This window comes from Globicephala melas, chromosome 1, assembly GCF_963455315.2.
Source record: "Globicephala melas chromosome 1, mGloMel1.2, whole genome shotgun sequence".
In the NCBI taxonomy this organism is placed as follows: Eukaryota; Metazoa; Chordata; class Mammalia; order Artiodactyla; family Delphinidae; genus Globicephala; species Globicephala melas.
The window spans coordinates 172,995,876-173,058,374 of NC_083314.1; the positions used below are offsets into that span (position 1 = coordinate 172,995,876).

General features: G+C 43.1%; 1 protein-coding gene and 1 non-coding gene across 2 annotated transcripts; both read right to left on the reverse strand.

Annotated features, from left to right (window-relative positions):
• Positions 1-3,705: 3,705 nt before the first annotated feature.
• Positions 3,706-40,378, reverse strand: MICOS10 (mitochondrial contact site and cristae organizing system subunit 10). Its single transcript, XM_030876442.3, has 4 exons — positions 40,227-40,378; positions 7,587-7,634; positions 6,145-6,254; positions 3,706-3,955 (listed from the first exon to the last, which is right to left on the reverse strand). Exons 1-4 carry the CDS (start codon positions 40,288-40,290, stop codon positions 3,941-3,943), a joined length of 237 nt encoding a protein of 78 aa, XP_030732302.1. The 5' UTR covers positions 40,291-40,378; the 3' UTR covers positions 3,706-3,940.
• On the reverse strand, positions 19,855-19,963 carry LOC115867251 (U6 spliceosomal RNA). Its single transcript, XR_004045024.1, has one exon. It is a non-coding gene; the product is annotated as a U6 spliceosomal RNA (small nuclear RNA).
• Positions 40,379-62,499: the final 22,121 nt, after the last annotated feature.

A 62,499-nucleotide genomic window follows, 5' to 3' on the forward strand; every position in this document is an offset into this window, starting at 1 on the left:
CCTGGAGCTCTCGGGTTCCCGTTCTGTTTCTTCAGTGTCCTTTTCCCTCCTTCCCCTCTTGGCACAGCACTGAGGCCGTGTGCTCAGTAAGTAACTCTGGTCTTTGAAAAGCTCAGGTGGAGTTTCAGGAGGCTTTACTCGTGCATGTCTCAATGGAGCAGGGTGAAAACAAATGACACTGATGCTTATTCATGAAGATGCACAGTATAGTGTTTTCCAACAATTTTTAGGCTTTTAATCACCAGGAACTCATTTGAGACACCCATTCTCTCCCTCAGATCTTGCTAACTTAGACTCAAAGAGCCAACTCCTTGAACCCAAGGATTATGCCCTCTTCCTGTTCTAGAACAGTCCCCTGACTACCTACCATTAATACCATGTGCTCTATTCTGATTCAAATAGCAGCATCTGCTTTTTAAATACTTGTGTTAGCATATATATTTGACCCGCAATGTCTGTAAGGTAGAAATCATCCTTTCCTCTCTTTACAGATGAGGAAACTGAAGTTTGAAGAGACTAAGCAACTCCCACCGTCACATGGCAAGTTAAGTGGTGGAGGAGGGACTCAGACCCAGGTCGTCCCGCTGGGAACCCTAAGCTCTTCCCGTGGAGGCCCTGCCCCTCCCTTGTTCCCTGCTCCCTGCCCGTGCCCTCCCTTCGAGGCACTTTACTGCTGGAGCAGTCACCCTGACTCTCACCCATGTTCCACACAAGACTGCTCAGCAAACACGGGAACGTCTGCCCTGCTCCTGCCAGGTCTGTTTACCCCAGCAACATACTTTAGTGTCCGAGGGGAAGTGGTGCTTGCAGCACACTTAGAGAAAAGAGTGGTGATAACTTCCAGATGAGCTTGTGATTCTAAATTTAACATTCCTTTCGGTACTGAGAATTTCCACTTTCCCCCTTCCACCCCTTGGCATTTATGTAATTATAAAGCATGCCACAGGAGCTCGTTTGTCTCAGCACCACTCGGGATGAAGGTTGTTCCAGCCCCATCAAGTACATCCTTGTGGAAAGACTTTGCAGAATTTATTTGGACAGGTTCAAAAATAGTCCTTCAACAATACAATCAGATTGAACCATGACAAGTAAAATATAATTATGGCTTGGTTACATTAAAAAAAAAAAAAGTAAACAGTGAGGTTTGGGAAAACTAAAAGCAAAAGTACATAGATATTTCCTTCATCCCCAATTTCTGCATCTCCTGCAAGCAGGATTTCAAGACTGCATCCGTGGATCTTTTGAAATGGGTGAGAGAGGATGACAATCAAGGAGACAGCTCAACAGAGTGTGTTCTGAGGCCATTTCTCAGAACAAAGGCATACTTCTGCACAAGGCAAATGCAGCCTGATAAAGGCTCCCCCAGTGGGTTCTCAGAATGCCAAAGTCATTCACCTAAATGAGTTCAAAATACATATTGTTCTGGGCCAAATTATACAGTGTCAAGTTCAGACTGTATGGATTTATATATGTTGGCAGGGCAGGCCACTTTTGGGGCGCCACAGCTTTATCCCAGTATCCTGTGCCCAGTTGGGTTCCCATCACTCTCTCCCCAAACCCATGAATTTCCTTGTATTTGGTTCCAGAAGTGCAGACAAAAAGCAAAGTTTCACAGGCCCACAAGGGAACAGGGCCCCAGAGGACTTGAATTTCTGATGAAACTTAAAGTAGAACAGAATGTGTGCCTTTGCCAACAAGCTGGGACTTTCTGAAAGGTGATTTGAGACGGGAGCAGGGAGAGGGGACAAGATCGAGCATTGTGCTTTGGGCCAGTCTCTGCTAAGAGCTACAAGGCGGGAATACAAAGTACTCTGGAGTTAAAGCAAACAGCCAATGCTTCCCTTGGCTGGCCTTTGCCCAGAACTATTCCCTCACAGAGCTCAGTTTCTCAAAACACACAAGTGGTGTTTCAAAGATGCCGGGCAAAGGGGTCCATCCGAATAAATGCCTAAAACCTAATAACGAATGACATAGAGAAGTCTGATTCCAGTGTCCATTTCCACTCCATATTCTACTGACACATCTAGAGAATTAGTGGGCATGCTGTGTTTTCTGTTTTTGTCTTTTTTCGGAGGGGACCTGTTATTCTCTCTGCCTGAATAAAGATGGAAGAATTGGGAGGAAACAGTAACTTTTAAAGCGAATATGGAGAAAAGTGTAAGAGATGAAACGGGTTGTAAGGTTATTTTTCTTTCAATTACATGAGTGTCTTGATCATGGAATGAAGAGGGCAGAGTGAAAAGCAGCGGAATGGCTATGGCAGGCCAGGGCCATGACTTCCAGTCCTGGGCTCAGGCCCATCTTTGGGCTTCAACTGATCCAAAGAAATGAAAAAGTCCAGAGAGCAGAGGAGCCTGGACAGTTTGTAGGGCCGAGAGCCACTGCTGCCTGTTTTGGTCCAGAGTTTAGCACACCTTTCTGGGAAGGGGGCTGGGGTGAAGGACGAGGAAGGAAAAGGGGAGAAGGTATACCTACACTTACAAGAATTGTCTAATCACTGTTCCTGAATTGGGGTCAGACACCAGCTCCACCCTGATGCCCACCCCATCCCTCCACACCTCTCCTGCCCCTGCATACTCGGGCTATACTGACCTTCTTGTGGTTCCCCAACAATAAAACGCATTGCCATGATTCTGAGCCTTTGCAAAAGCTACCTTCCCTCTCTTCCTGTCTGTCTGGAAGGTCCAATGAACTTCAAGCTTCAGCCCGCGTTCTCCCCTCCTCTGCCAGGCCGTCCTAAGGAGACTTAGCTGCTCCTTCTCCTTTGCTCTCACTGCACTTTGTCTACACTACTCCTCGTCCAGTGTCAGAAAGGGTTTGAGTGTCTGTCTTTGCTTCAGACTCTAAGCTCCTTAAAGGGGCCTGTGTCTTGTCTCTCATCCATTTCTCTCTGCTGCCTATAACAGTGCTCAGCTCACGGCAGATGCTCAATCAGCATTTAAAGGGACAAGTGGGATCAAGTTCCGCCCATCTTAATTTTATTATAAAGAGGGAGAAATAAGATCTGAAAGACTGAGCTCTGAGATTCTGCACATTTTTAGAAGAAATTGCTACAATACTACTTTTGTGTCTAGCCTCCCTGGTTCAAGTGAAACCAAAGGTATAAATTCACAGAGGGGCATGAGTAGTGGCCCTTTTGTCCCCAGACTTCAGCTGCTATGTGAAGATGAAATCAACCCCAAACATGGCCTTCCGGCCAGCTGTGTGAGCCACGAGCTCTCCCCAGCCCCCAGGACAAAGCCCCCAGTGCTGAGGCCCGGACGGTGTCGAGCTCCTTGAAGCTGTGGGGAATCATGCCATCAATGGAGTGGGCCACTGACAGACACAGCGAGGTCCCGTACCTGCCAAGACAGCCCACTACCCGACCTCAGCGCAGCAGACACAGCTGAGACGTGCCCAGCCAGGGCCGATGATGAGAACACAGGGTTTTAAAGAACGGCCAGAGCAAGCGAGGATCCTCAAGGCATTTGTCATCTTCTTCGGACAACGCGGCAGCACTCTCCAAGCTCCGATTTATGAGGTGGAAGCAGCTCTGAAACTACACGTTAAGGGGCGAGTGGGGAGGAATGCACAACGGCTGTGGTTCCAGTAAGGCTCTAAAGAGAGGCTGGGACCAGGCGGTTACAGCTGCTGGCAGTCCAAATATACTTTTCCTCCTGCTCAGAGACCCTTTAAAGGCAAAGAAACGCAGGCAATGCACTGGGCTGCCTATTTTTGTTTCATTTATTTCTTTCAAGACCACCTCCTTGCAATTTCCAGAGAGAAAATACAAAACAAGAAACAGACTTGGTTTCAAATACATAAACAGTGTGCTGGAGTTTAAAGCATTACTGATAACATTGTTACAGAAGAGTGTCAGCTTACTCCAGGGCACTTCAGTATTCCTGAGGAATAAACGTGATTTCTCTTTCCCTCCCACCGGGATGTTCTCAGACTTGAGTCACTGCTCCTGCTCCTGTAAGGAAGGACACTCAGGTTAGAACTGTGCACACAGCGTTCCGACAACCCTCTCTAACTTGCTGCTGCAGGTCAGACCCAGAGGACCGACGGGCCCCAAGCCTTACCACTCTGTTTGCTTTAAATCTGTCTCACAAGAGGACTGTATCCTTCCAGCCCAGGTTCTTCAGAGTGGCTCCTCAATCTTTGAGGGGGGAAAATAGAAAAGGAACGCAACAGGGCTGAACAGTCTGTACCTGGATAACTATATTCCTAAAACCCATCAAAGGGACGGATCCCAGGTGACTGGAAAGAGCATGGCTCTGGAATCAAATGGCCTACCAATGACAGGAACTTCGGCAAGTTTCTTAAACCTCAGTGAAATTCGGCCTTCTCATCTGCTGAATGAGGGTAGTAAAACCTCTCTCACAAATCTACTGGGAGAGAGGTCTAGAGAAAGAATGTAAAGATGGAGCGCCTAGGATGGTCCACAGGTCATAGCAGGCACTCCGCGAGCAATTACCATGATATGACTACATTGAAAAAGCCCCAAGTTGGGATTTTGTTCCTCTTTTCAGAGAATGGAGGATGACGACATCAAGGCACAGACTCCAGTTCAGATAAAGTTACAAAAGGCCATTTTGGAGCCGTACGCACAAGGCTGTAAATACTGTAACAATATTTTCCACAGTAACTCTCAGCCGTTAAATACATCCACATATAACCACCCCTGAGCCATTTATCCATGACAACTCAGTTTGGAACAATGAAAACATTTCAAACAATTAAAAGACCTGAAGCTCCTCTCCCTGTCCCTTTATGTTCTCCTCTAACTTCAGCCGTGGTGCCAAGAGAGCGAGGCGCCAGGGAGCAGTGGAAAGCGCCTGTCGTCAGCGCTGACGCCCCGCAGCTGCGCCTCTGCTCACTTGCGCTGTCCCTCTGATCAGCTCACCCTGGCTCTGGCGTGGGGACGGGGCATGACTACAGAGGGCCTGCGAGACGCCTGCCCGGCTTCCCCACTGGCCGACTCCCCTGCTCCCAGTCCCCTCCCCAGGCCCGCACCGGCTGTTCAGTAGGCAGCTGACCGTCTGAGCACGTTCTCAGACACAGGCCACCGAGCCGTGGTGGCATATACTGTCATTTAAGATTCGGCCACCCTCGTGGCTACAGCTTTTGACCAGAACTGGGACACTCATTTGTGCCTCCTTTTCTGCCCTACTTGTTATTATGGTGGAACAACAAACGAGTCTGTCACCCTTTCTTAGTTGGCCTCAATTATAATAACCAACATTTCTATTTATATATATATATATATATATAGCACCTCATAGCTTAAAAACATTTCACATTTAATCCTCACAACAACCCTGTAGGCAGAAATTACTACCCTCATTTTACAGACAGAAAACAATCTCAGAAGTGAAAAACTCAAGAGCACATAGAAAGCAAGTGATGGACCAGGACTCACATCTGGGTGTCCTGGCTTCTGTGCTCTTTCCACTGGCCCCCTGCTGCTGCCCAGATCACAGTGATTCTAGCTCAAGGGTAACCAAGAAAGTAGATGATTCTACACAACCAGAGAATGTGAAGCTCTTCATGAAGCTTGTGTTGCTATAAAGGTTATGCCTTAATAAGCCTGAGGCCGTTAGCACATCTAATAAGACATACAATTTATTTCATTCATTCATTTTACATTTATTTGAGCACCTACTTTGTTCCAGGCCCTGGGGATACAAAAATAAATACCACCTCTGTCCAAAGGGCTGCTACACACAAAAACCTTAGGAACCGTGCTACCTCCTTCCTCTTGAGGCATGTGTTACACTTTTTCATCCTGTCTGCATCATTAAAAACCCATCTGTAGACAAGGACTTCGGCAGAATCATGTGGGACTCACAGTCAAGAACCTGCGCTCTTCAGTAGAAAGCAGAATAATGGCTGAGTTCAGAAGTCTTTAGGTTTAGCTTGAACGTGTGTGAGATGTTTACAGGGCACTCTGAGATCTCGAACACAAGTGCTACCTACAGGTATCAGATATTTAATACGGATCTACTTTACCCTAAGGATAAACGCTGAGGCAGACTCCTGAGCACTTAGGGTCTCGGTGGTGCCGCAGTGACATGACAGTGTATTTATCAACTATATGCGCTCTAAAGAATTCTGCGGGGACTCAGGAGAAAGAAAGAGAAATATCAATTCTGTACATACTTTGACATATTTTCCATGTAGAAGATATGGAGCCTGGAAATCATGCTGACAGTTGGAGTAGGCCATTCCCAAGCCCATTCCAGAGCCAAAGGCTAATGGCCACATTCTTCCTGGTGAGCAGAAAAGGAAAATCCCAATAGGGAACCATTAAGAGAAAATAAAGCTTTTCTCCAGCTTAAATACATTTGCTTAGGGTTCAATAAATACTCCACATGCATCGTACTGTTGACTATAATATGCCACACACCTCTGTCAACGTTTAATCACCAGCCAAAAAATGGGAAAGGGGGCTCTATTAAGTACCCATGCTGCTAGATTTGAGGTATTAATAAGCCGTACAATATGAAAACAGCAGACACAGTTGAACCTCTTAACTTTTCTATGTCAGTTCTAACCATTTGCTCATATTAACTAACTCTTAAACTTAGAAATAAAACCACCTTTCGGTAAGGTCTTTGAATTTTTAAAATATGTAAGAATTTCTGGAACTTCCCTGGTGGCCCAGTGGTTAAGAATCCGCCTGCCAATGCAGGGGACATGGGTTCGAGCCCTGGTCCGGGAAGATCCCACGTGCCTCGGAGCAACTAAGCCCGTGCGCCACAACTACTGAGCCCACGTGCTGCAACTACTGAAGCCCGCACGCCTAGAGCCCGTGCTCTGCAACAAGAGAAGCCACCGCGATGAGAAGCCCGTGCACTGCAATGAAGAGCAGACTGCTGCCTCCGCTGCAACTAGAGAAAGCCCACACACAGCAACGAAGACCCAATGCAGCCAAAAATAAATATAAATAAATAAATTTATTTTTTAAAAAATAGAATTTCACCAATATCTACATATTTTGATTCTAGTAAGTCATGAGGTTTTCTTAAGCCAATGCCATGATTATTTCACATCAGCACTATGTGTGAATTATGATTCTCTAGTTGTGTATTCCCCACCAGTTCTTCATGGAAAGAGGTCAAAGTGACCCCTTTGGCTTCTATTCAATATCCAAACTGCAGAAGTTCTTCCACAAAATGAAAGTGACATTTCTTGCCCTTTGCTTAGGAGAATTTTTGGCCAAAAAGCATGGGTATTTCTGGTCTACTTTTTTACTACCAGCAGGACTCTCGTTTTCAAGTTCCTTTAGAAAAACTTATAATTAATTAGAATTATCTGAGAGTGTAGATTTGGCCAAATGACTCACTGGCATAAAGTACAGGCTTTTTTTAATGAAGATATCAGGCACCCTGACTCAATGCTCAGGGGGAATTCTGGAGATGCCCAGCCCATTTTGACCTTTTTTGAGTCCATGGTCTTTGTCTAGCTCATTTTAGAGGCCTACCCAAACCCATAAAAGGATGGACTGGCAGCCATGTAGCCATGCCTTCCAGAAGTGTCCCTGCCATGTGCACCTATACACCAGGACATTATGTTGTAAAGGTAGGAAGAGTCACACTTACTTTTAAAGAAGGTAAGTGAGAAAACAAGTCCTAATCCAAAACCAGTACCTACAAAGAGGGGGAAAAACATGTTAAATATCTTAATAGTAATGACAAAAACAAAACGAACATTTCATAAATGTGAACACCTATAAAACAGATTTTTTAATTTGGTAGAGAGATGATTTTCTCATTTCTAACCTTCCTTCTTGTTGTCAGAGGCTTTATCTATGACTTTGGTCCCTTTGCCCCAATAGGGTATAAGAACTTTCTTCACCATTCTGTCTAAACAAGTCTTAGGGATGGGAGAACAAACCAGGAGGCAGTTCCCGAGTAGAGGCTCTCTGCACTGCTTGCGAACAGCGTCCAGCACCTTGGGCTCTCCCACCCACCTTCCGCAGCGGTGCCACAGCCAGCACATCAGGGAAACAATGTGAGCAGGAAGCTCCCCTTGTCGTTTCAGCACTTTGAGTGATGGCTACTTTTTGAGGAAGATGCAAAGGAGTGATCCAGAACAGTTGCCAAAGGTTGTCACAAGTCAAACACAAGTCAGAGTGTCCAGAGAGAGGGAAAGCACCTCCTCAAGTGTGAAGATTAATCCCCTCTCCTCATTTTACTCATAGGGCATTTTTAACCACTATCTTTCAAAATAAAAGAACAGATGCAAGCCTCTTTTAATGATCTGGTAGAAAAAAAAATTTTTTAATACCTAATTTTAAATCAAACTTCATAGGAACGTAAGCTTGGGGTTAAAAAAAAGAAAACAAAGAAGGTTAAATTCTCATTTTGACCAATATTTCTCAAACCTTGGTCACTGCTACAGTCATAATTTTTGCTAATGCGTACTTCACCTGCACACTTATTTTCTTTGAAAAAACCATCAATGTATGTATTTAATTATATAAATTCAACCTCAACTTAAAAAATATTGGTATAATCATAGATCTGAGTGCTACCTATATTTTTTTCATAAGGTGTGTTAAAATGAATGTAGAACCATTAAAATAAAAACATTTACCTGTGGTACTACTTTAGGAAAAAAAATCATCTCACATACTGTAGAGATACATGTCCCAAACTTTGAGATAAACTTATTTTTCCATTATCAAAAAAGTAAGTTATACATGCCAAGGAAGACAGCTAAGATCTGACTTTTTTTTCCCCAGACTTGACAGATTAATTGTTTTCAGACTCTTCAGAGTATTCTGACGCTCTTTACTAAGTGCCTGCTCCAAGGTCCAACAGAGACCCTGACCAACCTCTTTACAATTAAGCACCACATAAAAGTCCCAATTCTCACTTGCCTTAATGGTTTTCAAATATGTGCTGTTGAAATTCCAAGAGCTTCTTTCCTGTCTAACCATGAATTTAGGCTACTGCAGTGTGAACATTCAAAGTACTCCTCAGTCAGCAAACCTGACCTTTCTGCTCCAAACACAGAGAACTTCGTCTTGAGCAAACAAGCTAATCCACACCTTTTTTGCTTCACCTATGCAACAATCCAGCTGATGCTGGCCTGAAGAAAGTGTTTATGCTATTATCCAGAATGATTTCTGATAATTTTCTCTTACCGTCTATAGGTGGCCATGATGTGTGTTTCCTTCCTATGACTATATCCTATACAAATATGAATTTTAATTAAAAATCATTACTTTGTACTGTCCAATAGACTCTGCATTAGGTACTGGTGCCCAACTTTAAAATGCAACATTTGAAGATCACTCATGTCATCCCAATTTCTATGTAATTTAATATAATGATGGAAAACTCGTCAGTTTACAGACCACTATAGTTAACCTATTCAAGGCTGTTATAAAGAGAAGGAAAAGGAACAAACATCAGTATTTCCCATGAGTACCCAACATTCCCTCCCTACTCTACCAAAGAAAAAAAAAAAATTATCTTTTAAACCAAACACCACCCTGATATGGTATTACCCCCCAGTTTCCAGATGCAGAAAATAACTTGCTCAAGGACATGCTCAGTTAGTGGAAGAGCAATGAACTGGGCCCAAGTCTGTCAGACTCCAAAGCCACTATACCCACTATGTCCTGACACTGGATTCCCCTACAACTTAAACCCCTAAACAATCACTACCTCCAAGGGAAATTGGAGTGTCAAGATTTCTACTGCCAACGAAGTAGGATACAGCCAAAAACCAAATTGTGCTTCCTATGCAACAGCCCAGAACACTAGGCAACCAGGGTAGTAACAAGTCTGCACCAGGCCAGATGGGCTTGTGCCGATTCATTCCCAGACTAATCCTACAGCACATGTCACAGACACAAGTCTACCTGGTAGGTGTGATTCAAAAACTTCAGGGAAATGGCAACTATCACAATCGATAGTCCTCAGCAAGAATCTGCTGTTGCTTGGTTTATAAAATGGCACAGGATTCAATTTCAAAGCAACTTGCCTCACCCCCTTGCAGCTGGAAGATGAGTAAGACAGTAAATTGGTACTAGAAAATGAGGTAAAGAATTTGGACTGGCCTACAGATTTCAAACCAGGCAATGGGATGGGGAGTTAGGCCAGTAAAAACATAATGGCTTACAATCTGAGCTTTTGGTCTTCTCCATCTGGAAGGCAATTTTTTGGCAAACAAATCAAAAGCCCAAAAGGAAAATATTTCAGCATTTTTCTTGTCCCTCTGATTCCATGCCTGTCTCTCCTATTTTCCCCCAAGGAAAGAAAGCTCTCTGATGCTCAACTTTTCCTAACAGTAGACCAAGAACGATGCTAAACCCACTGCTACCAGTATCACTCAACCACAAAGAGGAGAAATGCTTCAACATCAACCAGTACAGAGCAGAAAATCTTCCCTCTCTAGACTTCATTTAAGTTCAGGTATATGCCTGACCATCCAGTTTTGCTCCGATTAAAGGCATTTACCTGCAAGTATAAATATGAGATCAAAATTACAGTTCAGACTAGCCCAAAGACGGAGTGTACTCTACAGTCTTAGTTAAATTGGGCTGCTACATCTTCAATTCCTATGAGACTTTTCTTCTCCACTTCTATATTTTTAAGACACAAAATATCAAGTCTGTTCTCTTCAGAAAAAATAATATGGAAAATGATGTTTAAATGCCAACGTGTTACTTTAAGTTAGCTACCTCGGTTATTTAAGAGATAAACAGTGGTGGAACTGCTGATGAGTTTTACAGGTTCAAGTTCTCACATGCTCAATTTTCTTTTAAAAGGCAACATGTTGCTTCAAAGAAAGTCCCACCTGATTAGGGGACACCAACTCTGCAGCTGTTTCCACTAAAGATTGGCACCTCTAGGCCAGGTTTAAACTTCATAACAATAAAACATGAAAGGTTTGTCTTACAATGAAAACAAACCAACATGGAAAAGAGAAGAGTTTTCTCTGCCTTTGGCCACTTTTTTTTGTTGTTGCATGACAAGTTCTCTTAGAAGAAAAAGCCAAAGGAAAAAGTACAAAGCATTTTTCACCTTCCCTGGAAGCAAATATTTAACTATGAATAAAATTTATATAACTCTGCCTCCCCTTTTAAGCCTGTTCTTTTGGCCCATGATGTCTGGAATGACAAATAACCCTAAAGTAAAGAAATGCCTGATTGTAGGTACACATCTTCCTAATGGCAAAGTCCACCAAGGGGGGTGGGGAGCAAGGCAAAGAAGCCAAAAAAACAACAAAAAAACCCCCCACCCCATAACAGAGAAGCCTTATGGAATTGACATTAGGCAGGAAGCCCGTGCTCTGAAACCATTTCTTCTGGAAAGGAAAAAGAATTGGCACAAATTCTTTCAAAAAGAAATTACTCTGAATCAATCTAACCCTGCACTTTAGGGCATGCTTAGTGCCCAAAAGGACATCATAAAACCAGCTAGTAGATAAACACACATTTTTAGAAAGAAGCAATTCCTTAACAATTCATCTGATACTATTTTAGTAACAAAACAACAGAGAAGTTGCTCCACTAACTACATAAAAAATACTGCCTCATCACATCCCCAAGTGGAGTTTATAACAAATTTAAAAGAATAACAACCAACAGCAGGATACCAGTGTATACCCTAAGCCACACTTTGTGTGGGGGGGAGCGGAACTATGCTGATGGCCCTCACTGTGACATATGGACCATTTCTAGTTAATCAATGCAACTTTTAGGAAAGTCTTTGCTCTTACCATGCCATATATCATAAAGCTTGACTTCACTGAAATTACTGAGAAAGCAAACATAATCTGCAAGAATTAAGAAGCAGGCTACATAATCTGACTGCAGTCCTGGGGTAGAAATGTACTTTGAATTTTTGGGGGGGCCGCACCGGATGGCATGCAGGATCTTAGTTCCCCGACCGGGGATCAAACCCAGGCCCCCTGCAGTGGAAGCACGGAGTCTTAACCACTGGATTGCCAGCGAAGTCCCAGAAGTGTACTTTGGATATCAGTCCCTAAGCAGAACAAGTTGGAGCAATAAAGGTTCCTGTGGAATCAACTTTGTAGAAGTCGCAATTGCCAATGGACTTTCAACTGAGGAAGAATAACTCAGTGTTGGGAGAGGCATAAAAAAATCCTTAGAAAGTCACTTAGAAAACATTTCTATGAAAAACTGATCATAGGGGAAAGAAGACCATAGATCCACTTTATTTATCAATAATTGATTATATAATTAAGATCTCACTCCAGCTTATAGTTAACATTTTAAACAAAGCTCCTAAATTCATAAGTCTAATGTGTAGTTATCGATGCTAAATTTTCATCTGCATCTAAAAATTAAACTTGCAAAGCAACTCCATTTTAAGTTTATAATATAACAAGATGTATGAGCAAAACCTTAACTACCACATTCAACTGGCAGCTTATGAAGATGAGAAACTACAGGAACTATAAGCAAGGTTTCAAGATCCTAGGAGCCATGGGCCAAACAACTTTATTCTTAAATGTCTGAAAGAAAAGATACAGCTTCCAAAAAATGAGAGATTTACTCTCCCACTGAGTGGGATGGCAAGAGCACTGATGCTGTCACGAGACAGGCCCAGTTCAGACCGCTGGGCCATCCTCACCAGCCAGCTCTCTGACCTTAGGTCAGTGCTTTAACCTCGCCCGCCCTCAACGTGCTCATCTGTAGGGTGAAAACCATCTCCTAGGGTTGCTGTATTAGGAAAAGGTAAAGGTATCTGCAGTGTCTGACACAGACTTCAATAAAAAGTAGTTAAGTTCTGCTACCTTTCTAAAAAAACTCAAAAGATCTCAAAACTGTAAGGTAATAGTTAAATCCTCTACTAAAACACAACTCCCTGGCTTGTGGAGGATCACATTGTGGGTGAACCACAGCTGAAAATCAGAATCTATTTTTCCCACTCTTTGCATAGTTGACTTTATTTCATAGGCATTAGCAACTGTTTATAGAAATACATCAGGTTTTGCTACATGTTTTTTAAAAAATAGGGGATTCCTTCAGACTCACTGCTGAACTAGAACATTTTGCTTTAAGATATAATGAAGATTTTCCTAGAGCTGTCTTGTGTTTAATAAAACTATATTTATGCTTTGAACATGTATTAATATGAAACTGGCCTATTTAGAATGGGTGTGCTTTCCTGTTCAATCATGTTTCTATCAACACTATTACAATCATCAAATGCATTTGTTGTGACAGACAAACAAGAACGTGCTTTTATAGAAAAGTACCCTTGGGACTGAGTTTGGTGAGAATTACATTTCCAAGAAACATTCCTAATTTATGAAAGATGCTCAGGGCCCAATTTATGAGGGGGAAAAAAATAGTTTTAAGTCAACTCCAAACTGTGTTACCTAATCCTTTGAGGCAAAGACAGATTGTCCCAGGTGTCCATGTGTAAATGCCAAGTCATGTGAATTAACCAAGAAAGTGTGCCAGACCAAAGGCCCAGAGATGGTAAATGTGGTCTGTGTTAATCAGCTTCTCACAAGTCAACATTGCTGCAGGGAATGTAGGAAATAGACTAAGAAGGTGGCTATTTTACAAGACCTTAACCACCTTGTTGCCTATCGGACTAGACAGAGGCTGAAACATCTGCAGGAATTTCTAGGGTGGACATCAAATACCAGGATTCTGATCAGAACAAGTAAAGCAGTCAGCAGAAAGCAGTAAAGATAGGGAAGGTAAATGTGGAAGTCATTACTCGTGTGCTCTGCTTGAAGAAAAGCCAAACTCACAAAAAGGGTCCTTTTAAATGAGTGCATATAGCACATAATCTAGCTTTCAGAATTCTGACAGTCGTACAACTTTCCAAGAATGAAAAAAAGAAACATGGCTGTACACATTTTACTAAAATATAGTTAGTTAATTCACATGTGGGCATAGTATGTAGGAAAATGTGAAGACGCTCTGAAGATTAATTATTAGAGGGACATTGAAAATGAAGAATTATTAAGTTTCAATAAACACAATAAAAGATGCCATGTGTTACATTTATGGGGGGAGGGCGATTTGGAGGTACTAACACTTATAGAGTGGCAGGCACTGCACTACCGTTTCTATATATTATTTCATTTGATCTACAGAACCAGCTATGAGGTGTACTATGATCTTGTCTTACAGAAGAGGAAACAATGTAAAGGGGTTAAGTGACTTACCCAAGTACACACAACTAAAAAGGGGAATTCAAACCCAAGCTGTCTGACTCCAAAATCATGGCTCTTCCCTATCCGCAGAGATAAACCTCAGGGAGAGGTCAGGAGAGCAGCAGGGAGACTACTCTATTGTTACATGACACAAAGTGTTTTTCTGGATTTTCTGGACTGTAGTGCTCTGCATGGGTAATTTATGACTATGTGACTCTTCAATCCCTCAAGAAAACAACAGAAACCACAGATGTTTGACTTATCAAGAGTGATAACAAAACTCTGAAATGACTTAGAATCAATGAGAAACAGTCAACAAGTCAAGCTGGGATGTACTTCCCTCTGCGCACTGGCTGGAGATAAAATGAATTCAAACTGTTCAAAAGGGACAGTTGAACAGTATTCAACTGGTATTTTCCAGCAAGTCCCTTCCCTCTCAATACCTCCAGCCCCTCCTCATCAATATCAGTAACTGGATTCTCATCTTTGTGAAAGTAAATATAAGAATCAGGGGGCTTCCCTGCTGGCTCAGTGGTTGAGAGTCCACCTGCCGATGCAGCGGACACGGGTTCATGCCCCGGTCCGGGAGGATCCCACATGCCGCGGAACGGCTGGGCCTGTGAGCCATGGCCGCTGAGCCTGCGCGTCCGGAGCCTGTGCTCAGCAACGGGAGAGGCCACAACAGTGAGAGGCCCGCGTACTGCAAAAAAAAGAATCAGGGATTCATTATACCCTATGTATACATCATTATAGCTATTACGTTGTTGCCTATTTCTGATTCAAATGAAAAACCAATGGAGAAACAAGAACCAATGGTTTCTTTTCCTTATACATTTACTTGATCTATATTTATTAGCATTTATTAAGTAGAAGGCACTGGGGATAAATTTCTTTCCTCTTGGAGCACATCACTAGAGTATGTAGTGTTTATTCTTCAAAAAGTGCGAAATGTTACCCAGTGGTTACACGTCAGTTATAGGGTTATGTGGACTTGGGGGTAACATAGGTTAAACATGACTGAGAATACTGATTAGGTATGTGGTATGTCTCAGTCCCTGGACAAATTATATACCTTCTCTAGGCGTCAGTTTCTTTCTATAGAAAAACAGGAATACTAATATTGCCTATCCCTGACTGGGGAATAGCAAGGATGAAACAATATAAAATGTGTAAAAAGCTTGGAAAAACAGTGCATTGCACACAGTAATTGTAATTGCCTTCTTTTGCCACAAAAAGCATTTCAAGAACAAATATTTACTGAGCACTGAAGGGCAAGAGTACTGGGTTCAACAAGGGTCAGAAATAAATAAGACAGTCTCTTCCCTGGGGAGCTTGGGATCAAGAAGGAATAACAAGTCAGGTATCCGGAAAACTGAACAAAAGCAGATCCTTGGTGCCGGAAGAGGGACAGTGTTCTGCTGGTCGCCAGGAAGGTGGGAACACATTTAGCAGAGTTTTGGGGTTTTTTTAATCTTCAAGAAAGAAGTGGCATTTGAGTTGTCTTAAATGGTAGACTTTTAACAGCAAGAGTTGGGGAGGGGGGTGGCGCATCCCACCCAGCGGCCGCAGAGAAGCAGGGCTTGTGCAGGGAAATGGGAGTGGGGGCAGTCTAGGCGTGTCTCTGAGAGCAGGAGACAAGGCTAGAAAGGGACGGGGGCCTCTGAAGGCACCAGAAGCTGGACCGAGCAGTCTGCACAGCACTTAATTCAGGAGGCAGGGGCTTCCCTGAAGAGTTTTTAGAAAGGCATAACGTGACTAAAGCTGTGCTTTAGGAAGATTCAGCTGACTAAGGTGTGTAGGATTACTTGGAAAAGAAGAGACATTTTGCTGGCAGAATTTACAGGACTTAAGAACTGATTAAGTGTGTGTATGTGTATCTGGGGTTTTGGGGGGAGGGGGGTGCAGTGGGGAAGAAAATGCTGAGAACTTCTGCCTGGATAATTATAAAAACATTGGTGATGGGGCTTCCCTGGTGGCACAGTGGTTAAGAATCCGCCTCCCAATGCAGGGGACACAGGTTCGAGCCCGGGTCCAGGAAGACCCCAATGCCGCAGAGCAACTAAGCCCGTGTGCAACAACTACTGAGCCTGTGCTCTAGAGCCTGCGAGCCACAACTACTGAGCCCGCACACCTAAAGCCCGTGCTCCGCAACAAGAGAGGCCACTGCAATGAGAAGCCTGCGCACCACAACAAAGAGTAGCTCCCGCTTGCCACAACTAGAGAAAGCCCACACACAGCAACAAAGACCCAACACAGCCATAAATAAATAAATAAATAAAAATAAACATTGGTGCTATTTAAAAGTCATCAAATAACCTTTTAATACCAAATTCCCTTAACAAATCTAAAATATAATTTGATTTATAAAAATGCAACATCTACAATGTTTTCATGAACACCAAATAACATCACATAAAGTGAAGAGCATTTGCTAAGCACTAATGCTTCAGGATTAAATTACCTCATTACATCTTCACAATAAACTTCTCTTATTAGCCCCATTTTATAGACCAAGAAACTGAGACACAGAAAGGTTAAGTAACTTGCCTCAGGTCACATGTCTGGGATTTGAACCCAGGCAGTCTGACTCCAGAGACCTCGTCTTCGGTCACCATGTTAACCCTGCCACCGGTGTGACCTCCTCACAGATATACAGTTATTAATCAACCTGACTTACCAAAGGAAACTAAATACCTTCCAAAATTCATCCTAGCCAACACTATGTGTGGGCATTTCCTTCATTACACAAACTGAACACCCACTGTGTGCCAAGCACTATGATAGGCCCCAGGAAATAAGGTTCTGCTCTCAGTAAGTTCATTATTTAGTGTTAGAGCCTACTGATAATTAGAAACTCGAAGTACAAGGAACAATGACAGAAACAGGATGTGCTCGACGCACTGAGAAGGGCACGCAAACCATCCTGGAGGGTTAGAGAAGGGGGCAGGAGAGAAGGGGACGAGAGAAACGCACTACGAGGAGCTCCCGGTCACTAAATTACCGTGTGCAGTGGGAGATAAAGCCAGACAGTCTCCTATGGCAAACTACGGATCTTGGCCTCTATTACAAGCAGTAGGGAAGCAGTGGCAGAAATTAAGCAAGGAAACAACACATCAGATGTGTACTTTACAACAGCCCACTCACAGCAATGAGGACAGATTTGAAGGCTCCATCCAAGATGGAGACACCAGTTAGGAGAAAGCCATTGCAGTAGGCCAGGTGGGAGCTAGGTCCACGCTTCTGATTCTCCCTTCTCTGCTATCTGACTGAAAAATGTGACCCTACATACTTTGATCTCTCCTCAACACCACACTCCCCCCATCCCCTGCCTTTGTGTACTCCATGCCTAGCAGAAATGCGAGACGGTACTAAAGGTAAGCAGGACTAAAGGTAAGCAGGACGGGTTAAAGCACAACTCTGACCAGGGATTAGGAATTTCTGAGGAGTGGGAGTGACCACACTTCATGATGATTCTTAGATAAGGGATGCTTAGGTAAAGATATAGTCATGGACAGAGATGCAGAGATGGAAAAGGGGGTCAAATATTTTTAAAATATACCAATGGTTTTGCAATTAAGGTAGTGTTGGTGCAAATGGTGACTATCCCAGACCAGCATTCACAAAAGTGTGGGAATGGCTTGTCTGAATTTCGGGGACCTCTGTGAGCAAGGAACTTTTTCCTTGCTGTTCAAGTCTGGCTCTCAGGCTTCCCTGGTGGCGCCGTGGTTAAAAGTCCGCCTGCCAATGGAGGGGACACGGGTTCAAGCCCTGATCCGGGAAGATCCCACACGCCGCGAAACAACTAAGCCTGTGCGCCACAACTACTGAGCCTGCACTCTAGAGCCCGTGCGCTACAACTAATGAGCCTGCGAGCCACAACTACTGAAGCCCACACACCAGGAGCCCGTGCTCCGCAACCAGAGAAGCTACCGCAATGAGAAGCCCACGCACTGCAACCAAGAGTAGCCCCCGCTCGCCGCAACTAGAGAAAGCCCACACACAGCAACGAAGACCCAGCACAGCCAAAATTAAATAAAATTTTTAAATTAATTAATTTAATTTAAATGTCTTCTTAAAAATCTAGCTCTCATAAGGTGCCCAAGACTATGAGGTTTAGGAAACAGCACCCAGCTGACTTTCTATTACAGTAGTATTCTACATTCTTTCTTTTTCTGTTTTTTAAAATGTATTTATTTATTTATTTATTTATGGCTGCATTGGGTCTTCATTGCTGTGCACGGGCTTTCTCTAGTTGCAGCGAGCAGGGGCTACTCTTCGTTGCAGTGAGCAGGCTTCTCATTGCGGTGGCTTCTCTTGTTGTGGAGCACAGGCTCTAAGCGCATGGGCTTCAGTAGTTGTGGCTCGCGGGCTCTAGAGCACAGGCTCAGTAGTTGTGGCTCACGGGCTTAGCTGCTCCGCGGCATGTAGGATCTTCCTGGACCAGGACTCGAACCCGTGTCCCCTGCATTGGCAGGCGGATTCTTAATCACTGTGCCACCAGGGAAGCCTACAGTCTTTCTTAAAGGCATAAGTACTCTACAAAGCCCCATAAATAAACCTCTCCAAATCCCTGGACTTGCATACATTAAGAAACCAAAAATTTAGTTTTCATACACTGAGTGAAGAAAAAACAAGTCTTCCAAAAGATAAGCTATGCACTGAAATAAAATGAACTTCAAGTTGCAATTGGAACAAGGGGAAAAAAGTAATTTTTTCAATGGTCACAGCCAATCTCTTCTGGGAAAACATAAGATTAGTAGCATTTATACTAATGTCAAGACAACATAAGATTAGAGCAGTAATATACTGTATTTTTGCTTCTAATCAGAGGGGGATATTATAAGCTCACATACAGGCTTACGCTGAAATGGTTAAAAAAAAAATTCCTACAACTCATGGACTTCAATGTAGTCATCTGAAATGATGCCAAGAAACTAGCAGCTTTCTTAGGACTACCCTCCTAGTAAAAAGTGAATTATGTTGCTCAAATCATTTGCTTCAGTTAATCATTTAAAATCTATCAAAAAGGAATTCTCGGGCTTCCCTGGTGGCGCAGTGGTTGAGAGTCCGCCTGCCGATGCAGGGGACACGGGTTTGTGCCCCGGTCCGGGAGGATCCCACATGCCGCGGAGCGGCTGGGCCTGTGAGCCATGGCCGCTGAGCCTGCGCGTCCGGAGCCTGTGCTCTGCAACGGGAGAGGCCACAACGGTGAGAGGCCCGCGCGTACCGCAAAAAAAAAACAAACAAAAAAGGAATTCTGAGTAGTTTATATGTGCAGGTTCTCACAAACAATCAGAAACATTTGTTTCTAACATTTATCAAAATAAAGTAGGTCTACAAATCCGTCAACAATTATGTCAGAGTGTTATAATAATTACAAATTATCCTAAGCATTCTAATGCAGGTTTAGGTTGGATAAAGAAAACGGAAGTAAAAGCAATGGATTTCAATTCCTCCCATATACACTGTTAACTATTAATCAAATTCTACCTGAAGAAATACACAATTGAAGCAACTTGGTCGTGGGTCTCTATTATGTTAAACAAGCACCTGGGCCACACTGCAATCTGCCCCCCCATCTGCCCTCTCTCCCAGACACATCTCACTTGTACCATTTTTCTAAATGGCTCCCCATCCTCCATTAATATTGACCATATTTTCATATCCCATATTCTTCCAAAATGTTATTCTAAGTGGTACCCCCCCCTTTTTTTAAATATGGAATGCTTCACGAATTTGTGTCATCCTTGCTCGGGGGCCATGCTAACCTTCGCTGTATCATTCCATTTTTTTTTAGTATATGTGCTGCAGAAGTGAGCACACCTCTTTATCCTTTATTTCTTGTTCTTATCATGCTTTCTAAAAAGCATTTCAGGGACTTCCCTGGTGGTCCAGTGGTTAAGAATCCGCCTTCCAATGCAGGGGACGCGGGTTCAATCCCTGCTCAGGGAACTAAGATCCCACATGCCGCAGGGCAACTAAGCTCACATGCCACAACTAGAGAGCCCACGTGCCGCAACTACAGAGCCCAAATGCTCTGGAGCCCATGCCACAAAACTAGAGAGAAGCCCTCGCACCGCAACGAAAGATCCCAAGTGCCCCAACTAAGACCCAATGCAGCCAAAAATAAATAAATAAATAAATCTAAAAATAAATAAATAAAAAGCATTTCAAATTCACTTTCTCCACTTCTTTTAAAAATGACAAGTTAAGGGCTTCCCTGGTGGCGCAGTGGTTGAGAGTCTGCCTGCTGATGCAGGGGACATGGGTTCGTGTCCCAGTCCGGGAAGATCCCACATGCCGCGGAGCGGCTGGGCCCGTGAGCCATGACCGCTGAGCCTGCGCGTCCGGAGCCTGTGCTCCACAACGGGAGAGGCCAAAATAGTGAGAGGCCCGCGTACCGCAAAAAAAAAAAAAAAAAAAAGAGAAGTTAAATTGTTAATAATCATTATCTAGATTCCAATGGACTTCCACTTTAAGTAATACAGTTCTTTTTTTTTTTACAAGTATGTATTTAGTCAAAAAAAAAAAGACCTAAAAATTATAAGCTATGCTTTCTTTAAAGTCATTCTAGGGAACTCCCTGGTGGTCCAGTGGTTAGGACTCCACGATTTCACTGCTGAGGGAGCGGGTTCAATCTCTGGTCAGGGAACTAGGATCCCAGAAGCCATGCGGTGTGGCCAAATTAAAAAAAAAAAAAAAAGTCATTCTAATTATCCTGTTTGTGCCTTTTTCTTTTTTTTTTCCACTTCATTTCCCATTATGTTTCTGCTGAAAGAGTCTGTGTGTACAGATGTACTATATGTATGAATATTCGACCCTGTGTTGGGTGAGTGTAGTCTGGCAGGGCTGTGGCAGGGGAGTCATAAAGAATGAGAAGTCTAGGGAAGTTACATTTGTCATGGGCAGGATTTCTCAACCTTGACTGCTGACATTTGGGGCTGGTACTCCTTTGTCGTGGGTGCTGTTGTTTTAGCGGCATCCCTGTCCACGACCCACCAGATGTCAGTACCCCCCACTCCCCCATCCCCCAGTATGGCAACCATACATGGCACCAAACACTGCCAAATGTCCCTGGGGTGAGGGGGTACTTCACCCCCAGTCTAGGGGTTTACAGCTTATAAAATACTTTCACAACCATTAGGTTATTATCTAATCCTGGGCTTCAACAAAACCATGTAGAGATTAGCATCCCAAATTTACAGAAGAGGAAACTGAGGCTCAAAGAAGCCAAAGACTGTCCCAAGCTCACTCGGCTCAAGGCCCACCCTTTCTTTTTTGGCTGCACCGTGCAAAATGGTACACGACCAGGGATTGAGCCCGGGCCACAGCAGTGAAAGCACCGAGTCCCAACCACTAGACCACCAGGGAATTCCCAAGGCCGACTCTTCTTTCAATGTCCCACACACCGGTTTTCCAGCTGAAGGAGGTTAACACTGCAGGCCCTCAGTTTCCTCACCCTTACAGTGAGAGGCTGGACACAATTCCGTTCCTTCTTCCTCTTCTTTCTTTCAAAGCAGAAAGCCTTTCTTCCAAAGAAATCTTCTTTGAAAGCCCGGTACATTCAAAAGATAAAACTAAGCTGCTATTTGAGGAGTCCAAGTAGCAACCAGGCCCTACCCTCCTGAACCCTGTACTTGTCCCCAGATGGGCCCCACAAACTCTAGGGCTCTATAGACCACATTTTGAAAACATGATAAACTCCCCTGTTTGTTGTAACATATAAGTTATATGATTCTAGATAGCCATTTCTCAGTTAGAAATGGTCTCTAGCTGAAATAGGAAGCAAACACATTCAATAGAAATGTTATCTTAAACAGAGATCCAAACTACGTTACTGACTGGTCAGTGGTAGGAGAATGAAGAGTGTGTGTGTGTGTGTGTGTGCGCCCCAAGTGTGTGGGACCCCAGTGACTGGGTAAATCCAGGAGGAGTTGTAAAGCAGCAGTCTCGTGGACAAATCTATCCAATATCCAGAACAGAAAGAAACAGGTTCCAAACAAATCACTCTGTATGAACAGACCCTGGGAAACACATCTCAAATTCTCCAGACATCATTTTTCCAATCTGTTAAATGAAAGGGTTGAAATCACTGTTTTCAGTCTTTTTCCCCCCAAAGCATTCAAATTATTTTTCCAAATAAAATCGTATGCAGAAAACATATAAATACAACAGATCAAAGTAGAGTTGCTCTGTTTGGGCAGGGGGAGGGGACTGGGCTGAAAGCCTGACTAGAAATCCACTTGCTCGGCCTTCCCTTTCTGCTCTGTACCTAGCCCCCCTCCGCCAGTGGCAACCACTAGGGTACTTTGGAAGACATTTAAAAACCACTAGACCAAATGAATCCCTAAGGTTCCTTCCAGCTCTAATAATCTATCATTCTGTAAGTCTATGTATTCATGGAAGTTATTCAACTGGGGCCAAACAAGGAAAGCAACAATGGGACATCACGTCCACACCAAGAGCAAATCCCATTAACTTGTCAATCAATGAGAAACTTCATTTATAGGTACCAGTGTAATTTCAAAGTTAGTGAAAAGCTTATTTAAACTAACCTATTAAATAACAAAACTAGAGTTAACATATTTACTTAAAGATTATTCATAGTCCTCAACTGTAGGAACCAAATGAACTCTAAATAATTTTTTGAACAGAAATTGTTCTCACATTTATTTCCTTACATCATAAAAAGCGCAAAGTTAATGATCCTCCCCACCAAGCATCATTATCATTCCAAGAAGTAATTTGGATAAAGTTTATTGTTTATCATTCCATTTATATAAGTAGGATCGTTTATCACACATGATGTTCTAAAATTTGCTTTTCTCACTTTATGATTATCAAGGACACCTTTCAAGAACATATATATAAGACTTTTTGTGAACATGTTTTCATTTCTCCTGAGTAAATAAATACCCAGGAGTAGAATGAATAGATGGTATGTTTAACTTTATAAGAAACTGCCAGTTTTACAAAATGATTGTGCCATTATACTTTCCCAACAACAGTGTACAAGAATTCCAGTTGCTCCACATCCTAGAAAACCTTTAATGTTGTCAGTCTTTTAAACTATTTTAATGGGTGTATAGGGGTATCTCATGATTTTAATTTGCATTTCCCCAACACCCATTGATGTTAACATCTTTTCATGTTCTTATTTGCCATTAGTATAACTTCTTTTGCAAAGAATCTTTTCAAACATTTTACCAATTTTCTTAGACGGATTGTCTTCTTATGATGAAATTTTAAAATTCTTTATTCTGGAAACAAGTCCTTTATCAGATATATGTATTGCAAATATTCTCTCCCATTCTGTGGCTTGCCTTTTTTTGTTCTCTTAATGGTGTCTTTCAAAGAGCAAGTTTTAAATTTTGATCAAATCCAGCATATCAATTTTTTTCTTTGTGATTTTGCTTTCTGTGACCTAAGAAATCTTTTTTCTTTAAGGAATCTTTTTGAACTCAAGGTCACAAAGATTTTTCTCCTATGCTTTCTTTTAGAAATATTTAGTTTTAGCTTTTACATGTCTGTGATTCTTCAAGTTAATTCTTATGTATGATATGTATTTTTATATATGATAATGAGGTTCATTTTTTTTCTCTCTATGGATACCCAGTTATTCTAGCACAATTTCTTGAAAAGATTTTCCTTTCCCCATTAAACTGCTTTGGCATCTTTGTCAAAAATGAATTGACAATATATTTATGGGTCTATTTCTAGACACTAGCCAATCTCACCAATTTATACGTGTATCCCTTCTCCAACACCACACTGTCTTGTTTACTGAAGCTTTACAGTAAGTCTTGAAATCAGGTAATGTTAGTCTTCCAACTTTGTTTTTCTTTTAAAAAATTGCTTTGGGGACTTCCCTGGCAGTTCAGTGGTTAAGACGCTGCGCTTCCACTGCAGGGGGCAAGGATTCGATCCCTGGTTCGGGAACTAAGATCCCGCATGCCTCAGGGCACAGCCAAAAAAAAAAAAAATCACTTTGTTCTGGATTGTTTACATTTTCATGTGGATTTTTAAATGAACTTCTCAATTTCTACAAGTATCTTTGAGCATTATTTTTCTTGCTGAAAAAGAGATAATATAAACTTCCTCACTGAATTGCTAGTAGAGTAAAAAAGGGATAATATATTACTGTGCCAAATACGGTGGCACATAACAGGTATTCAATTAATGTTAACTTCCTCTCTCTTTCCCTCTCTTGGCCTTTAAATAAACAGGATCCAATCTAGCAATGCCCTAACATTTCACTAGTGGGTCAATGGCCATGGTAAAAAATTACCACACCAAATGACTTTTATAAGTAAATATTTGTATTTTCCCTTGGATTCAACACTGAAGTGCACTTGCCAGAAAAAGTAATTCAGCATATTTACTAATAAACTGTTTCAGGCCACATTTTAGGAAAGCATAAAACCACAGCCAAAACAAAAATTTAAATATGTTTTCAAGTTCCATATAGTGCCTAATTACATTATTCTACAATACTAACAGAAAATTCTCCTCTAGGAAGATCACAATGTTCCATTATTCATATTGCTGCCGCAAATGGAGAAAGGATTTCTGCTCCCAAACACGGTTTATAAATACACATACCAAACAAAATACGGCTACTAATTCAACAACTAACACGCACGAATTTGAAACCCAAACCTATAAACAACCAAAACCCTTTGAAGTATTTTAGTTTAGCCTAATTGATATCACTCCATGAAATGGAGAGGTATCAGTTTGCAAACACAGGCTACCAAAAGGCACTTTTTGGTGAGCCACCAATACTTTGTGGTAACCCACATTTATCAGATGAACTGATACTTAAAGAAAAACAGTAATTTGCTTTCTTTTTCCATGGCTATTCAATGGCCTCTTTCAGTATAGTATTGTTTTTTGAATTTTTGAATTTTACTTTATTTCTTTTTTATACAGCAGGTTCTTACTAGTTATCTATTTTATACATATTAGTGTATACATGTCAATCCCAACCTCCCAATTCATACCACCACAACCCCGCCACTTTCCCCACGTGGTGTCCATACGTTTGTTCTCTACATCTGTGTCTGTTTCTGCCCTGCAAACCGGTTCATCTGTACCATTTTTCTAGGTTCCACATATGTGTGTTAATACACGATATTTGTTTTTCTCTTTCTGACTTACTTCACTCTGTATGACAGTCTCTAGATCCATCCACGCCTCTACTAATGACCCAATTTCATTCCTTTTTATGGTTGAGTAATATTCCACTGTATATATGTACCACATCTTCTTTATCCATTAGTCTGTCAATGGGCATTTAGGTTGCTTCCATGACCTGACTATTGTAAATAGTGCTGCAGTGAACATTGGGGTGCATGTGTCTTTTTGTTTTTTTATTTTTGGCTGCATTGGGTCTTCATTGCTGTGCGCGGGCTTTCTCTAGTTGCAGTGAGCAGGGGCTACTCTTAGTTGCGGTGCACGGGCTTCTCATTGCAGTGGTTTCTCTTGTTGTGGAGCACGGGCTCTAGGTGCACGGGCTTCAGTAGTTGTGGCACGTGGGCTCAGTAGTTGTGGCTCACAGGCTCCAGAGCGCAGGCTCAGTAGTCGTGGTGCACGGGTTTAGCTGTTCCGTGGCATGTGGGATCTTCCCAGACCAGGGGTCGAACCTATGTCCCCTGCAGTGGCAGGCGGATTCTTAATCACCGCGCCACCATGGAAGTCCCGCATGTGTCCTTTTGAATTATGGTTTTCTCTGGGTATATGCCCAGTAGTGGGATTGATGGGTCATATGGTAATTCTAGTTTTAGTTTTTTAAGGAACCTCCGTAGTGGCTGTATCAATTTACATTCCCACAAACAGTACAAGAGGATTCCCTTTTCTCCACACCCTCTCCAGCATTTGTTGTTTGTAGACTTTCTGATGATGATCATTCTAACTGGTGTGAGGTGATACCTCACTGTAGTTTTTATTTGCATTTCTTTAATAATTAGTGATGTTGAGCAGTTGTGCAGCTTTTCACGTGCTTCTTGGCCATCTATATGTCTTCTTTGAGAAATGTCTATTTAGGTCTTCTGCCCATTTTTTGATTGGGTTGTTTGTTTTTTAATATTGAGCTGCTTGAGCTGTTTATATATTTTGGAGATTAATCCTTTGTCCGTTGATTCGTTTGCAAATATCTTCTCCCATTCTGAGGGTTGCCTTTTTGTCTTGCTTGTAGTTTCCTTTGCTTTGCAAAAGTTTTTAAGTTTCATTAGGTCCCATTTGTGTTTATTTTTATTTCCATTTCTCTAGGAGGTGGGTCAAAAAGATCTTGCTGTGATTTATGTCAAAGAGTGTTCCTCCTATGTTTTTCTCTAAGTGTTTTATAGTGTCCTGTCTTACATTTAGGTCTCTAATCCATTTTGAGTTTATTTTTGTGTATGGTGTTAGAGAGTGTTCTAATTTCATTCTTTTACATGCAGCTGTCCAGTTTTCCCAGCACCACTTATTGAAGAGACTGTCTTTTCTCCATTGTATATCCTCGCCTCCTTTGTTATAGATTAGTTGACCAGTATAGTATTTTTTTAACATTAAAATGGTCTTAAACAATCAATTCAACTACACGCAATTGATTAGCGGATGAATACACAAAACCTGCTGGTTAATTCTAAGGTAGGTCAGCTGCTAAATCATTTACTGTCCTACTTTCTTAGCAAGGAAGGCACAAGGCCAAACTCTTTCTTTTCATGAAGATGAATGTATGGCAAAGCATTAACTTTCATCTCTGTTGACAGAGCTGCATATAACCAGTGACAAATCTCAAGACATATCAGAAATTAATAAACTGCAAAATGTTACTTGGGCTCCCCTCCTGCCTCTCCTACCTGTCAACCGCAATTCCACTCTCCATTTATGTAGGTTTGACATCACCCTGACAACTCCTGCTCATGAGCCTGCATTTCAAGTTCTGTAAACATTACTGCTGTACTGTCACCATTACATCCGTCTCCATTCCACTCCTTCTGCCCCCAACTTAGTTCTGGGTTCCTCTAACTTGATCATTTCACTTATGACATGACTTTGCAATAATATACTAATACATCCCTTGCCCTTATTCTGGGCCTTTCCAATTCATTCCCATAATACTTCAGGGATCTTTCTGAAATCAGACATTCAACCACGTCACTCTTCAGCTTAACACTTAATGGTTTTCCTCAATGCTACACCAAGAACCATACAATCCAGTAATCCCACTCCCAGGAACATACCCAAGAGAAATGAAAACATATGTCCGTGTAAAAACTGGTATACTTGGTCACAGCAGCGTTATTCGTAATAGCGAAAAAGCGTAAACAACCTAAATGTCCATCAACGTGCGATAAATTGTGATAAATGGATAAACAAAATGTGGTCTATCCATACCATAGAATATTATTGGCTACCAGATGTCAATACTATCCAAAGCGATCTACAGATTCGATGCAATCCCTATCAAAATCCTATATTTTCTGCAGAAATAGAAAACACATCTTAAAATTCATATGGAATCTCAAGGGACCCTGAATAGCCAAAATAATCTTGAAAAAGAACAAACCAAGAGACACATTTCCTGATTTCAAAACTTACTACAAAGCTACAGTTATCAAAACAATGTAGTACTGGGAATTCCCTGGTGGTCCAGTGGTTAGAACTCAGAGCTTTCACTGCCGTGGGTCCGGGTTCAACCCCTGGTCAAGGAACTAAGATCTCTCAAACCACACGGCACGGTCAAAAAAAAAAAACAGTGTAGTACTGGCATAAAGACAGACAGATAGACCAATGGAATAGACAGCCCTGAAATAAACCCTTGCACATATGGTCAAATGGTTTTTGACAAGGGTGCCAAGACCATTCAGTGGGGAAGGGCCTGTCTTTTCAACAAATGGTTCTGGGAAAACTGGATATCCACATGCAAAACAAATGAAATCAGACTCTCCTTATCTGGCACCATATACAAAAATTAACTGAATAGGGCTTCCCTGGTGGCGCAGTGGTTGAGGGTCCGCCTGCCGATGTAGGGGACGCGGGTTCGTGCCCTGGTCCAGGAGGGTCCCGCATGCCGTGGAGCGGCTGGGCCCGTGAGCCATGGCCGCTGAGCCTGCGCTACCGGAGCCCCGTTCTCCACAACGGGAGAGGCCACAACAGTGAGAGGCCCGCGTACCGCAAAAAAAAAAAAAAAAAAAAAAAAAAATTAACTGAACACAGCTCAAAAACCTGTAGGACTATAAGACTCTAAGAGGAAACACAGGGCAAAAACATCACCACATTGGATTTGGCAATGATTTCTTGGATATGAAATCATACAAATATATATATCGGTCTCTGCCTCCAGTTCCTGGCAGAGAGCTCTTAAATCCCTTAGAACTTCCTGGGTGATAGGCGTGTCTTTTACTCTAATGAGGCGACTCTTGATGGGCTCCTGCATAGCTTCAGGATGAGGGCTGATCACCGGAAAGACCAAGTCACGCTTGGAATTTTCAGCCTCATCCCCCATCCTCCAAGAAGGGGAGAGGGGCTGGAGATTGAGTTAATGATTAATCGTGTCTTCATGATGAAGCTTCCAAAAAATCCCAAAAGTATGGGGTTCTGAGAGCTTCCAGGATGATGAACACATCTACATGCCAGGAGGGCTACATGCCAGGAGGGAGGTGCACCCCACCTCCACAGAAACAGAAGCTCCTGCGCTTGGGACCCTTCAGGCCCTCACCAAATTTATCTCTTCATCTGGCTGTTCATTCATATTCTTTAGTAGCCTTGGTAATAAACTGGTAATCTACTAAATAAACTGCTTTCCTGAGCTCTGTGAGCCATTCTAACAAATTATTGAACCCTAAGAGGAAATCATGGGAACCTCTGATTCATAGCTAGTTAGTCAGAAGCATAGGTAACAATCTGGACTTCTGATTGGCATCTGAAGTGAGAGTCTTAGGGGACTAAGCCCTTAACTCATAGGGTCTGTGCTATCCTGTTATTGTCAGAATTGAATTGTGTAATGGAGCACCCAGCTGGTGTCAGAGAATATCTTGGTGTGGAAAACCAACACATCTGCCATCAGAAGTACTGTCACTATGAGAGTAGATGAGAAACAAGATTTTTGCTGCTCAGACACCAAAAGCACAGTCAACAAAAGAAAAAATTGACAAACTGGACTTCATAAAAATTTTTTAATTTTGTGCACCAAAAGATAATACCAGCAGAGCAAAAAGGTATCCCACATACATGGGAGAAAATATTTGCAAATCACAGATCCGATAAAGGATTAATATCAAGAATATATAGACATGGGACTTCCCTTGTGGCACAGTGGTTAAGAGTCCGCCTGCCAATTCAGGGGACACGGGTTCAAGCCCTGGTCCGGGAAGATCCCACATGCCGCAGAGCAACTAAGCCCATGTGCCACAACTACTGAGCCTGTGCTCTAGAGCCGGAGAGCCACAACTACTGAGCCCGTGTGCTGCAACTACCGAAACCTGCGCGCCTAGAAGCCTGTGACCGCAACAAGAGAAGCTACTGCAATGAGAAGCCCACGCACCGCAACGAAGAGTAGCCCCCGCTCGCCACAACTAGAGAAAGCCCATGCGCAGCAACAAAGACCCAACGCAACCAAAAATAAATAAATATTTTAAAAAAGAATATAAAGAGAAATCCTAAATGCAACAACAACAAAAATAATTCAAAGACGGACAAAGGGGGCTTCCCTGGTGGCACAGCGGCTAAGAATCTGCCTGCCACTGCAGGGGACACGGGTTCGAATGCTGGTCCAGGAAGAGCCCACATGCCGCGGAGCAACTAAGCCCGTGAGCCACAACTACTGAGCCTGCGTGCCACAACTACTGAAGCCCGCACGCCTAGAGACCATGCTCCACAACAAGAGAAGCCACCACAGTGAGAAGCACGCGCACCCCAAAGAAGAGTAGCCCCCGCTCGCCACAACTAGAGGAAGCCCGCGCGCAACAAAGACCCAACGCAGCCAAAAATAAATGATAAAAAAAAAAATAGACAAAGGACTTGAACTGACATTTCTCCAAAGAAGATATACAAATGGCCAATAAGTATATGAAAAGATGCGTGAACATCACTAATTATTAAAGAAATGCAAATCAAAGTTACAATGAGATACTACCTTACATTGATTAGGATGGCTACTATTAAAAAAATTTTTTTAAAAGAAAAGAACAAATGTTGGTGAGGATGTGAAGAAACTGCGACTCTTGGGCAGTATAAGTAAGAATGTAAAATGGTACAGCCACAACGGGCTTCCCTGGTGGCACAGGGGTTAAGAATCTGCCTGCCAATGCAGGGGACATGGGTTCGAGCCCTGGTCCAGGAAGATCCCACATGCCGCAGAGCAACTAGGCCTGTGTGCCACAACTACTGAGCCTGCACTGTAGAACCTGCAAGCCACAACTACTGACCCCGCAAGCCACAACTACTGAAGCCCGCAGGCCTAGAGCCCATGCTCCACAACAAGAGAAGCCACTGCAATGAGAAGCCCGCGCACCGCAACAAAGAGTAGCCTCCACCAGCCGCAACTAGAGAAAGCCCGTGCTCAGCAAGGAAGACCCAACACAGCCTAAATAAAAAAATAAATAGAGTAAACCCTGAAGACTTTATACAAAGTGAAATAAGCCAATCTCAAAAAGACAAATACTGTATGATTCTACTTACATGAGGTACTTAAGAGTAGTCAATTCCTTAAAAAACTACAAATAGAACTACCATATGACCCAGCAATCCCACTACTGGGCATATACCCTGAGAAAACCAAAATTCAAAAAGAGTCATGTACCAAAATGTTCATTGCAGCTCTATTTACAATAGCCCGGAGATGGAAACAACCTAAGTGCCCATCATCGGATGAATGGATAAAGAAGATGTGGCACATATATACAATGGAATATTACTCAGCCATAAAAAGAAACGAAATTGAGCTATTTGTAATGAGGTGGATAGACCTAGAGTCTGTCATACAGAGTGAAGTAAGTCAGAAAGAAAAAGACAAATACCGTATGCTAACACATATATATGGAATTTAAGGAAAAAAAAATGTCATGAAGAACCTAGGGGTAAGGCAGGAATAAAGACGCAGACCTCCTAGAGAATGGACTTGAGGTTATGGGGAGGGGGAAGGGTGAGCTGTGACAGGGCGAGGGAGAGTCATGGGCATATACACACTAACAAACGTAGTAGGGTAGATAGCTAGTGGGAAGCAGCCGCATGGCACAGGGATATTGGCTCGGTGCTTTGTGACAGCCTGGAGGGGTGGGATAGGGAGGGTGGGAGGGAGGGAGACGCAAGAGGGAAGACATATGGGAACATATGTTTATGTATGACTGATTCACTTTGTTATAAAGCAGAAACTAACACACCATTGTAAAGCAATTATACCCCAATAAAGATGTTAAAAAAAAAAAAAAAGAGTAGTCAAAATCACAGAGGCAGAAAGTAGAGTGGTGGTTGTCAGGGGCTGGGAGGTATGGGCAGGAGTAGAGAGTTATTAACTGGGTACAGAGTTTCAGTTTTACAGGATGAAGAGTTATGGAGATAGACGATGGTAATGAGTGTACAGCACTGTGAACATATTTAATACTACTTAGTGGTACACCTAAAGACGGTTAAGATGGTCAATTTAAAAATGTTTTAATTTAAATTAAAATTTTAAAAATTTTATTGAAATCTAGTTGATTTACAATGTGTTAGTTTTGGGTATACAGCAAAGTGATTCAGTTTTATATATGTATATGTGTGTGTGTATATATATATATATATATATAACTTTTTCAGGTTCTTTTCCATTATAGACTATTACAAGATATTGAATATAGTTCCCAGTGCTATACAGTAGGTCCTTGTTGTTCATCTATTTTATATATAGTAGTGTCTATATGTTAATCTCAAACTCCTAATTTATCCCCCCCATAAAACAGTAAATCTTGTTATTTGTATTTTATCACAATTTAAAAAAAAATATTGAGGGAAAATACCCCTCAAGACTATGAGGATTAAATGAGATAATGTAACATGCTTAGCACAGTGTCTGGCACATAATGAGTGCTCAATAAATGGTAGCCATTATCATCACTCCCTGAAGGAGCCAAAGTCTCTCTCTCCTCTGGGATGATGCCTGGACAGTTTCTGAGACCTGAAATGCAGACCTCCACCGGTCCACCTACTAAACACCTAAGATGGAATTCTCTAAGATGGAATTCCAAAGTCTCCACCTCCTTTTCACATTCCTCAAGAAGGTAAGCCCCTCAAGGGTAGGCCCAGTGCCTATTCATCTGTCCACCCCTCCCCCGAAATTTCCACAATGCCTGGTATTAAATTGCTTAGAGAAGTATACATTAATTATTACTACTATGTATATAAAACTGGAATACCAATTGTCGGACTTCCACACCACCCACAATACCTGTGATAGGAGCAAATGTGTTATTTTAACTTATGATTGCTATCCTTCATTCACATGCCTGCAGTTAGTATTTACCAAGTACAGGTAATGTACTAACCACTGTACAGAGATTATCTCATTTTATCATCACTTGTAAACAACTACCATTTTATAGTTGAGGAAGCTGAGGCACAGAGAGGTAATTATTGGTACATTTATTTCTAATGCAAAAAATCAGGCAAAAGAAAAGGAAAGGCATGTGAATGCTACCACAGTCCATTAAATGGAATACATTCTAGTGGCTGCTTATAAATGTCCATGGCTTGCAGTTTTCCTTATGCTTAATACACCTGGCTTGCAAGGACAGCCTTTTTCAGGAAAGTATCATGGCATTGGTCAACCCCTCTCCCAACCATGACATCTCTTTCTCCTCTTTTAGATTTTCTGGCCAATACATGTATTATTAAGACTAGATATTCCTGGGACTTCCCTGGTGGCGCAGTGGTTAAGAATCCACCTGCCAATGCAGGGGACATGGGTTCGAGCCCTGGTCCGGGAAGACCCCACATGCCGCGGAACAAGTAAGCCCGTGTGCCATAACTACTGAGCCTGCGCTCTAGAGCCCACAAGCCACAAATACTGAGCCCGCCTGCTGCAACTACTGAAGCCCGTGCACCTAGAGCCCATGCTCTGCAACAAGAGAAGCCACCGCAATGAGAATCCCATGCACCACAACGAAGAGTAGCCCCCACTCGCCGCAACTAAAGCCCCCGCACATCAACTAAGACCCAACACAGACAAAAATAAATTAATTAAAATTTAAAAAAAAAAGACTAGATATTCCTTACTCTGGTCTCAAAGTGGGAGTGAAATGTGGGGGAGAAGGGACATAGCCAATTTCACAGTTTTTTCACATTAAGGATTCCCAAGGCCTCCAAATGAATCCACAAAGTACTGGAACGAGATTCTCCTCAAAGCTTCCTCCAGCAAATCTGGGGCCATAGCTTCTGCCACACAGACATCAACTTGGTCATGAGGTCACAGCCTGCCAGCACAGGCCTTCTGCATTCCAGAGTGAGTTGTAACAGCACTCTAAGGGCAATGACAGGGCTTCCGTGGTGGCGCAGTGGTTGAGGGTCCACCTGCCGATGCAGGGGACACGGGTTCGTGCCCCGGTCTGGGAGGATCCCACATGCCGCGGAGTGGCTGGGCCCGTGAGCCATGGCTGCTGGGCCTGCGTATCCGGAGCCTGTGCTCCGCAACGGGAGAGGCCGCAGCGGTGAGAGGCCTGCGTACCGCAAAAAAAAACCAAAAAAAAAACAAAACTAAGGGCAATGACAATGCTTCTATGACCTACACTCGCAGGGCTTAGATATTCTCAAATTGCAGGGAAGGACCTCCATAAGTCTCATAAACTCTGATTTTCTCATCTCTTAGGATCTTATTTTCCCTGGGAAACAGAAAATAGATAAAACCTCCCATCCAGTCTGAGTGACAAGCAAAGGTGAGCGCATCAGCTCTGTCCCAGAACTATTAAGACTCCTGTGTTAGCACAATACTATGCCTCCTATTCTCATTAGCAAGAATGTGTGTCTTATTCATGTGGGTACACACAAGACTAACTACTCAGTATGTACAAGGAAAATATCAATAAATGGCACAGCCCTTGAGCAGAGTGGGAAAGAAAACCAGAGCATTAAATAAATCTGATAAAACGAAAATAAATTCATAAAATTAGCAAAAGCCATTAATGACGCATTCACATAAACTAATGGAACATGCTATTCATAAAACGTAATAGTCTTCACTCCTTTTTAATCTCCTGCAATAAGGCTGTGGCAGCACCACTTAAACCAACATCATGCTCTACTTGTTTAAATAAAAAAGTGCTCTCTGGCTTATGTTTCTTGGTTGACTACTCCCAAATATTTCTAATACTACTTTATTATTAAGATTACTGACAATAATTTACATGCCCAGATGAAATCAAAAGTTGGTAAAAGTTCCAAGAGTACAAGGACACATGATCAAAGTGTGAACTGGCAGAAATTCACATGAAATGTACCCTACTTGGACTTTTAAAATTTAAATGCTAATTCATTCAGTTAATAAAGACACTGAGTAGCAGATACAGGCTGAGCAGAGAGTCTACAAAATTCTCAGCAACACATATCATTCATTTAACAATAGTTACTGTATGCCTCCTCTATCCCAGGGGCTGGGGGTCAACAGTGAACAGAACAGTCTCTGGTTCTCACGAAGTTTACATTCTAGGGAGGAGGGACAATCAAGTAAAGAAACAAATTGCAAATTCCAGATGGTGATAAGAGCTATTAAGAAAAATGAGTGGGGCTTCCCTGGTGGCACAGTGGTTCAAAATCTGCCTGCCATCTACCCTGAGAAAACCATAATTCAAAAAGAGTCATGAAAAAAAAAAAAGAGTCATGTACCACAATGTTCATTGCAGCACTATTTACAATAGCCAGGACATGGAAGCAACCTAAGTGTCCACTGACAGGTGAATGATAGAGATGTGGCACATATATACAATGGAATATTACTCAGCCATAAAAAGAAACAAAATTGAGTTATTTGTAGTGAGGTGAATGGACCTAGAGACCGTCACACAGAGTGAAGTGAGTCAGAAAGAGAAAAACAAATACCATATGTTAACACATATATATGGAATCTAAAAAAAAAAAAATGGTTCTAAGAACCTAGGGTCAGGATAGGAATAAAGATGCAGATGTAGAGAATGGACTTGAGGACACAGGGAGGGGGAAGGGTAAGCTGGGACGAAGTGGGAGAGTGGCATGGACATATATACACTACCAAATGTAAAATAGACAGCTAGTGGGAAGCAGCCGCATAGCACAGGGAGATGAGCTCGGTGCTCTGTGACCACCTAGAGGGGTGGGATAAGGAGGGTGGGAGGGAGATGCAAGAGGGAGGAGATATGAGGATATATGTATATGTATAGCTGATTCACTTGGTGATACAGCAGGAACTAACACACCACTGTAAAGGAATTATACTCCAATAAAGGTGTTAAAAACAAAAAAAAACAAAAAAAACGCCTGCCAGTGCAGGGGACACAGGTTCGAGCCCTGGTCCGGGAAGGTCCCACATACCACAGAGCAACTAAGCCCATACACCACAACTACTGAGCCTGCGCTCTAGAGGCTGTGAGCCACAACTACTGAGCCCGCGTGCCACAACTACTGAAGCCCGCATGCCTAGAGCCTGTGCTCCGCAACAAGAGAAGCCACCACAACAAGAAGCCCAGGCACAGCAACAAAGAGTAGCCCCCGCTCGCTGCAACTAGAGAAAGACGACGCACAGCAAAGAAGACCCAACACAGCCAGAAATAAAATAAAATAAAATAAATTAATTTTTAAAAAAAGCTTTAAAAGAATTTAGTGATGTGATGGAGAATAAATAGGACACCTAGGAACTTCGTAAATGCTAACAATGTTATTATTATTTTTTAAAGACATTAGTCTCAAACCTTATGGATGAACTAGGGAGAAAGGAAAAATCTGAGGGGAAGAAAGGAAAAGAAAGGAACAAGAAGTGAAAGAAGAGAGAAACATTTTTAACAAACAATGGCCTATTGTGCCTATTACAGGGAGGCATGTGTTTTGTTTTGTTTCTTTGAGTCAGTGAGCTCTATACACCAGGTCAAACCATATTAGAAATCTTCTATCCCACATACTCCTATTACACACAAATAAATAGATATTTTTAAACCAGAATATGGGAGAAATAGAACTGCTTTCCCTATGATAGGAAAGGGGGGGTGGTATTTATAAATAAATGTAGCTCTTCCTATAGGACAAAATCATATGAGAACATTACTCAAGCTTCAGAGTAAATCCCTGAAGTACAATTTTTAAAACAACTTGTGTCTAAAGTACATGCTTATGAGGGCTCTTTAACTCAGCTGTACAATATCTAGGCTAAACATGAGCGATTAAAATAGTCATTTTTCAGCAAATCGGTGGGAAAAGAATGAAAACACTTATAAGGTGCCAAACAGAGAAGTGCTCACCAGGGGAGCTGTCCATTCACCTTGACCTCCCTTCAGTCTCTCTGAAGCCAGAGAATATGAAATTATCAATATGCAGCTGAAAGCTTGCCTTGGCCCTTCTTCCCTGCCTACATCTTCTACAAAACCTCTATCTTATTATGGCAGGCTGCCGTTCCTGAGTCTCCATCTCCATTTTGAAGTACTAGAAAAGCAAGCAGCCAAAGAAGCTTGCTTCTAAAGAGTTCTATAACCTCTATAACTTCTAAAGAGTTCTATAACTTCTAAAGAGTTCTATAACCTCACTGCCTATAGGAATAGGAACTAACACACTCACTAGAGAAGACTGTTCATTCCAGGGACTTCCCTGGTGGTCCAGTGGTTTAGAATCTGCCTTCCAATGCAAGGGATGCAGGTTCAATCCCTGGTCGGGTAACTAAGATCCCACATGCCACGGGGCAACTAAGCCCGCAGACTCTAGACCCCATGCGCCACAACTAGAGAGAAGCCCGCGTGCTACAACGGAAGATCCTGCATGCCGCAACTAAGACCTAAGGCAGCCAAAAAAAAAAAAAAAAAAAAGTGTTCATTCCATAGTCTCAAATACCTCTTAGACGAAAGTCCCACAAAATTACACTTCCATGCTTCATTTCTCATATGCCCTTTCTCTACGTCCATTACTTCAGAGACAACCCCCTCAAAATCTGAACTCAGCTTCTCCCTCAAAATTAAAAACTTCTTCTCAACCTCATTATCATTCTCAAACAGATTCAACCATGTAAGCAGAAAAACAATCAAAATTATGAGCTTTTTCTCACTACAGCCTCTCTCCTGCCACCTCACATGATCAGTTACTAAGTCTTATATGTAACTTAGTATAATGAGGTGCACATGCACCCCTCCTGCTTTACTTCCAAATTCCTATCAATGACATCACCACTTAACCAAGTTCTAACCTTGGAGTCATCTTTATAAGAAATGAAATGAGGCAAAGTTAACCCAGTTGGAGAGAAGATAAAGAAAATACATTTATTGAGTTCCTACTATGTACTTGGCACTGTGCTAGCCCAGGAGGTGGGTATTACTATCTCCTTTTATAAATGAGGGATAAAGTTTGAAGTTTCTCAAACCCATTCCTTTCTGGTCTAACAGTTCAGACTTTTATCACTTCACATTCACAGTACTGTTAGCCTCCTCTACTCCTGATCTGTTCTATATAAAACACTGCCAGGACAACCATACCAAAATTCCATTTACATCACATAAGTTCCCTGTTGAGGGCACTGAAATGCCTTCTCTTTCCCTATCTGCCCACTGACTGGCCCATAGCTCAGTACATATTTGTTACTTAAAACCATCTCATGGGCTTCCCTGGTGGCGCAGCGGCTGAGAATCTGCCTGCTAATGCAGGGGACACGGGTTCGAGCCCTGGTCTGGGAGGATCCCACATGCCGCGGAGCAACTAGGCCCGTGAGCCACCACTACTGAGACTGCACGTCTGGAGCCTCTGCTCCGCAATGAGAGGCCGCGATAGTGAGAGGCCCGCGCACCGCTATGAAGAGTGGCCCCCGCTTGCCACAACTAGAGAAAGCCCTCGCACAGAAACGAAGATCCAACACAGCAAAAATAAATTAATTAATTAATAAACTCCTACCCCCAACATCTAAAAACAAAAACCATCTCATGATTCCCTACTAGCCTCGACTTACTGATCCCTGGGAGCAGGAAGTAATAGATTTTTAAGACAAAGGTGTTGAACATGCAGCATGCATGTGAAAAAGCCAAAGCCAACTCAAAAGCCTTCAAGGTAAAGTAGAATCTCTCTAAGGTAATCCACAATTCTGACTCCACTCAAATCAGCCTTGTTTAGGGAGTAGGGGGGTGCTGAAATTAGAACGCCTGGGTCTAACCCCAGCTCCTCCACTCCTAGCCACTTAACCTCTCCGTGCTTCAATTCCTCCTCCATGAAAGTTCAACCAGCCTCTGCTCAAGTTCTTCCACTCTCCCTGACTATCCAAGTCCAAGTCATTATCCAAAGCTCTACTAAAGGCCCACTTCCCTCAACCCACCACTCCATTTACTTGATTTATAATAATAGCTCTACAGCAAAAAGTCTAAATAACTTATTTTAGTTTTTATCTGTAATCATATATCACCATGCTTCATTTAATTATTCCACCTGTGTATGCCCCACCAATGTCCCACTCATGAATGACACACACTACTTACTGCCTCAGGTGATCAGCAGTGGCACAGTATCAATATTAACAATTATTACTACCACCATTTACTGAATATATAGTAAGTGCCAGGCATTGTGCAAGTATCTTGTGTACTTTTCTGTCCTTCAGTCTTCATAATCCTTTTAGGTAAATCTATCTCTTTATCCCCATTTCATAGTTAAGGAAGCCGCTACATAAACTCACTCATTTAATCCTCAAAACAACTCTGTGAGATAGCAATATTCTTGCCAATTTACAAATGAGTAAGCAGGCACAGAGAGGTTAGATAACTTGCCCGAAATCACACAGCCGGTAAGTGGTGAATTCGAGGATGAAGGGGTAGCTGTGATAAATTACTTCATTTACTGACTCATTCTCAACATTTTTTATTAAGCACTCTTCTGGGAGCTGAGGCTACAGCACTGAATGAACCAGAAAACATCCCTGCTCTCATGGACCTTACAATTTTATTTCCTTTCCAATATTTTCATTCAAGGGCACAATCCTAAATCCTCTTAAATACTTTTTTAAGATTTCCATACAAAAATATCAAAATTAGATAATAAAAATTAGTATCGAAGAAAAGTATGGTACTTGAAGCCAGAAAACCTGGGTTAAATTCCCAACTTTGTCATTGATTAGGCCCTGGGCAAATCCCTTCACTTGACTCTCAATTTCATGACTTGTATTAAATAATGTATTAAGTTGCACACCAAGCACAGAGTCTGGCACTTAGTGAGTTTCCCTCTTTCCCTCTCCCCTCCAAGCAGTGACTTCATAATTTTTGTGTCGTCCCTGAGCACGTGTTAAAAGGCTACACCGAGTTACACTAAGGGCTGAAAAGTTACCAATCACTATCTTACTTTCCAAGGCAATTCTACTTCCAGATCACCATCACTATGTCTCGGATTTCAGGCCCCAGACTACTCTGATGCCTATAAACCAGGTTACAATTCGGGAATGACAACAACTCACGTTAAAGCCTGACAGTATCTATAAAATGCTCCCGATGACCTTCTTAGAGGGCACTTTTGATTCAGCAGAGGAGGAAGGTGGCCTCCAGGCCAAGCTGCACGCCCCGTGCGAGAGATGTGACACGAGGGAGGAGAATTTCCAGCCTCCAGCCCAAGGTTGCGCCCTGCATACTGTTTCAACTCGCAGAGCTCCCCAACTCTCCTGCCACCTGCCAACCCGACCCCCACCTCCTCGGGGCTGCCTCTCCACCCCTCCCACCTCGGGCAGCCGCCCAGGCTCCTGGAGTCCGCGTCCCCAGCCGCCGTAGTGACCTCCTGCCCGGGCCCGGACAGCTCTCCCTGGCCTGAGGGGATGGAACAGGCCAAACGGCCTGACCTCTCCCGGGGCTTCTCCTCCGCCCTCCGGGTCAGCGGAGCCTTGAGCCAACTTATCGGCTCCGGCTGGGGCCTGCCGGAGACGAGGAACCCCTTACCTATCTTCACGACGGCATCCGCCAAGCACCGGTCCCACTTCCTGCCGAGCTCCGAATCCGACATGTTCCCCACCCGCAGTTCCAGCTTTCCGGACCGTCGGGCCCCGCGCTCAAACCCCAGGCAACTATCGCGAGAGCCGCCTCCGTTCCCAGGCCCGGAAGGCCGACGACGGCCCGCCAGATATCGCGAGATGATCTGACAGCTTCCGTACTTTCCGGTTTTTTTCAGTTGGTCGTCAAGGTGACGGGTTGCCTGGAGGCCAGAGGTGACCCTGACCTTGGAGCCGCGCCTAAGGGTTGCGAGGCAGACAGGTTTCCTAGGCGGCGTCCAGAGCCCTGTCTGGAAGGTCCTTCCACAACACCAACTCCCGACGTTGGCCTTGGAAATTCCCAGGGCAAGTGAGGGCACAGCGCTGGATCTATTCATTCATTTACTCATCTTGGCTTTTTCTCCTCCCTCGTTCACTCATTTATTGCAGTGGAACTCCCGCCTTCACCACCAACACAGAAATTGCTCTGGCAAACGTCAACTATTGCGGGGACTTCCCTGGTGGTCCAGTGAGTAAGACGACGCGCTTCCATTGCAGGGGGCGGAGTTCGATCCGTGGCCGGGGAGCTAGATCCCACGTGCATGCCGCAACTAAGTGTCCTCCTGCAACAACTAAAAAGGAAAGATCCCTCATGCAGCCAGGAAGATCCCGCGTGCAGCAACTAAGACCCGGCGCAGCCTAAATAAGTAAATAAATATTTTTTTAAAAAGTCACCTATTGCCAAATAAAGTGGACGCTTTTTGATCTCTGTACAGCATTGGACACAACTGCTGTCTCTTTCCTGATCCTTTTTGTCTCCGCCTTCTCTTTTATTCATTTGACTCCCAGGACACCAGTCTTTCCTAATTATCCTCTTCTGACTCTTCTCCTTACGGGGTCCATCCAGGGCTGTTTTTCTCTGCAGCTAGTTAAGAGTCTTGGTTTGCTGGGTTCCATCAATCCTCTTTACATACTCTCCCTGAGTAATTGCAAACAGTGCCAAATTCTATCTCCAGATCAAGCTTCCTATTCATAATTGAGCCTCTTTGCTGGTGTCCTTTAGTTTTCCCTTCCCGTTTCCATCCTCCATCCTACCAACAAATACAGTTTTGACTCTATTATTCCTCTGATTAGAAGCTGTCAATGACTCCTATTCATCTACTGGTTATATTCAAGCTGCAACAATTCATTCTAGGAAACCTGCACTAATAGAACTTAGAGCCCCCTTTCATCCATCCACTAATAGAGCATGGAGCCTCCCTCCATCTTCTTACTGTCGCAGGAGCTCACCTACCCCACAGGATTCTCTACATTGTATTGAAACATCTCTTTACAGATGTTTGTATCTGCCAGTAAAACTAGAAGTTCATTAAAGGCCTGAGCTGCCCCTTCTTCATCTGCACACTCCCAGTTCAGAGCACAAGGCCTTGGACAGTAGGATCTTCTATGAAATATATGAACTGAATTGAATTCATTTACCCATATACTTATTTATTCTTGACATCTTTAACAGCAGAACCACTGTTCTAGTCCTTGCTATGACAGAGCCACTTCCTTCAGGAAGCCTTCTTCCATGACATGACCATCCTTCATCCAGCTCGCATCTGAACTACATATCAGACTATATTGTAATTGTTTGTGTGTCTCTTGGATGTGACTGTGAGCTCCTTGAGAATGGGGGCTGTGCCATTTCTATATCCTGATGACCAGGAGCGAGCCTAGTATATATTGGATTTTCAATAACTCCTTTTCGAATGGATGTAAGAATGAATATATAAATGATGGACTGATCAGTTGAGTTAGAGGAAAAAAAAGTCTCTGTTCTGGGGGAACTTTATAGTGTAGCATTTATGTTGAAAAAGAGAAGGAAAATTAACTTCACTAAATACAAATGATGTGTCACAAATACCACCAGGCATCTCATGTACTTTAATTTATCCTCACAGCAAGTTGAGATTAGGATCTTCATTTTCGCAGATTTGGAAACTGAGTCTCAGAGATGTTACGTAATGTGGAAGATGCACAAGGCTCTGCATTGTGTAGATTTAGAAACTGACAGAGGCATTTTTATTGGATTCAAGAGAGTTGTGAATTTTTGTAGAAGGCAGAGAGCAAATTACGAGAGCAATCAGAGGCAGATGGTATAGCATGAATTCTGGAGCCAGGCTGTCTGCATTCAGATCCCAGCTTCTTCCTAGTTTGTATCTATTATTCTCTCTTTCCATGGTTCCTTTCCCAATACGATACTTTATTCACTGCTGTAGCCCCACCCCTAGAACATTATCTGACACATAGTGTTTGCTTGATAAATATGTTGATTGAATGAATAAATAAATGAAAACTCTGGAGTTTTTATAGTTCTTAGAGAGCAAAGACCAATACAAGTGGGAAAAATATTTTTTTAAACAGCAATTTAAAAAAAAAGCAAGACACTCACTGTAAACTTAGTTACATTCAAAATGATCAAAAATAGATTTCTCAATGCTGGAGAAGGGAGTTACAAACATGGAAAGGGAAAAAGCTTGAAAGAATTCTTTGCTGTTGGATTGGAATTGAGTGTATCAGTATGAACTCATGGTATTTAATGTAATAGAGATACATATAAAAGTGTGTGTGTGTGTGTGTGTGTGTGTGTGTGTTTCCCAATCCTGTCTGTGGAGAGGGCCTAAAAGCAATAACATACCAGTAGCAATAAGCAAACCTAGATCTTGGCTTCTAAATACCATTCTCTACTTAAAGGACCCAGGGCGCCCTGGAAAATTGGCTAAGACTCCAGGGCTCAAGCAGGGAAAATTCAAGATGACCCTGGAATATCTTCTTGTATCACAAAGTAAGGAAGTCTTCAAAGGATGATAGTGTTGTGTCAAAATGTTTTAGTAACTACAAACTGCCTAAAGAATTGCTTTGTTCCTAATTTGAGGGCTTCCCTGGTGGCGCAGTGGTTGAGAGTCCGCCTGCCGATGCAGGGGACACGGGTTCGTGCCCCGGTCCGGGAAGATCCCACATGCCGCAGAGCGGCTGGGCCCGTGAGCCATGGCCGCTGAGCCTGCGCGTCCGGAGCCTGTGCTCCGCAACGGGAGAGGCCACAACAGTGAGAGGCCCGCGTACCACAAAAAAAAAAAAAAAAAAAAAAAAAGAATCGCTTTGTTCCTAATTTGAACCCTTCGTGTAAGCTATTATTACCATCATTAGGACTTCTCCCAATTGTATAGAGCAAATTTCACAAAGATAGAAGTTAGCGTTTCAAATGGGTAAACAGAGTCTTGTAATAAAGCAATTTCACAGTAAGAGAGCCAGTATCTTTTTACATTGGATAGAAGAAAAGTGAAAAAAACTGTCACTTAAGTAGAATAGATTTTAGCCTCGACTGGTTAATCAACTAAACATAAACTCTTTGTTTAGTTTATTAGGTTGTAAATCCAGCTTCATTAACAACACAGATTAGAACATTTTACAGCACAACACCTGCATATATAAAGGTCTTTTAGATTCCAGTATTATTTTTTCAGTTTCCCTTCAATTAAAAACTAATTCCTTTCTTAAAGGGAGATTCACATTTTTTGATTCATATCTTCTCTAAGCCAGGTCTTATATCATCTTGCCCCTTCAGTAATGTGTCCAAAGTCGAACAGCTACTAAGTAGCTTCCTTGCTTGTTTCCAAAGTCCGGGTGGCTGTCCTTTGTTGTTGTTTTTATTTTTTATTTATTTATTTATTTATTTTTTGCTGTTGTTTTTAAAAACATGCATATGTGTGAAATACAACAAGCATACAGAAAAGTGCTAAAAACATAAATACAGTGTGACACATACATTATTGTAAAACAAACACTACTAGCACTTCAGAAGCCCACTCCCTGGTGAGTCCTTTGCCAGATCATATCCCCTCCCTCCCTGCCAGCATAACCACTATTCTGACTTCCGTGTTATTCATTTCCTTGCTTTTCTTTAAGTGTTGTTATCTGATTATGCATCCTTCAACAATATGGTTTAATTTTGCGTGGTTTTGAACTTTATATAAATAGAATCATACAGTCTGTATTCTATGGTATTTGACTTCTTTTGCTCATTATTATGCCTTATGATTCATCCATGTTGTTGCATGTATAGTCCATTCTCGATTCATTGCTATATAGTATTCCGTTATATTCTATCCATGATTTGTTTTTTGTTTTTTTATTGAAGTATAGTTGATTTACAATGATTTAGGTGTACAGCAAAGTGATTCAGTTTTATATCTATATCTATATATGTTCATATATATTCTTTTTCAGATTCTTTTCCATTATAGGTTATTACAAGACACTGAATATAGTTCCTTCTACTATACAGTAGGTCTTGTTGTTTATCTATTTTACATATAGAAGTGTGTATCTGTTAATCCCAAATTCCCAATTTATCCCTCCCCCCTTTCCCCTTTGGTAACCATACGTTTGTCTTTCATGTCTCTGAGTCTCTTTCTGTTTTGTAAATAAGTTCATTTGTATCATTTTTAAGATTCCACAAATAAGTAATATCATATGGTATTCATCTCTGTCTGATTTAGTATGATGATCTCTAGGTCCATCCATGTTGCTGCAAATGGCATTATTTCATTCTTCTTTTATGGCTGAGTAATATTCCATTGTGTGTGTGTGTGTGTGTGTGTGTGTGTGTGTGTGTGTATGTATAAAACACATCTTCTTTATCCATTAATCTGTCGATGGACATTTAGGTTGCTTCCATGTCTTGGCTCATAATTTGTTTATTTTTTCTACTCTCCATGGGTATTTGGGTTGTTTCCAGCTAGGAACTATTACCAACAAGGTTTCTCATCCTTGTACATATATCCTAGTGCGTATCGGCATACGTTTTTGTTTTTGTTTTTGTTTCGCGGTGCGCGGGCCTCTCACTGTTGTGGCCTCTCCCGTTGCGGAGCACAGGCTCCGGACGCGCAGGCTCAGTGGCCATGGCTCACGGGCCCAGCCGCTCCGTGGCATGTGGGATCTTCCCGCACCGGGGCACAAACCCGCGTTCCCTGCATTGGCAGGCGGACCCTCAACCACTGCGCCACCAGGGAAGCCCCAGCATACGTTTTTATATGATATGTAACTAAGGAGGGCAATAGGGTTTGTTTATCTTCAGCTTCATTAGATACTGCCAACTTCAGCCCAGAACGACTGTGCCAATTTACATGCTCACCACAGTGTATAATACCTCCTGTTGCTCCACATCCTCGCCAAGAGTTGATTTGTTAAAATTACACTCTAAAATTGTTGCCAACCTGATAGGTGTGTAGTGACATTTTATTGGGGTAATCCTTGCTCTTTCAAGTGATTAAGCTACTAGATCATGTGTTCTGAATATATAATAGCAGGAATGGGGGATTCAAACTGAATGAAAGGGTCCCTGAATGAGGACAAGATGACAGAAACAGTTTGCAAACTTAATGCTTTGCTACCTTGAAGCAGGTGTACTGGGTTGAATAGTGTCCCCCACCACATTCATGCCCTTCCCAGAACCTCAGAATGTGACCTTATTTGCAAATAGGATCATTGCAGATGTTGTTAGTTAAGATCCGATCATAATGGAGTAAGAGGAACCCAAAATCCAAAATGACTGATGTCCTCATAAGAAGAGGAAGAGATGTAGAGAGACAGGCAGATACAGAAGGAAGATGGCTATGTGATGATGGAGGCAGAGATCAGAGTTCTGTGGCTGCAAAGCCAAGGGCTGCCAGGGGGTGCCAGCAGTCCCAGAAGCCAGGAGAGAGGCATGGACAGAGTCTCCCTCTGAGCCACCAGGAAGAGGCCAACCCTGCGACACTTTGAGTTTGGACTTCTAGCCCCCAGAACTGAGGGAGAATAAATTCCTGCTGTTCTGAGCTACCCAGTCTGTGGTTCTTTGTTACAGCAGCCCTAGGAAACTAAACTAGCAGAGACCACACTAGATTGGAAATCGTGAGAGCCGGATCCCAGGCTACTCTGCCGCTAACTGGTAGTGATGTACCCACAGCAGCTCCCCTCAGATGGGCCTCCCCATCAGCTCTCTTCAGATTCTTTGATTTGCTTCTTCCCGTTGTAGCTCAGATCCAGCTTAATGGACGTCGGCGGCAGGCCGGGCCAGGCTGAAAGATGAGGCCACATTGCAGCAGGACAGAGACTGCGACCGCGCTCTTGGCCCCGGAGAGGCACGAGGACGGGGAACATGGGTTCGATCCCTGGTCCAGGAAGATCCCACATGCCGCGGGGCAACCGAGCCCGTGTGCCACAACTACTGAGGCCCCTGCGCCTAGAGCCCGTGCTCCACAGCAAGAGAAACCACTGCAATGAGAAGCCCACGCACGTACTGCAGTGAAGAGTGGCCCCCACTTGTTGCAACTAGAGAGAGCCCGTGTGCAGCAATGAAGACCCAACAGAGCCCTACATAAATAAGTAAATAAATAAATAAATAAATTTTTTTTTTTTTTAAATGAAGAAATGCTAAAAAAAAAAATGGGCCTAATGCTAGCAATGGCTCCCACTGTTACTAACTCTGGGGTATTACATCATTCCTCTCACTTCGTAAATAGTAACTTTACAAACTCTCCTCCATTCCCCAGTTTGAGTGGACCAAGTGTTTCCTGCCTGGACCCTGACCCTAAACCTATGAGAGGTCCTTGCTCCACCTCCATTCCCTACCTAACTCCACACACCCCCTTTGTTTCCTTCCTAGAGCATATCACAATTTGCAATTATCTTCTCTATTTATTTACTCCTTCCTTCTCCCCCTCCATCACCCAACCCTGCTTCTCCCACCAGACTAAGTTCCATGAAAGCAAGGACTTAACTTGTCTCCTTATCACTATATCCCTAGTGCCTTGCAGTGTCTGGTACATTGGAAACATTTAATATTTCTTGAATGAATGAAGGAAGGACGAGCAGGAATGATGTCTTTCTCATGTTTACCTCTCCAACACTATCCATGCCGGGTACTCAGTGGTGCTCAGCTGATATTCCATGTTCTCACATGGTCCTGCCTTTAGTGCCTGAGGGTCCCAGTGTGAAGCACAAGTTAAGAATAACAACCAGAGTGGATTTAAGTGTAGCTTTGTGGCCAATATTTTTTTTAACCGTAAGTTTGAATTGACCTTAAAGGGAACACTTGAAAAGGTGCAACTGAAGATGCATTTTCTGCCATTACCTGCATTTGACGTGGATGTGTGAGAGAGTATGAATTTGAGGCAAATAGCATCACTGAATTGGTTTGGATTTAAGCACGTGAACTGAGTGACAGTTGGTACAAATGTAATCATCATGGCTTGAGTATTAATATTTCAAGGGCCAGCCAAAATCAATCAGAGATTTTTCCACTACAGAGCTCCCCTGGCTAACTTAATGTCAAGTGACCTTTGATTTTGACCTAGATTATATGAACGCAGCCATTATGGGGTAACTGGATATCACTTGTCTATTCTGTGGGTTAATAAAAAGTTAGGGAATGCAAAAATGATTTCTTAGCCAATGCAATCTCTTTGGTAGAGAAAATATTTCTAAACATGGGATCCAAGGAGAAAAAACGGCATTTTTGGCATAAAATAGACTGGGTAGCCTCTTCTTAACTTCTCTTCTGTCTCACAGCCAGAGACGTGGGTGTCTCTGCCCTGAATTTGTACTTCGCTCTGTCTGCTTCTAAAGTCACAACTTTACCTGGGAGGCTGATGGGTGTGTTTCAGAGGGTCTTTCCATGAATCCCTGAAACTATGCAAATCTTTATGTAGGAGTGCATATCTTTTTTTTTCTTTGAGTCTATAGCTTTCTTCTGATTCTCAAATAAGGTTGAAAACTATTGACCTGGAGGCAAATACAGGTCTGGGGATGAGGCCAGTCCCTCCAGCAGAGGGCGGTGGCTCCCACATTCACTGACCTCCTTGACCTTACAACATTGGTTGCCAAGAGATGGAAGAGGGGACTTCCCTGGTGGCGCAGTGGTTAAGAATCCACCTGCCAATGTAGGGCACATGGGTTTGAGCCCTGGTCCGGGAAGATCCCACATACTGTGGAGCAGCTAAGCCCGTGTGCCACAACTACTGAAGCCCACGTGCCTAGAGCCCATGCTCTGCAACGAGAGAAGCCAGTGCAATGAGAAACCCGCAACCAAGAGTAGTCCCCGCTCACTGCAACTAGAGAAAGCCCGCAAAGACCCAACGCAGCCAAAAATAAATAAATTTTTTAAAAAAGAAAGAAAGCATGCTCATTAGTGCTAAAAAAAAAGAGATGGAAGAGGGTGAGCCAGGTAGGGCTGACCTGAGGGCAGCAAAAAAGAACACCAACCTTTCCCTGTTCTTCCTGTTGGGTTGGTTTTGAAATCCCATTTCCAACCCCCAGTTACCACATCATGGGATACATAAAATCTCAAGCAGTGTCTTTGGGAAAAACTACCTTCTCCCATCAACTTCCTGAACAGGCCTGGAAGATTCTTCTCGAGGACACGTGTTTTTCTAAGCTTTTTTGCTCCTTTGTCAATGCTGGTTTCTCTTGCTTCCTTTATGGACATATTTAGACCACCTGAACGAATTCTGATTCAGAGGTCCTGGTTTTCAGTGGAAACTTAAATGAACTGACCTTGATTCTCACTTGGACACACTTGCCTATAGGATAAACACCTAGCTCCTTAACTTTGCATCCAAAGCCTTTTGAGAGCAGTTCCGCTCCCCCTTCAACTCTTTCACTACTCTCCTACATGAGGTTGAAATGGAGCAGGACCCTGTGGGGCCCTCCTGGGTACAAATCCTTTCAGTGTCCCCCATTTCTCACTTGTAGGAAATAGGTTTCATTCAGCCACCTTGACCTTCCTTGAGTTCCAAAGGGCAGATTCAGTTGATTATCAAGGTAGGGAAGGAATGCAGAAACAAAGGAGGGGCAGTCAAGAAACAACAGTGCAGCCATGGGGCAGGGTCCTAGTTCTTCCTGAAGGAATATACATAAACAACACCTTTGAGTTCTGCTGCAAGAATTAAAGCCCCCACCCAGGTGGAAGATGGTAACTTCAGGTTGAGCACAAGATTCCTGGAACACTGCCCTGTTACCTCACCACCAACCAATCAGAAGAAAGTCTGCACACAGTGGAAGATAAGGAAGACTCTGACCCCCTCCCCCAAATGACTCTCCCTTTAAAAACTATCATGGTGGAGCAGAATCTTCAGAGTTGGGTTTTGGACACAAGTCTGCCTTCTCCCCAGGTTGCCAGCCTCCTGAATAAAGCAACTTTTCCTTTCCAACCAACACTCATCAGCTGAACCTGAGTTCAGTAATAAGGTCTCCATGTAAGGTCTCCTTCTTGACCAAATTATTCCTGCAATCACTTTGGACCTTCCAACAAGCTCTTGGAAGAGGTCACACCTTCCTTCCTGCTTTCCTAATCTTTCCCATTCTTGAGCCTTTTCTTCCTCCATGGAGCCTTCTCTGGCTGAGAAGCAGTGGATTATAGAGGTGTTAATGAAACCCGAGCAGGACCCTGTGCGCATGGGAGCCTTTCTGTTCAGCCTCCATGACCTTCCCTGTGTTCCAAAGGGCAGATTTGAACAGTTGCTAATCAAGGGAGGAGCAGCCAAGAAAACACCTGAGGCGAGATTAAAGGAAACAGAGAAGCTCATCAAGAAGATAACCTGAGACCAGGTTAGAGGAGTGCAGGCCCTGCACACACCCTCATCTTCTCAGCAACCCCAGCCTTGAACTATTGCTATAAAACTCCTCAAAACCCTGCCGGGCTGGGACCCAGTTTTTTAGGTCAGGAGCCCGCTGTGCCCCCCTTTGCCCGGCAAAACAATAAAGCTATTCTTTTCTACTTCATCCAAAACTCTGTCTCCAAGATTCGATTTGGCACCAGTGCACAGAGGTCAAGCTTTTGGCATCATTAAGGGCTCTGAAAGACTGAGGAAGCAAACCACAAAGATAATTGAGGGGAGAGTCTTCATAGGCACAGAGAGGTGTAAGTGCAAAGGCCCTGGGGTGAGAGCTTGCTTGACCCTTTAGAGGCACGGTATGGCTGGAACAGACTGTGCAAACAGGAGATGAAGTCAGAGGGGTGGTGGAAGCAGATGGTGTAGAACTTTATAGGCCACAGCAAAGACTTTGGTTTTACTGTGAGTGAGGTGGGAAGATATTAGAGGGTTTTGAGGAGAGAAGTGACACCATGTCACTTGTGTTTAACAAGGCCACTCTGACCATTGTGTTGAGAATAGAATGTTGGGGGCAAGGCAGAAGCAGAGAATCAGATAGAAGGATATTGCAATCATCCAAAAATGATGAAAAAGGAGGCAGTGAGAAGAGGTTGACATCTGGATTTTTTTGAAGTTAGAGCTGATGGGATTTGCTGATAGATGGGGTGTAGGGTTTGAGGGAAAAAGAGGCGTTAAGGATGGTTCTAAGATTTTCAGAGTGAGCAAGCGGAAAGGCAGGAATTGACACTGAGATGGGAAAAACTGAGAGAAAGAAGCTTGCATGGGGGAACAGAATCAGGAATTCCATCTCGGTTAGGTGAAGTCTGGAGCTGCCTAGTAGACCCAGTTTATGTGCTGCCCCATGTTTCCTCAACTCTTTCTCCTCCCCATGGCCCCTTGACTGCTTACTCAAAGAAGAGCCTTGGTCACCGCAGCTAATAGTCTCCTGCTAAGACCACTGGCTGTCTCAGTCTCTCCCAGGGTGAGGGCCAGGCTCCAGCTCACCTTCACCATGCCTGCTGCAAGAGAAGCTGAAAAAGCTCCAGGCATCAGACCCAAACGACGAGACCATGGCGGATATGGTTCCTCCCAATGCTTCTGAGTCCAGGATTAAGTTCTAAACCACGGCTGGGGGAGTGGGCATCCTCAAGAAGCCCCAAAAGGCCAGGGACTACAACCTGCGGTGCAGGGGTAAACTATTATCATTGAGAGACAAGACATGAGGAGTCAACAGATGAATTCTACTTCCTTCTGCAGGCCAGAAATAAACTTTACCTTCTTTTTTTTGGGGGGGGGGGCGGTACACGGGCCTCTCACTGTTGTGGCCTCTCACGCTGCGGAGCACAGGCTCTGGACGCGCAGGCTCAGCGGCCGTGGCTCACGGGCCCAGCTGCTCCGCAGCATGTGGGATCTTCCCGGACCGGGGCACGAACCCGTGTCCTCTGCATCAGCAGGTGGACTCTCAACCACTGCGCCACCAGGGAAGCCCAACTTTACCTTCTTAAGAGGCAGCACCATGTGCTGTGGTGTCTCCCCACCTCCACCCTGACTCCCACCCTGGCCTCTCTGGAGATGTTTCCATGTGATCACACCACTAGTTGTGTTTTCTTATGAATATACGACTAGCTTGATAAGGCATTCCCTTGTGTTTGCTTACCTTCACTCCTGGCCTCATTTTCCCTTTCTCTCACTTTCTGCCCTGGGATTTCACTTCTTCAATAGAGCATTTCTAAGGCACCTGGCTAGGTCCATATTCAAGTGGAAATACAGAGTGAACTGAGGAGAGGTCTGTGCTGGAGATAAAAATGGAGAGTTCAATGCATATATATAGACTTCTCTAAGATCACCTAAGGAAGGAGTATTGACAGAGAGAAAGGAAGACCAGGGACTGAGCTTTGTGGCGCTGTAACATTTAGAGGCTGGGGAGTTGAGGATGAATCAGCAAAGAAGAATGAGAAGGAATAACTATGCCTGGGAGGAAAACCAAAAAGAATGGTTTTCTGGAAGCCAAATGAAGAAAATGTTTCAAGAAAAAGAACATGATTAACTGGGTCAAATGAAGATGAAGGACTGGCCATTGGATTTAGCATCAAGGAGGTTATTTTGGTTACATTGACAAGGACAGTTTCCTCGGAAGGGTCAGGACCAAAGTTTAAGACAGTGGATTTGAGAGAGACGAAGAGGAGGACCGGAGACAGCAAGCGCACCCTGTCTTTTCAAGGAGCTTTTTCCAAGGAGGGACAAAGGAAGCGAGCAATAGCTTGAGAAGGGGTGGAGTTGCTAGCGGGGTTTTAGGACGGGAGAGATTACTCATGTTTGTGTGTGGAGGGGATGATTCAGGATAGGGGGTAAAACCGATGATCCAAGAGAGACAAGAGAGGAGACGGCTGCAGCCTGAAGTTCTCAGCAGAAATGCTAAGATTTTTAGATTCCAGGGGGCTGGAAGTAGGAGGTTTGATTCTGAGGAAAGAGGGAGGTTGCTAGACATCTGGAATTTCCTTTCCATGGATGCCTGGGTCTCCAGGGCCCAGCTTTTAAATTTGAACATTTCCTTTTTGATGTGGTTAGAATCCCTGAGCCCACAATGTGTTCCCAAGAGTATTTAATTAAATGGGAATCTGGTGTGCATGTGTGACTAATTAATGCTGATCAAAAACAATTAAATATTAAATGTCAGGGCTGTTACCTGGTTCCTAATCATTGCAAAGGGCTGAATGTAATGATCAAGTCCTGACCTCCATAGGAACCAAGTTCATGTTAAAATAATGAAAGACTAAAACTGAGCTGATGAAAGAGCAGAAAGTCTGAAAAAATATTTGAAGCCATGAGATGCTGAGCATCAGGAAAAGGGAATCTCTTAGAGTTCTCTTCCTCAAAGTGTGGGTTTATACTGGATTTTTTTTTCTTTTTTACCATATTTTTTTTTTGACTGTGCCGTGCAGTATGCAGGATCTTACTTCCCCGACCAGAGATCGAACCTGTGCTCCCTGCATTGGGAGCACAGAGTCTTAACCACTGGACTGCCAGGGAAGTCCCAGCGTGTGGGTTTAGAAGGGCCCTCTGGCTAATAGAAGTAATGGCAGTTCCACTGAGCAATGTAGTAAACATTTCTAACAGTTCTTTTTAGAGCAAAATATGCTTTTCACGTGCTTTCATTATATATGATATATATAAAATGATGTAATTCATTCAAAAGTGTTCCATGAGATTTGATTTGGCCAATCCTGTGCTAAGCTCTGGGAATAAACAGATGCATAAGAGTAACCCTCTGTCGTTAAGATCCAGCCTGGTGCTTCTCAGAGGGCGTCCTGATGTCCACCATTGTCAGAACCAACTGGGATGCTTTGCCTTTTTCCTCTCTCTACTTTACCTAGTGTGATTAAGGGCAGCTGTTGTCTCCTGGTTTTGTAAACAATATTTTTGTTTCATTTCTTGTTGAGTGATTTTTAAAGATGGGGGGTGGGGAGAAAGGACTTTGCCATCTTGAATCTGGCTGGCCATCATGACCCTTACGGTCCTGGTGAGGAGTGGGGCGCTTCCAGTGGACCCCACAGATGGGCTGCTTCTTACCTATGGAAGCAGGGTGGGAGATGGAAGGACAAAGACCAAAAACAATGGCTTGGATGGGTGAGGTTGTGAGAGCCAGGAGAGTGAGTCAAGCCTAGAGAACCATCTAGCAAAAAGATGGGTGGAGGCTAGGAACCATAGCATGAAGCCAAAAACAAAGAGAGTTTATGAACAAGGAGCAGCAGAATGGAGAGACAAGGAGGTGGTCTGGAAGGAGTCCAGAGACAAGCTGGGGATGCTTGTGGAGACTTTATATCTCATCCCTGCACCAGCTTGAATATGCTGCCCAGGTCATATAAAAGCGTCAGGTGGATGGGCCATTTGATGTTTTCTCCCTCATTGCGCATCTGAAAAGTGAACAGTAAGCTCCTTCATGAGAGTCTGAGTTCTGAGCTGTTGTCAACATTAAAGTGCTCATTTGATGCTCTCAGGATGGTACTCGATACTTCAAAGTCTTAATTTGTAAAGAGACAAATGTAGTTCCCTCAACCTACTTTACAAACTCATGGGGATGCTCTGTGGACCAATGAGACTTTCAGTCTGACTTTCCCCTTTGAGAACAGGATTCTCTTAACAGGGACCATTTATCCTGAGAGCTCAGACACTTCTGTCTTCTGCTTGAAACCAAATGCGGGAGAGGGAGGCAAGGGAACTCACAATTCTGTTTAGCACTTGTCGAGTGCAAGACCTTTCCACGTGTTGTTTCTTTTATTCTCCTAATGGCAATCTGGACTGAGCCTTCTTACTCACTCTAACAGATAAGGAAACCATGTCCATGGAGGACATGGAATTTCAATGCAGGTCTCTCTGACTCCAAAACTGTGATCTTCCCAGGACATCACAGTGACTGTGGTTCTGCCACTGCCAACCCTTGTTCCTCCCTCCCCACCCTCAGTGAGAGGGACACTGTAACACTGGAGGTGACCTACCTCCCTTGTTTCAAAGGAAGAAGATAAGCTAACTCGAGGCTGAAGTTTTCTCTGAAATTTTATGACTCTGATCTTTTGAACCATGAATAAATAATTTTTACTTTTAATATGGTTAAACATAAGATCCTCTTAACCAGTGAATAAATATATGTTGAACACCTAGTTTATAGAAGATGCTGCGACAGAATGTTGGAGGATTTGGAAACGTATAAAATATAGGCAAATCGTATAAAATCACTTTCACGGTTAAGATTAATTTGAATTCAGACGTACTAAAAATTATCCGACTTTCAGTTTGAAATTTGTTACTGGTATTCACAAGAGAGGTCAGGGCGGGATTTGCCAGTAGGGGACTCACTCACCTGGAGGTATTAAAATCTTGAAAATGGATGAATTTCTCAAAGAAGATGGAATTACAAGGGCTAAAAATAAAGACCAGGATAGAGCCTTAAATTATACCAATTTTGGGGAGCTGCAGAGGAAGTTAAGGCAATGAAGCCCTACGGATGAAAGAGGAAGAAGAGACAAAGAAAGAGAAGATGAATAAGAATAAATAATAAGTTTAGAAAGAGCACACACAGAGCTGCAAGAGGGCGAGGTGCCCAGGGCTTCATAGAGGGCAAGATGAATGGGAATTTTTTTAAAACCACAGAGGACAAATATCAAGAGGGCAATGATTTTCTGCAAATGTCACATCTTGAGCCAGTGGTGAGAACAGAAACCAGAGAGCAGAGAGTCCGAGACAAATCGAGAAAGCTGGTTCATTGTACAGAGGAAAAGGGAAGGAAATCAGATGCATACATAGTACTCAACATTCAAAGTGGACTCTGAGGGAATTCCCTGAAGGTCCAGTGGTTAGGACTCAGCACTTTCACTGCCGTGGGCCCGGGTTCAATCCCTGGTTGGGGAACTAAGATCCCGCAAGCCACGCGGTGTGGCTAAAAACAAACAAAAAACAAAACAAAACAAAAACCCAAAATGGGCTCTGAAAGGATTAAATGCCTAAATATGAAAGGTAAAAATATATTCAGCGAATGAACAGAACATAGGAGGATATCTTTGTGACCTAGGCAATGGAGACAAATCCTTAAGGAGAGAAATCTGTTAGTTTGGTTACCTTGTAACTAAGGAATTCTGCTCAACAAATGACACTGAGAGACAGTTAACAGGCAGATGACAGACTGAAAGGAAATATTTGCAATATCTAAAGCTAATAAGAGTCTAATATTTAAAATGTACATGGTGGAGAAAGACTAATTAGGAGTTTGGAATTAACATATACACACTACTATATTTGAAATAGGTAAACGACAAAGACCTACTCTATAGCACAGGGAACTATACTCAATATCTTGTAATAACCTATAATGGAAAAGAATCTGAAAAAAAATAGGTATAGATATAGACATATAATTGAATCACTTTGCTGTACACTTGAAACTAACACAACCTTGTAAACTAACTATACTTCAATAAAAATAAATAACAAATAAAAAAATAAAAATAAGGGGGGAGGGAGAAATGGAGAGTTGCTGCTTGACAGGTATAAAGTTTCAGTTATGAAAGAGGAATAAGTTCTAGAGATCTGCTGTACAACGTTGCACGTACAGTTAATGACATTGCATTGTGCACTTAAAATTTAAGAAGGCAAATCTCATGTTAAGTGTGCTTACTACAATAATAAAAATAAATAATAAAATAAGTCTATTAACAGTCAAACAAAAAAATAAAATAAAATAAAATGTATGTGGAATACCAGCACATCAACATGGAAAAGACAAACTCTTCGTAGAGGATGCAGTGGTGTTTGCCCAGATCCCCCACTTCAGGACTGAGGCACTCTCAGAGTGGTGCCTTGCCCAAGATCAAGCCCTCTTCCTAAAGGCATCTTGCATCCAGTGACTGGTCAGGAAGGAATATCAATGCCTTAGCCTCCTTGCCTCAAAGCGGGACAACTCTGAAAACCCATTTCCACTGCAGAACTCATGGTTCTGTCTGAAACCTTCAGAGCAACTTCATCAGGGTGCAGCTTCTCCCTCTGCATTCTGATTCTGACGGCCCCAATTCTGATTCTCTTACTCAAAGGTTTAGTTCCTGAGAGCACCCCACCTCTAAAGTTCTTACATGCAAATTTCAGATTCAGAATCTGTTTCACAGAGCACTCAACTTATGTCAGTTGATACTGGAAGCAAACTAAAATGGGATTTTAGAGCTGGATCACCTGCCAGTTGCCTGGCAGTTAAGACCCCGTCAACAGTGGTTTGTAGAGTACCAAGAGCCTCTGGCATGCAATTACGGGGCAGTTTTAAGGATTTTCACAGGTGGTGAACTGGAGTGGGGTATGAGAGGAAGAGAATGAACTGATGGGTGCAATCCATCAGGTGTTTCGGAGTTTTAAAGACTTTGGAATTGGATGGCTATTGCTGGAAGCTACCAATGCACCGGAGAAAGACAATGAAAGGGGGAGAGTGATTCATCACCAATAAAGGGTGAAATCACCAATGTGTTCCCTACCAAACCCAGACAGATCCTGGAAGATGCTGTGGACTACTGTAAACTCCACCAAGGGGTAGCACCAATTGCAGCTGCTATGCCAGATGTGGTATCTGGGCCAGAGCTGATAAACACAGCCTCATATACATGGTACGGGGTCACTGATCTGGCAAATGCATTCTTTTCCATCCGTCTCAGAAAGAAGGACCAGAAGCCGTTCACGTTCACGTGGAACAGACAAGAGTATCTGTTTACAGTCTTGTCCCAGGACTATGTCAACCGCCATTTGTCTGAAGGGACTTGGACTCCGGATCACCTCATGAATAAAAACCTATCCTTGCCCTGGGTTATTTCATAGTCTAGGGAGAAAGACAGAAGATAACAGGGAGATCAGAAAACAATCTACTCAGGGAGTGCTTGTACTAGTCAGGACTCTTGACTGCAAGGGACAGAAACCCAATTTGCACTGGCTTAAACAGTCCCAGGCTTGAATCTCATTGATCTGGCTTGGGTCATGTCCACCCCTGAACCAATCACTATGGCTCGAGAATGAAATACTCTGATTGGCTAGGCCTATTCACGTGCCTGGATGAAATACTCTGATTGGCTAGGCCTATTCACTCCTGGAATGAGGGGTGAGGTGGGCTTAAGATCAGCCCACTGGGCTGAAAGCAAGGAGGGGATGGTTCCCTAAAGGACAACTAAGGGCAACTAAGGAATTGAGGCTGATCAGGTAAATAAGCAGATGTCCCTCGGAGGGCTCAAGCAGAGTAGCCATCTGCCCTGGGAGTCAAGGGAGGCTTCATGGAGAAAGCAGACTTTTTTTTTAATTTAAGTACAGTTGATGTACAATATTATATAAGTTACAGGTATACAATATAGTGATTCACAATTTTTAAAGGTTATACTCCATTTATTGTGATGATAAAATATTGACTATTTTATAGTAGCTTATTTCATACCTAATAGTTTGTACCTCTTAATCCCCTACCCCTATATTGCTCCTCCCCCTTTCCCTCTCCCCACGGGTAACCACTAGTTTGTTCTCTATATCTGAGTCTGCTTCTGTTTTGTTATATTCACTGGCTTGTTGTATTTTTTAGATTCCACATATGTGATATCATACAGTATTTATTGGAAGTGGTCATTTGACTCAGACCCCAAGGAACAAGTAGGAGTTTGTCAGGTGGAAACGATACTCCAGGCAAAGAGACAGGCTTGTGTAAAAGCAAAGAACTGTGAATGGGCATCGCATGTCTAGAGAAAAACACAGTTCTCAGTGGTAAGGGATGGGGCTGGAGAGCTACTTAGCTCACCTTAGGGAGGATCTGTCTAGAGAATGGCAGTATAGACCTATGTCCAATACATTGATATGAAGTTATTATTGTCAAATATTAATTTGATTCTCTCTAGATCGGTAAAGGGGCCTTCGTGTGAGGCAGAGTATCTAAAGTCTAGAATATTAGCTGCTGTGGGCAGAGATGTTTGACTCTTGTTCAGTGGTGTATCCATGTGCCTAGAACAGTGTCTGGCACATGGTAAGAGCTCAATAAACATTTGGGTAGTAAATGTCCGAATTTAACTTTAATAGTTCGATTAATCGTATTAGACATTCCATGAAGTCCTTGAGTAAAGGAATAAGGCTGGGAAAGCTTCATAAAGACAAGGGCAAGGAGTAGGGAAATTGATGGGGTTGAAAAGGAATAGAAATAGATAATAGTAATAATTCATTAATGTTAGCACTTACTGAGCACGTATCTATTAGAGGTTGCTTGTACTAGTCAGTAAATATCTAAATATCCTATATTCATTATATCATGTAACCCTTATATCCACACTATGAGGCAAGTATTGTGCTCCCCACTTACACAATGAGGAAACTGAAGCTCAGAGAGGTTAAGTGAGTTGCTCAAGGCCACACAGCTAGTTATGCTGATACTCAAACCCAATCTGTTTCTCTCTAGAGCCAAAGCTCTTAATAAAAATAAGTCCTTAAGAAAAATAAAGCAAGCACCTTTTACATTCCGGGTACTGTTCTAGACATCATACACTTTCTACACCACAACACATCCATGCTGGTGGCATTGTTATCACCATCATGCCTTATGTTAAAGACACAGAAATGAAGGCACAGAGAGGTGAAGTAGTTTACCTAAAGTCACATGTAAACAAACAGCACAGGCTGGATTTGAGCCCAGGTAACTAGTTCCAGTATCCAGACTCAAAACTAATACCACCCTGCCACTTGGGTATGACACTGTCCTGATTCAGACGGGCATTTAGGCTGCAAATTATGATACAGTTTTTTTGATGAAATTAAGACTTTAGAACTAACCCTGTGGGGACTTCCCTGGTGGTCCAGTGGTTAAGACTCTGCACTCCCAATGCAGGGGGCCCGGGTTTGTTCCCTGGTCAGGAAACTAGATCCTGCACACCACAGGGAAGATCCCTTGTGCTGCAGCTAAGACCTGGCACAGCCAAATAAATAAATATTAAAAAGAAAGAAAGAAAGAAAGAAATTTCTCTGAGTTTGAATGCCTGATTTCCCACTGACTGGCTGGGTGACTTTAACCTCTCTGAGCCTTAATTTCCTCACTTGTAAAATGGGAATAATAGTCACGTCCACCTTGCAACTGTAAGGATTAAGCGAGGTGATGTCTAACAAGTTCCTGGCATGGCTCCTGTCATGGCTCAAGAAATTTTAGTGCCTTATTTATCTTTTTGCTTCCTGTCTTGTCAAGGATATTGAATTTAGATCAGAGGTTTTAACTCTTTTATGCCATGGACCTCTTTAGCAGTCTAGGGAAGCTGATGCAGCCTTTCTCAGAATGATTTTTAGATACAAACAATAAAATTCATAGGATTACAAAGAAAACTAAATATAATGAAATACCATTATCAAAAATGTTTTAAATTTGAATTTGTGTTATAGTAATACATGTGCTTGTTAATGCAATGAAGCATGAGACCGAGTGGCAGGCTCTATAACTACTACTAGTTCAAAGCGAAGTGGGTAAAAGACATTTGGGGATAATTTACAGCACCTGTTATGTGAAATGAAAATATCTGATTCCTACTGATGTCAGTTGCTGGTCCTGCTAAGTCTACTGGGGTTTGTTGCCTGGCTCATAATTGAAGGAAGTGTTAAACTCAAGTAAGAGGATAGTGGAAAAAAAAAAAAAGTTGTACTTTTTTTTCCCATCCAAGTTCACAGACCCTTGGGTTCAAAACAGCTGGTCTAAAGGAAGGCGGTAGTGGGGAAAGTCAGGAATTGGCTGGTTTGTTTGGAAGCTCCTCATAAATGGGCCTCTTTGGTCATGCTTTTGGATGTTATTTATTTGGCCCTGTATGGAGAGAAATCACACATCTCAAACTCACTGTGTCTTCCTTGCTGCTCCTCGAATGTGCTAGGCAAATGTGGCCTTAGAGGGCCTTTGCACTGACCTGACTGTACCCTCTGACAGTAATAATCTTCCCTGAAACATCAGCCTCCTCTCTCTGACTCTCACATCTCTCTCTCTCTCTTTTTCTTTTTTGGCGGGGCCATGCACCTTGCCGGGATCTTAATTCCGCAACCAGGGATCCAACCCCAGTCCCCCCACCCTCCCACCCCTCCACAGTGCAAGCTTGGAGTCCTAACCACTGGACCGCCAGGGCATTCCCTCTCACACCTAAGTCTTCAAACGTCCCCTCCTCCATGAGGCCTATCTTGATTACCCTACCTAAGTGTCTCCAGCCCTACCAAAACCCTTAGCCTGCTCTAATTTTTCTTTTGTCCTTAGCATATACCACCTATCATGTTTCATAATTTACTTCTTTATTTTATTTTCTCTTCCTCTCTCCTCCACCCACCCCCGACTAGAATATAAGCTCCGTAAAGAAAGGGATTTTTCTTTGCTTTTGTTTTGTTTTTGGCCTGGCGTGGCATGCAGGATCTTATTACTCTGACCAGGGATAGAACCCATGCCCCGTGCAGTGGAAGTGCCCAGTCTTAACCAGTAGACTGCCAGGGAAGTCCCAAGAAAGGGATCTTTGAGAGAGTTTCCTGACTGTCCCGGGTCACGGGTTAGGACTTTGTGCTCTCACTGCCAGAGTCCAGGGTTCCATCCCTGGTGTCGGGTAATTAAGATCCGGCAAGCCAAGCAGCACAGCCAAAAAAACAAAAGGAAAGGGATCTCCGTTTTGCTCACTACACGACAAGAACAGAGGATGGTGCGTAACAGGTGCTCAATAAATTGAGTCCATCAGCAAATGAAGCCCGGTTGCGGGTTGCGGGTCGCGCTTTACAGTGAAACAGCTCAGACCTGAGAACCAGAACCGGGCTCTGATGTTGGCTGCCACTGCCAAGCTGGGCTACTCAATCTCTCTCAGCCTCGGTTTCCCCAACTGTAACACAGGAGTCAAAAGCCCTGTCTCACAAGTTTTGAGGGTCCATTGAGCCAGTCAGTAGAAGGCTGGCATTGGGCAGGTGTTTTATATACGCTAGTTCCTGGTCCCCTTTGGATCTGAAGGAGGTAACTTCCTCCTGTTGGCACTGGGTCCTGGGAACTCCCGTAAGAGGGCAGGGCTCTTGTCCCTCGCCTTCGTTGTGTTCCCAAAAAGGCTCAGAATAGAACCAAAGTCTCCTGGCTCCACTTTTGTTGTAGCCAACAGGCCACACGACCACTTTTTTCCTGTCCACGACTTTTCTTTTGAGGTGGAAAGTACTCGTTGGAATAACTCACCCAGGGGCAGGGAAAGGAAAAAACAGCAAAAATTGTTTTAAAAGGGAGTTATACAAGCATGTGCAGGAAAACCCCATTGAGGGACATAAATGCTGATTCAAATAAGGAGGAAATATGAAATTTGACAGTTTTCCAGGCCTTCCCTGGTCCTAAATTTCCTCTCTTCCATCACACTTTTTTTTTCTCGCCCACAAAAACAGGCATTAAGAAAGATGACAGGTCAAAAATAGACCATGGAGAACAGAGGAGGGAGTTGGAAGTCGTTGATCGGTGTGAGTATACACGCTACTCCCTATCAACACCAGCCTATTCCCTAAGTCATGATGGGGAAAGGCAGGCTCCAGCAGAAGCTGATGTCTCCCTAGGGAAGGAGAATGAATTCTGGATCACTAACGGAGACCGTTTTCCAGGGCTGCTTTGATCTCCTGCCCGAGCCAGGGCTGGGGACCAGCAGGCTGAGACTCCAAGGAAAACCGGACTTCACAGCAGTTTCGAGCAGCTGTCTGCCCACAAGGGCGTGTGCGGGCAACGCATCCAGCCCAGCTTGTGCCCTGCTCCTGGGCCCTTGTCCTTCGGCCCCCAGGAGTCCTGCCTCCCCTTTTCCTCCCCACCCAAAACGCTGAGTTGGCGTCTGAAAATGAGTAAGTGTGAAGCGAGACTGCACATTGGTCTCTGCTGAGGATTTGTTTTTGCCAGACGGCTTGGTGGAGAAGATTGCGTTTCTTGGTTATTTTTAAACCGGGATTTCTGGAATTTGATTTGGAAAAACACAAAAACGAAAACTGGAAACTCAAGTCATGAGAGCCTAGTGGCTCTGGGCATCCTCTTTAGGTGGGCTTGCTACTCCCTAGAGT

Excerpts from the sequence above, each read along its gene's own strand:
- MICOS10 (XM_030876442.3), bottom strand. The coding sequence starts at position 40,290 with ATGTCGGATTCGGAGCTCGGCAGGAAGTGGGACCGGTGCTTGGCGGAT. Across the intron at positions 7,635-40,226 it reads GGATGCCGTCGTGAAGATAG|GTACTGGTTTTGGATTAGGA; the intron begins GTAAGGGGTTCC and ends CCCTCTTTGTAG. Across the intron at positions 6,255-7,586 it reads CTCACTTACCTTCTTTAAAA|GAAGAATGTGGCCATTAGCC; the intron begins GTAAGTGTGACT and ends TCTGCTCACCAG.